This window comes from Dermacentor andersoni, chromosome 3 (assembly GCF_023375885.2).
Source record: "Dermacentor andersoni chromosome 3, qqDerAnde1_hic_scaffold, whole genome shotgun sequence".
NCBI lineage: Eukaryota > Metazoa > Arthropoda > Arachnida > Ixodida > Ixodidae > Dermacentor > Dermacentor andersoni.
Window position 1 is genome coordinate 23,835,236 of NC_092816.1, and position 60,948 is coordinate 23,896,183.

Genomic DNA, 60,948 nt, shown 5'->3' on the forward strand with positions numbered 1-60,948 from the left:
GCTCACCCGTTAACGCCTCCACCAGATTGGAGCAGTCCAGGAAAGTGGACGTCCCCTATACGGTTCAGGCAGTGTGAAAATCGCGGCATTCCCTTACGATGTGCCGAGTAGTCTCCAAATTTCTATCTGCGCTGCACATATGCCTCGCCCTGTTACCATTACTAACACCTGTTTTTTACACTTGCACCTGGCCTCGAAAAGCAACGCACTGCCCGTATAATGTTATCACACAAATTTCCCTTTCTGATTTCTTATTTGCCAACCTTGTAAAACTCCATGGTCTGTTTTTTTCTCCATCCTTTGCCATCCACTTCAGCGCTTCTGTTTCTCTCGCTTTCATTTTGATGACACTGCACTGTCTATCGGATTTCCAACTACCCTGTACTTGGTTGCCAGTAATCCTGACCGCCCCCTCCATTCCGTGTTCGCGCCTTTGAGGTGAAGACATTTATGTAGTATAGCAGCTCATTTATAATCATTCACGTGTCCAAGTGTTCCAACAAATATAATAATGGGCTTTGTGCTTCTCTAACTTCAAAAGAGCCCCAGTCAGTGTCACCGTGCACTGTATCATTTGTGACTTTATGACGAGTCCACAAAGCCAACCGGCACAACGCCTTTTGGCTAATTTCCAACCCCGACGAGACATCTGATTAAAGCATAGAATGGCGTCTGCGAACGTTAGTGTCGGTATCATTACCACTTTTGAAATTACTCGCACCACCTTATTTATTGTAGCCCCAAAGTTCTCCTTCGTTAGAAGTAACGTTGCACTTGCCCCTTATCCTAATTTTTTTGTTGGTGGGCCTCTTAACTGATCTTTACTGCGATTATGAATACACCCATATATCTATATTGCTCGACTTTAGGCATTGCTTGTTGTTGAATAGATATCAGACATATGTTTCTTCATTAAAGACCATCTCAGTGCTAAAATTTAAGCCAAAACGTATCGCTTCATTGCTACACGTGTGCTTGCCAGCCTCCGTAATTTTCCTGGTTTGTCCGCTTGTAGCACTACGTCATACACGTACCACATCCCATACAACATGGGCTTCAGATTAGCTGAACATCATCAGCAGCAGCAGCACCATCATCAGCCTATTTTATGTCCACTGTATATATAGGACGAAGGCCCCTCCCTGCGATCTCCAATTACCCCTGCCTTGCGCCAACCAATTCCAACTAGCGCCTGCGAATTTCCTAATTTCATCGCCCCACCTAGTTTTCTGCCGTCCTCGAGTGCGCTTCCCTTCTCTTGGCGCCCATTCTGTAGCCCTAATGGTCCACCGGTTATCTAACCTACGCATTACATGACCTGCCTAGCTCCATATTTTCATCTTAATGTCAATTTCAATATTGGCTATTCTCGTTTGCTCTTTAATCCACACCTCTCTCTTCCTGTCTCTTAACGTTACGCCTGACATTCTTCGTTTCATCGCGCAGTCCTTAACTTGTTTTCTAGCTTCTTTGTCAGTCTCCAAATTTCTGCCCCATATGTAAGCACCGGTAGAAGCCTCACGAGTTCTAACCTCACTAAGGCCAATGATATCCCAAACAATGCCTGATAGTTCCTCAAAGAGTCCTGCTAGGCTAGCTTCACTCGAGAGGGTTCGGGTGTTAAACGTTGCAAAGGTAAGTTTCCATTGGTGGCTTGTCCGGGTCCAGGAATTCTTAACACCCTCTCCTGCTTTACAGGCCTGACCACCGCCTTGGCCAGGTGCTCCGCAGCTGCTGGGGACTGAGAGTCATTGGTTAATCGAATGAGTCATTTGGGAGGGAGTGACCGAATACTGCACCAGGGAGCCCAATTCCTGTTCCGGTGAGGGAGTGTCTTGTTGAAGCTTAGTGGGTCTTCCTAATTTTTTTGTACCTGGATTAGTATAGCCCTACCTGCTCTCGCCGTTTTGGCCGGTGTCAGGCGCCACTCCGAGCCTGGAGATGTAGTGTACTGGAGGAGGTGAATTTGAGCTGCCCACCGTCATAAAAAAAACGGGAAGAAAGAAAAACGCGAGTATAGCTTATTTAGTTTAGATCCTGACGCTGGAGAAATTGACAACAGCAAGATCGCAAAAAAAGGTAAATGCGACCTAAAGTCACAACCTGTTGCTTGTCTGTCCGTACTGTTCCATGTTTGCTACTGCTTATGTGCTCCGTCTGAAGTTAAAATCATGGTTAATAAAGTGCGTACGTCAATGGCACAAAAGGTGGGCGCTCAGTGCAAGGTTCTATAGAATGTGTGCCGTCTCTCCTCCCCCCTGTACGCGGGATTTTTGCAAATTTTAAAACTCACAGGTTGGCAGGTATGTATTTACGTAAACAACATCGTGAACAACAAGGGGGCATTCTTTACTACAGCATGCGGTGAATATTCAGTAATTAGGTGCATCTTGAGCCTTCGCGGGTGGCTTTGCACTCTCTTTTTTTCTGTATATCTCTACATAAATATACTTTGTCATTAAATCGCACAATCATTCTTAGCGGCCAATTTAAAAAAAAAATATTTATTTTTTTAGCAAGGTTACGCACCTGCCGAAATCTTTATGCCAGAACATAAACGCAGTTAATTCATTCCACTAACAGCCCTAAAAAATTTAATTATCTGGTTTTACGTGCCAAAGCCACTATGTGATTACGAGGCACGCCGTGGTGGGAAACTCCGGAACAATTTGGCTACATGCATGTGGTTCTTTAACGTGCACCTAATGCACGGTGCAGGACCATTTTTGCATTCTGTCACCATCGGAATGCGGCCACGGTGGCAGGGAACGAACCCGCGACCTCGTGCTCAGCAGCCCTGCATACCTTAGCAATAGATTTGAATGGCGCGAGCCCCAGCGCTTACGCCCCCATGCTCACGTCACGAATGGCAAGCCCACGGTAGCCAGTAAAAATTATCAGTTCGAGTGCGCCTATCTGCAATGCACAGCGCAATATTTAAAATAATGCTCGAAACGACACATATCTCGCTCACATGAACAAATTGACCAGGATAACATGCGATACGAGCTTCTTTTGAGATGCACACATCGGGAAAAGTGGCCCGAATTATTATTTGAAAAGACACTAAAGGTAACGGAAGACGAACAGTTAAAGCAGGTATAGGTAGTTTTCACTTATGAATTGCATTTATGGAATTTCTGGAAGGGCCCAAAGTACGCGAAAAGCTGGTGCAAACTTTATTACGCCAGAATAATGTCGTTATGGTCCACGTTATGGTCCAAGCAGGGCCGGGGGGGGCCCTACTTGGACCATAACGTGGACCATATCGCGGCATTCCCTTACGATGTGCCGAGTAGTCTCCAGATTTCTATCTGCCCTGGACCATTCGTTCCCCTCCTCTGCTTTAATAACTTTATATCCAGGGAAGAAGCTTTCACAGTATTGAAAAAGTATTTATTTATTTATTTATTTATTTATTTATTTATTTATTTATTTATTTATTTATTCAATATAGCCTGAACCTGGCCTTTATCGAAAATTCCGCGAGGGCTATGCAAATCGTTCACTGCTTTAATAACTTTATATCCATGGAAGAAACTTTCACAGTATTGAAAAAGTATTTATTTATTTATTAATTAATTTATTTATTTATTTATTTATTTATTTATTTATTCATTCATTCAATATAGCCTGAACCTGGCCTTTATCGAAAATTCTGTGCGGGCTATGCAAATCTGCCTTGCACAGATGCTGCTGGAGACCTTTCACGGGAAAATAGAACCACAAATGGAATTTATTCGCGTTCATTGTTCCAAGTTGATGGCCGAAGCACATAATTACGTAATAAACTTGAAGACATCATATTCTAAGGCAAACTATTTTTCTTTTCTCCTATAAGGCTCGCATTCCAAAATGTCTATCACAAGTACGTTGCTCAGTGGGGATAATTTCGTATTCCGAGGTGTGATTGTAGGAGCAAAGACGCATCCCATGGTGACGCAGCTCGATAGTGGCGAAGCGCATCAGTCCAAAACAACGGCGGATCAGTTAATCGCTTCGTTATTGTCGTGTGGCGATAGGAAAAAATGACTGAAAGGTTAAGATAAGTTACCGCCGCTAGGAAGCAAACCCACAACCTCCGTATGACGCGTGCGTTATTTTACCGATGGCACATGTACCATCAAGTTAAACTAATGCGTGAATAAGTCGAACGCGACTAGATTGGGATTCTAAGTTTTTCATGTTCGCTTGCGTTCGTGACAGTGAACAGATTCACGCTACTAACAGTACATATTGGACTACACAATGCTTAGACTCTGTATACGAAGGTATTTTTATCCCATTTCCGCGTAACTACACCTAACAAGTATTATGATAACTATTCTGCCATTCGAGCGTTCCAATTTGTGGTGGTGGTACCTAAGTATACCCAAGAATATACACAGACGGACAGCCGTCGCCGTAATTCATTTGGTACTGCATCACAACCGCCACGAAGTCGTTGTTTGGTCGACTCTCACCAGCGACAAATTGTCTTTCCTGGTAGCACTTTTTTTATTGTAGTACGCACTGTATACAAAAATACAAACAAAGCGAAAACAAAAGAAGTCGCATTATAGCAAGTACAGACTTCGCATAGGTGAAATTTATTGAAAGGCGCTATATAAAATTCGGCACACACTTGTCATCTTCATGCTGTTGCTGCTGCGAATAATTTATTCTTAATGCGTTAAATAGTTTATGAACACAGCAATATGTGAAAGCATAAATGGTAAAAAAATACATCATGCTCTAAATGGCAAGCTTAGGAAATTAGGACTGACTTCGTCTGCGACAGTTCGATTGCCTGCATGCTTTGTGTGAACGCCCGACTGAGTGCTGATCATGTGCCCGATCATGTGCCGATTTAGGGGGAACCGGAAAACCGGAAATTATCGCAACTTTGTTGGGACTGAACCAGCAGCCGGCACCGTGATTGAAAAGTCGGTTGCCCCGGTGGATAACTGGCCAGGTGGCAGCCCTACAATCCTTCCATTTCTTTTTTAACTTTTCTTAATTTGCAATATGAAGCGTATTTGAAATTTTGTCCTCGATCATAAGTTTACCTACAGTGGAATTCAAAAGAATGCTTTTTCCTCTGTGCTTTCTTTTGCTTTTGCGTCCACTCCCTTCTCATGGTATGCGTAGGCTGCATGAGTACAACACGATCGCGGCCTTACCTACTATGGTGGTACCGGGGCTTAAACGTGCGGCGTATGCCAGCGTCCTCCCAGACTGACAGTGTGCGGTGGCGTTTCCCGCTGACGAAGCCGTCGGGAAGCTCGATGAACCCTCGGGGAAGGCGGGCGTTTTGGGCGGAGCGGTGCGTCTGCGACGGATTCCAAGATTCTTCTTGCTCGCCTCGCGCGAGCGATGACGACGACGACGACAGTTGTTTCTTTTGCAGAAGCGACACATACCTATTGGGAGATCGGCCAAGAATTGGGCAGTTCGCACAAAATGCGCTAAAAAGGTTTAGAAAATAATAAAAAGAAAAGACTGCCTTACTGGGGAACGACATGTTAGTGAACGGCGAGGCTATTGCCAGATATAATAGTTGAGTGAAGCAACACATATTAAAACAGGAATAAAAGTCGTTTCTAAGAAGACAGTCGATGAAAGCGAAGCAATAATTATTTAATAGAATTGGCAAACGTTCCTCTGTCTGTGCCGTAACATGGGATTACAAGGAAAGCAGGGTGGGGGCATTCATGCTGAGGCCAGAGCTTTCTATACTGACTTAGAGAAACCTTCTCCTTGGTGAAGAAAATCGGCGGCAAGCAAGTCGCAAGTGGTCAAGCGTTTCCGTTTCGCTGCAATGCATAGATGTGTGCTCAGTGGCCTCACTAACCGCACTCCGGACTCGTGTTGAAAGGATTCATAATTCCTAATGTGAAGAGCCTCGACCATGATCGCGATATACCTCGAGGATGTGCAACTCGCAAAGCAGATGACCTGTTCGTCAGAGCTTGGCGCTCGGGCCTGTAGTCGCATCGCCCACAGGTGATGATCAGAGCACGCGGTTGTTTGTCTCAGCGAGCCGCAGCGAGCTCAGAACTCAGAGCGGGCTCGTCGCGGCACCCCGCGGCGGCCGCGATATATCTACACTCTTAAATATAAAGCTAGCATGTAGCTAGTAAATACATGCGTTTACTACATTACTATGTATTTTTCTACCTTCTTACTAGTTCTGTACTAGCCAGCGGCTAGTAAAGCTCGTAAGTGCTGCATTTAATAGCTAGAAATACTTCTTAGTATTTTTTTACTTAGTTAAGGCACTACTACTTCGTGTGGCCGTGGTCTATATTGCCGTGATTGTGACAGTATTAGGCATATTTCAATGCATAGGTGGGTGCCGCCTTTTTGTGCCGACGCAAAAGGTGGGTACCGGGTTGCCGGTTGTAAGTTTCGCAATCCAAGCTTCATGCAGCTAGTTGTCCTGTGGGTGCGGGTGAAGGCTGACACTTGGCTCTGTTATGTACGTCCGACACTGCGGCCTACCATGTTGAACGCCAAAGGCAGCCGCTACCTATTATGGGGCTTTCAAGTGTTGTTAGGCAAACACCCCGAAGCGGGAAAACCTCCCTGACAAATAAATGTTTTCTCTCTCTCTCTCTCTCTCTCCCCACTTAATCACAACCGCAGCTCGCTTCGGCGCTTCTGAAGCGACCGACGCAGCCGCGGTGTCCACGTGATCTGTCATACCACGTCACGCCGACGGAGGCGCCAGCTTTTCCAGTGGTGGAGATCGCCCCCAATAGCAACCTGGGCGGGTGCGCGCGGCTGCCCGCGCCACCCGGAGCAGAACCTCCCCCTCCTCCCCCCCTTACCCACGGAGGACCTAGTCTCCGTCGCAGATGACTTGCAGGATACAGCGGCCGTCAGCAGTAGAACGCGCTCTCCCTACATCCCTTCCCCCCCGAGCCATGCGGGCGACGGTACACGACGCGCTTCCTCCCCACTTTCCTCCCTTTAGAGCGCGAGATTAAGCCGCGATCGCTGACTCACCCTCGCACGCTTTCACTCGCACATTCAGCGTACGGCGCGCGGCGACAATTTTATCGCGCTTGGACTTTATACGGAATCTCACGGTGACGGCGACGCCAACGGAAATTCCACGATATGTACAATTTCACTATGAACTACGTAATTATGAAAAGTAGATAAAACTATGCGTAATGTTACAGGTACTTCGGCACCTAAATGTTGTATAATTTGTTTCAGGATATTTTTGATAAAACAAGAATTACGTCCGTTTTCTGTAACCCTAGACCCTCCGTAGACGCCATGCATGTATTGACAGCAGACGGCAATTCTGTAGCGTTTACAACTTCACTGTGAACTAATTATAACAAGTAAATGAAACGTGGCGTAATGACAGTCGTCTTGGCGGCCCATTTCGGTATGGTTTGTTTCAAGATAGTTTCGACAAAACGAGAGTTACCGCTGTTTTCTGTAACCATACTCCTTCCGTAGACAGCCATGTATTGACTGCAGACGGGCATTCTTTAACGTTTACATCTTCACTGTGAACTAATTATGGTGTGTAAATGAAACTCGGCGTAATGATAGAGTCGTCTTAGTGGCTAATTTCAGTACAATTTTTTCCAAGATTTTTCCATTAGACAGCGCTACAGAGCATTCGCGAGAAACTGAAGACGAAACCTTTTTCGTGTCGACGCGAAGCGATAGACGGACGGACATCGACCACCACCGGAGGGAATAATATACAAAGCTTCGCTGTAAAAATTGAATTTGGGATTTCGTCCTCAAGTTTCATCGATTTTCCTCTAGATGTCCTCTAGCTTCATCGAGTTTCCTATAGTTTCATCGATCCAAGCTGGTCCCCCCCTGGTGGCTTAGCGGCTATGGTGTTGCGCTGCAGAGCACGAAGTCGCGGGATGAAATCCTGGCTGCGGCGGCAGCATCTCGGTGGGGGCGATATGCAAAAGCACTCATGTCCCGGGTATTTGGGGGCACGTTAAAGAACCCGAGGCAATCAATTAGTCCACATATAAACGCCCCACAACTAAAAACAGAAGACTTTAACGGGCTATGGGAGGCGCGGCTTGCGGACGAGGAAAGCGAACTGGCTTTCCTGAACCAAGCCCAGAGAGCCGCTCACGTCATTGGAGCCCTGTACTAGGGGCGCCAACCACGGTATCACAAATTTGTTCTATACTATAAATTTTCTGTCTCCCCCACTACGGCGTGCCTCATAATCAGATCGTGGTTTTGGCACGTAAAACCCCCGAATTTATTTCATCCAAACAGACCACATATTCTTGAAAAAAAAAAAGCGTGTATAAGGGCAGCAATAACGAATTCGTGCTCATGGCGTCTCGTAGCAGCCCGCTAGGCAGCCCGCCAATGCAAGCAGACGGAGTTGCGCGCCGATTGGCTCGTGACCGCTGCCGAAAGTTCACCCGTTTGAGTTTTCTTTTGTAGCGTCGTGGTACAGTCGGGTCAACGACAATTTCCTTTTCTTTCATGAACATTCCTCCATTTTGTGGGCTTGTGCAGAACTGATTGGCCATTGTTAACAAATACACTCTTTCAAAAGGATAGGAAACAAAAATGGCGGTGCAGTAACAATACCCTTCGGGAACCAACTGCTCTCCTGTATCTTTTTAGGGCAAAGTGCAGATTTGTAATATTTTATTCCGCACATGTTACTCACGCGCTTTCAGAGAATACATTCAGGGAAATACCTGCCGCCATGGTTAAACAATCCGACACGACCAACGCCCTCCCGCCCACTTTAATAGCTGCGTTTATTTTCCGCCAAGAAGCTACGCCCACTCGCTCGTCTTGCGCTCGCTCGCCATATAGTTACGGCGGGAAAAATATCGTCACAAAAACGTTTTGTTTGAGAAAAAAGGCAATAAATATCCTACGCCAACGCCATGAGCAACGGGAAGTAATAAAAAAGAAGCAACAAGAGAAGCTACTACTCCGATGACGCAATTACGTCGTCGGCTGTCCGCGGGCCTCTTCCTGGTGCCGCGGAAGCACTGCGCCCTGCGCCATGCGGCCGGAAGTATTCGACACCTCGAACCACGAAGACCGCCATAATTGTCGTCGGTCGACTTTGGCCAAGGATCGAGAGTGGGCAGAGTTCACTTCCTGTCGTTCTTGATGACGGGGTGCACGTAATGCACGCCTGCACTGCCGCCGTCGGTGTGCTGCTTGTCTGCGGGCGCCATCCACGAGTCTCGAGCGCTCGTGACGATCGCCGTAGCGCTCGCAGTGAACACGCTCTTCTTGTCCACTTTGTGGCCCATCTTGAGCAAGATATTAGCCTGCAGAAACGGAAGCCAACACTGCCATACAAATTTATTTATTTATTTATTTATTTATTTATTTATTCGGTATACCTACATCGCCTGTACGGCATTATCGTAGGGGGGTTAAAATACAGGTGGTCACAATGGAAACATATTCAGCAACATCAAAAGAATACATCAGTAAATACAACATAGTTTAAGCACTGAAATTCACAAAAGCGGAATACAAACTAACAAAGTACAAAACAAAGTGAGTAACAAAGTAACTAACTAACAAAAAAAAGTTGCATATGTGCAGAGATGAATAACAGAACAATCAAAGAATATGGCTCTCAATAGCATTTTCAAAACTAGAAGCTGGCATCACCTCATTAGGGAGCTCATTCCAATCGTTAATCGTGTTAGGAAAAAAATGAATACTTAAACACATTGGTACGGCACTGATAAGCTCTGATTTTGTTAGTGCGGTCTCTCCTAGATGAAACGTAATGCGGCTCCTTGATGAGCAGTGTTTTGTCGATACCAGTTTTACTTTTATATATTATAAAGGAATTTCAATCTTAGGATTTTCCTGCGTGAAGAAAAAGTTTTCCAACCCAACCCTTCCCGTATTCCGGATCCTCTGATAGTAAAATTATAATTTCCTGTTACGAAGCGTGCTGCTTGCTTCTGGACGCGTTCTATTCGCGTTCTGGACGCAAATCAGCTTTAAAAAGGGGAAGTCGACCTTATTTTGCGCAAGCGATGGGGATATATTGTTTACAAATTGCCAGCGTCTCAAGCTGAGCTGCAGTTTGTACGTATGTACAGTAGGTTAACCAACTCGTGCTATGCTTTAAAAAAAATCTTCGTGTGCATTTCGAGAATGCAACCAACTTAGTATTGTTCACTGTCCTCTTGGGCAACTCAAAAGTATTTCTTACTGTAAGCCTAGGTAATTAATTACCCACTTTTAAGGTATTGCTTTAAACGCAAAATCTTCTATGTAGAAGCTGTAGAGTCACTATTAGGAATATCCAAATAATTTCTTTTCCTGATGATAGCTGCTGTGGTTGTAAAATGTCTCCGGGGCTGCACTGAACGTGCGTGGGACTCGACAAAAGTATATACCACGTGGCTTAAAGCGCACGCGCAGCGACATTAGTGTCTTCAAACATGCTCAGAACGAATAAATGACGCCGAGCGCTGACCGAAGACTTGAAAGGACCTTGAGCAATGGAGAGTCATCAAAAACAATGGTCTTGGCTTCCACTTTTTCTGCAATATATTTAAGGAGTAATGAAGCGAATGCATGGAGCCATGGGATATGCGATAAATAATGCATGGCAATTTTTGAAGCTCTGTCGGTGTTGAGTGTTTTCTTTTTTTTTTTTTGCCGTTGATAGACACCGTGAAGGGCGAGGAGGGTTTGATGCCAGATGGCGATGTATAGGAGACGACCGGTGATTCGCCTGTAATTTTTGCGTGCGACTTATTCATGCCTTCGGTCTGCGTGCAGCATCGATCATTCGTCAGTAGCATGATTGAGGGCACTAATGCAGCTGTACGCAAATGTGTAGTCCCCTTTTTGTTTAATTTCGCGCAAGAATCCCAGCGCGACGTCAGTGCGACGTCATTTATTTCACAATATTTTCTCGTATTTGGGCCGTTCGGTGAGATAAAAGCCCTCACAACTTCCTAAGTTCGTTATTTGGCTATCTTACAATGTACTGCATCTTTACCGACAAGACAAAAAGAAGGTAACTTCGGCCCGACCACACACCGTCAAAATCTATGACTCCACAGCAAGTTGGTGCGGGAACTTCAACGTGGTGTCGCCACCGGTATATTTCGTTGTTGCCTTGTTTCTGCCTTGCCGAGCCACCTCTCATGGAAAAAGTGTCTCCTTGGTATATTTTGAAAACGTAATTTAATTACTAATACAGATAAACACTTATATTTTTTCCCTATTTATGCGGCATTAGTTCGGCCGAGTCAAGCCGAACGGGATCACCGTGTTATCGTGTGCGACCGGCTATACGAACAGAGTGCAGGTTTGGGAGCGCGGCTCTCGTACCGGGTCGAACTTGAAATTCGGTGAGCCCACCTGGACCAAGTACCCGTCTTTGCCGAGTGTCGGGCGTACGGCCACGCTGGACGTGACACAGCTGTGGAGCGGAAACTCGGCCGCGCAGGCGAACAGCTGCAAAAATTAAGTGGTCACATCTCCTTGCTTACCGAGGCCCACACTCCATCGTAGCGGAAACAGCGCAGGGGACGATAAAGCCATACATGCAGCGCTGTGTCTGTTGGAACAACATGGGCGGAACCGAGGGGCTAGATTTCTCGTTATACACAACCTCACGAAGCAAAGTGAAAATTAAGCCAAGGGGCGCGAAGCAAATATTATTTGTGGTTTGAATTGGAGTGCGGAAGTAATGAGGAAATTGTGAGTTGATCAGACCTTCCGATTTAGGCAGGCGCTTTTACCTCGAAATACTATCATAGCGCATACAAACGAGGACGCATGAAGGCACACGAAAGACAAACACGGCGCTACACAGCGTACATGACATATCAACCGCCATGTCTGTCTCTGCACCGTGTCCGTCTTTAACATCTTCGTCCTCGCTAGAATAGCATTCCGAGATGCCGTGCCAACAAGCTCGCATTGCAACACTAGTCGCTTTTACCGCCACGGTCCCCCAGTCCTACGACTTAGGTGTCGGACGGTGCTTTGTCCCGTGTTGGCTTTCTCCGAAACCAGAGTTGTCGCGGAATGTCTGCCCTTTGGTGCCGAAAAGGCTGTTCGTTTTCTCAGGTGTGGTGGTGCCACATTCAAACGAGACGGCAGTCGGCAAAGCGAAACACTGCCGGAAGTGAGGAAGAAGCACGTGCGAACTCGTAATGCGGTTATGGCCTACCCTTGCTCTCCGATCTGCTATATGATCGCATCCATCCTAGAAGGCACGACCACATAACCGCTCGTACGTTTTCGTGACCAACATACAGCAGACTTCTAGTGCGTTGGCTAATGTGGGCTTTCTTTTTTCTTGCGCATATGGTTATAAATATGGTGTTGGAAGCACGCGGAAGAATGGCGAAACGCATTTGCTGAAGAGCGTAGTTTTCCTTCACATAAAATAGACTTGGACTTAAATTTGGACTTAAATTTAAATAAACTTAAATTTCGTTTCTATCTCGCCCATTTGACGGGAGAATGTTGATTACTAACAGCGGAGAAAACTAACGCCAATGTTCTGAATTTCGCACCGAAACCACAGCGCCAAATCTTGAGTGTGGAGTCACTGACTTCGGCCGTTTCAACCTAGGGAAAGTCTTGAAAGCTTGCCTGTTTGAGTCTGTTTTTACATTTTAATGTTATGTAACCCTTCTTTGTCGATAGAACATTAACTAGACTATAGTAAATCCAGTCAAAGTGCTGATTTGGGCGAGTTGTTTGTGCATTGCGAAATGGTTTTTGCGCCAGAAAACCCGGACAAAGCGCTTGGTGTGTCCTGTACCCTCCTTTCTTTGTCCACGTCTTCTAACGCAAAAACAATTTCGTGGGTAGATTAGAGTAGGCGTGGCCAAAATGCCATGACATCCCGGGTATACGGTGCGGCAAAGCCAATGAGACTTCGTCGTTGACTTGCTGTTTAGAGTACAATTAATTATGGATTTTAAGGGCTCTATATTTACAGAACTAACTTGCTGGTATTCCGCGCACCCCTTTTTAAAAGTCACAGCAATGTGCTAACTCGCTTCGAGGGCGCTTTGGTTACTATATTTGCATGCCGAGTACGAGATCATGGTTTCGAGTCCTAGGCGCAGCAGCATTATATGATGGAGAATAAATAAATAAGTAAATAAATAAATAAATAAATAAATAAATAAATAAATAAATAAATAAATAAATAAAATAAAATAAATAAATAAACACCTGTACGCTGAACGTTCAGCGCACGTTGAAGAACCACAAAGCAGTCAAATAATGCGGACCACTCCACTACGGAGATTCTCATAGCAACCTAGCCTGTGTGTTGCTTGGGTGAAATAAACCAGGTCAATCAATCAATCGAGACTATCTTTGTCCTTGTGTACTCTTCGCTTAGCCAAAATTCGACTCTCCCTACCAGGCTGACAAATTTAAATTCCTTGCCGATGTACAAGTCTTAGCTTAACATCTCTCTAACAATGATCACGAGTGACCCGACGGGGGAAGCTTGAGATTGGAGCCAATGTCCCAACCAGGCCAGTTCTTTTCGTCAGGGAAGATTGTTATCTCATTTTTGTCCTTTAGTTAAACGTGCAAAGGCCTTCGTCAAGTAGAAATCGCAGTAGTGGCGCAGCGAACTTATCGTCTGTGGGCGAGTGGTTACGACTGTCTGTCTGATCCGTTCGTTCGCGGAGCATTCGTTCAACCGCGGAGTTACAACAGGTGGTATAACGCCCGCTGTAGAAAGTGGTGCCGCCCATTTTGAACGATTCACTGGCTGTTGTACCCCAGTCCCAGCTGATGAGCATTGTCGAAACGTTGGTGTTATATAATGCCGCCCCGTCGAGGCATTACAATAGTTGGCTCTGTTGATTGAGGCTTCCCTCGACCGTTCGACCACTTATGATCGCTTCAGGTCTTCATTTTCCTCTATGATCTTTTGTTCAGCGTTCGTTTAATTTGAGCACGCTCGAACACCCGCGCTTCGAAGAATGTAACTTTAGAGCACATCGGGTTCTCTGACCTGAGCCATAGCCGAGATACCGCCTGTCCCTCCGCTGCTTCCGAAAACAGCGTGTATCTGCCGTATGCCGCCGGTACTGTTGGTGATGAGAGACGGTATCATGGAGGTTAGGGGTTGCTTGCCTGGCGCCAGTACGTTGTTAGGCGACGGCTGCTTCCCATATTTGCCTCTGGGATCCGGGAAAGCACCCATGTAACTGTTCATCAGGATCCCCGAGCTCGTCCAGTACTTGCAGCCAAATCTGTCAAACAGGAATTGAATAGTTTGAGACCAGCAGGGCCCATATTTCATGACGACCACTTTTAGTTTCCTCTCTTTTTTTCTCGTCATACACCGCGCCGAGTGATCGATAACGGTGGAAAAGGCGTCGCGGCAGCGGGCGACCGAATGAAGATCGAAAAGAATGGAAAATGAAACGAATTCAAGGGAAAACACGCGCCACTAGTAGTTGGTGGCCAATTAATAACGCGGTGGCTAATAGCCTGCTGTCCAACTCAACGATAACTTTTACAGATGCACCAGCCAAAGTATGCTCGCTCCATTGCGTGACGTTATGGCAGAGGCTAATCGGCAACTCTCGGTACTTCGTTCTAAGTACGAGGGCACGGAGGACAGACGCGGTGCTGTTTTGTGCGTGGAGCCCGTGCTGAATGTTTTGAATTGCCACCAGTTTTATTCCCGGGTGACATGCACGGTTGCAACATGCCACCATTTTCTGGACACGTGGGCTTCTCAACGCAGCTCCACTACCAATTTAGGTATAGCTTGGCGAGCACTGCGGAAAGATTGGCGCGACGCATCGCCGGTGACAGAAGTTTCAGGTGTCTTTAGATATATGCGAGTCACGGTCCTGTCTACCTTCCGCCATGGCAGCTACGGTGTTCAGCAGGGGATTTGTATGGCTGTGCAATCGGAGGTTTACAGAATATTGCAGTGGTCCAGATCTCCGCATGTCTGAAAGCGCATTCATCACCAGGCTCCCGAAAAAATAAAATAATATGGAGGTTGGTAGTCGTGTAATATCAGTATAGTTGCCTGGAGTCTAGTTGTCGGTCTCAGGTGCTTGAGAAGAAATTAAGGAGCGCGCCAGCTGGTTAGATAACATACGTATAGAACAACGCTAAGAACACGACAAGCGAGAGGCTTATCCACAACGCGCACAGAATTTATGCCCGGGTGGATAATTAAGTTATCGATGCTCACGTGCATGGAAGTTTTTTACACTTTCTTCAACATTTGTAAAAGCCGTACACCACTAATCGTATCGATAATTCTATTGCAAGTTTATTTCCTCTACGCTAATATTCTCTCAATATAGCCGAGTTCTGCGTTCGATAATGTATGCAGTGTCATCGTACCATAGCACAGAAAATAAACTTAGGAGAAATTATATATATATATATATATATATATATATATATATATATATATATATATATATATATATATATATATATATATATATATATATATATATATATATATATATATATATATTGTCGCAGCGTCGGTAGCTCGAGATGGATGGTGCTGTATGGCGGATGTTAGTTTGTGGTGCGATTTGTCTGGTTAACTCCGGTAACCAACGAGACTCTAGGACTCTAGCCTACTAAATAGGCGTGGGGCCTTAGCGGGACAAGCGGCTTCTAGCTGCACGAAACAGAGCAACAACATGTCCGTGATGACCTTAGGTGTCCAGGGCTACAGGCGCCCTACACTGAAGGAAACAGCATGTCTTTATCCCTGTCTGAAAAGTCGGGGTAACCCGTAGAATTTTTTTCATGATTGGGATAGAGGCTTGCAATTGTTCCCCTTGAACGAGAAATTACTAGTAAGCGCGAGCTATAAGCTCGCGTTGATTACGTCCCTGCCCTTTGTACACACTGCCCGTCGCTACTACTAATTGATGATTTAGTGAGGTTTGCGGATCGACATACACCGGGTGTCCCAGTTAACTTGGATCAAGAATAAAAAACAACAACAATAGAACTCGTGCTCTAAAGAAATCGTACTGACTGTATAGTAGCGGTAGTCGTGTGTACTTACAGCCAGTATCTTCTTCATGGAAAAGTATTAATTAATTGATTTTAATTAGTGAACTTTATATTTTTCCTTGAATCGTAGATATGTAAATTACAAAGGTTTATAGGGCACCTTAAATAACCTCCGAATCAAGCATTTATTTCGTGCTGAAGTGTGCCTGGTTGTTTTTTCCAAGGAAGAAAAGTCCACGAAATACGCGAAATATGAAATGCTGCGTTCCTAGTTAAAGGACACAACAGACGTAAAGCATTGCTGTGGAACTGGCGTCCATCTCGTCTACCTTTTATTCGCACTTCACTCTTCTCTTCCCCTGTCCCCATGTTCCCGCGCTTCTTCATCTTCTATTCGAAGGCTCACACCGCTTCACCCTTGCAGTTTCTTTTGCTAACCCCTCCTGGGGTAATACTTGAAAACGTTTCCAATCGAAGCACATTCAACAGAGCCACGTTCACCAATGTACCACACTGTCTTCAATATTCCTTTCTGAGTGGCTGTCTTTGTCACAGAGTAAGGACCATAAAATTTGGCGCTGGATTCTCTTACTGCTTTCCTAACTAGAATGAGGTCGGTGACTTGAATGTCTGGGATATCTGAGCAATGTATCTTGTCAAAATTTTTGTCATTCGTTTACGGTACCTCTCCTCCTGCGATTTCTGTTTCCTCTCCTCGGCGATCTTGAGATTTTCTAACAGCCCCAGTTCACGGTCCACCTGAAGAATAGGGATTTCTCCTGAAGAAGGGAACTGCGGGCTGCATCCCAAGCCTCTGTTGTAGGAGCGATTGTGATGTCTTACAGTTGCTTCTAAAGAGCATTTCCATCCACCAGGGAAACTATCGTGCATCCTGATGTATTGTTTCACATCTCGTATAGCACGCTCTGCAAGCCCATTCGCCGCGGGATGGTATGGCGCACAGAATTTGATTGATATGTTGTGGTCTCGAGCCCATCTTGCTAGTTTTTCGCTCTTGAACGCTGGACCGTTGTCACATACGATCGTCCTGGTTGTCCTAAACATAACCCGTTCGAGAAGGGCGATGTCACTATTCGCATTTTCTTTTCTTGCCCGTGCCCCAACCATCCTGGTGCATTCATCTATGGCCAAAAGAAAAGCTTGCGTTTTTCGGACTCCTTCTCGTTTCTTATTTAGCTCGGCGAAATCCAGCTGTATTACTTCAAAAGGCACGTTCGAGTGGAAAGGTATTATCATGGCGTCCGTAGGCTGCTTATATTTCCCTTTGTCGACTTGACAAATGTGGCATGAACGAACGTAATGATTGACGTCTTCTTTCATGTGAGGCCACGTAAATCTCTTGATTAGCTTGTTGTAGGTGCGCCAAAATCCATCGTGTCCTCCAGATTCTGGGCTATCGTGCGGCTATTCGCTTGGGAGCGCTTGAGCAGCGTCGCGCGAGTGCGTATCTATTTCGCATTTTGGATGCTTCGCGCGCTTTTGTTTTTACTCGGAAAAACCAGCAAGGCAAAGCCGAGCACGAAACGAATGTTTGATTAGGAAGTTATTTGAGGTGCCCTACAACATTGGACTTGACATGTTTGCGATTGAAGCAATAAATAAATTATTCGCTAATTAAAAGCAATTAATTAATACTTCGTGGTGGAAAAAATACTGGTTGGGAATACACACGACTACGGCTACTATATATGCAGTCGGTGTGGTTTCTCTAGAGCTGTTGGATTTTTTTTTAAATCTTACACCCGGTGTGTATATATATATATATATATATATATATATACATCGTGTCCTCCAGAATCTGGAGGACACGATGGATTTTGGCGCACCTACAACAAGCTAATCAAGAGATTTCCGTGGCCTCACATGAAAGAAGACGCCAATCATTACGTTCGTTCATGCCACATTTGTCAAGTCGACAAAGGGAAATATAAGCAGCCTACGGACGCCATGATAATACCTCTCTCTCTCTCTCTCTCTCTCTCCATATATATATATATATATATATATATATATATATATATATATATGGAGAGAGAGAGAGAGAGCAACAAAGGTGACGTATTCGCTTATACAGGAACGATGCGTGTATACCTCGTGAATCAACACATTAGAGAGCTCCCCGAGAAAATCTTGTACTCGGGCTGAAGCAACAGACCCCAAAATTAGGTATAAGGGATAGGAACGTACGCGTCCACCTTGGGAAGAATTCGACTGTATACTATGGTTAACTGAGGGGCGCAACGAAGAACCCACAAAAGAGAACTTCAGTGCAACCGCTAACAGTGGAAACTGTTTCACCGCCTGGCCTTGGACTACGCATAAGGTTACCATATCAACAACGTAATCAAAGTAACTAATTATAGAAGCGAGCCTAGAAGTTGTAGTCGTTGCAAAATCTAAGAAGGCGAACAGCTACCGGCGATAATGCTGTTACCGAGATTCTACGTTCGTGTCCTGCGCCCCCCCCCCCCCCCCCCCCACACACACACACCTTTCCTTCAATTCGCCCAATATTCAGATAAAAATAGACGAATCAGGAGTCGTGAGCACTAAGTAATACCTAAAATACACAAACAAACGGACAAACAATGACTGCTTACTCGTGGTTCAAGCCCGCAGTTACGGATATTGCGTTGCCTTTAGCGTCTCGGATGGAAAGATGCGCTCCGCCGAAGTCTTCGTCCTGGACATAGGTGCCACCGTAATCTTCATAACTACCGAGGGGGTGCTGCGATGAGACGCGGGTGTCGAACTGCATCTGTATCTTCGAAAGAAGCTTGTTCTGCTCCTGCGGCGCGATGTGAACAAACGTAAAAAGAGGCCTCCTGGTTCCCGTATTTTTCGTGAACGCGGCAAGAAGTGGCTCCTTGACCCAGAGAGCGCGCTATGCTGCAGTCATATCCCTAAGTAAAGCATAGCAGAATGCTATACGTGTCCTCTATAAAGGGCCTCTCTCCATATACCACCGGAAATTGCTGTTATCAGAGTTTTGGAAATCGCCGAGCGTATAGTCAGCATAATTATACTTCGTTGTGCTGCTCAAAGAGGACATTACATTGGTAAAGTACGCAATTGAAAAATTCAACAATGCGATGTGCTGTGACAAATCTAGAATGGCACCCCTGGTCTCCTCTCGTGGGGTGTCAGGGATTTCGTTGCCGCTGCCAAAAGCGCCCGTGATCGCGTGAGATTCTGTAGACGTATAAATCTTGTTCTTATAGTGAAGCAGTTAAAAGAGCATCGATACGTATTTTTGGAGTTGTAGACACTAGGACACATTCAAGCGTCTAAAGCAATGGCAGCAAGCATTGCGACTGACGACCGCTGGAAATATGTCTCAATTTGAGGCAAGCGTCGGTGTCGAAATGTTGAACTTGGCGTCATCGACATTTCGGGACATCATGACACAGCGCAAAATTTGCTGATCTCATGTATAGAAATGAGACTGGGTATGGTGACGTTGTACTCAACCAAATAATAAGTCAGTGCTGAGCGCGTTTCCTCTGGCTGGGCGCGGCAGCCGCAGCGCCCGTAGCAACGGAGCAAGCCAATGCGTCGTCATATCATCGGGCATCCTCATCGCGTACACCCCACAATTGTTTGTTAGAACAAATATTGAAGCAATTTAGCCATTCTCAGGAGGTTGCGAGTATTTTTTACAGCGTAGCTGGTAGTGCGACTACAATCGCCAGAGAATGCTATATATGGTGTCTTCATGGTGTCAAAAAAATGCTAGATCATTAGCCGAGTTTATATTTAGAGGAAACACTGGGCATGCTGGGACAATATGAAGGCAAATATTTGAATGTGTGGTTTAATTAGGCGCTACGTAAAAGTTGCTAAGCCAACGTCTTTGCTAATTTAGAAGAGTTATATGAAACGCTTACAAAGCTTCCCTATTACGGCGAGAGGTTACAACAACTTTATACTTGGAAAGAATAGCGGCTACGTTATGGGTGACGTAGCAAAACTTTCGTATGCACTGTACTCGAAGAGGTTGCAGCAGCCTTCGAGACCAAATTTCGTAATTAACGAGGGTAATATTGTGACTGATATGTATAGGAAGTTAAAAGTGTGCGGGCTAAAAATGTCTTAGACAAGTAATTCAAAGCGTCGTAGACGGCCAAGTTTTTAAAGTGTGCTGTTTAATAACAGGCGCCTGAAAGCCTCAACACAAAATTGAATTTAGAATTTGCGCAGTAACTGCCCAAAAGGAATACTCCCAGTGAAAATCGGGCTGCGATTCCGTGAAGTCGCACACGTCTGCCTTTTTCTAAGGTATAGCGGGTTTAGCTTAGCAATTAAATCAAAAGATCAGTGGTCAAAAAATGTCACGTCAGCTTTTTAAGGGGCTCAAAGAGTTACTGCAGTCGAATTTATTACGAGGTGACGAGCTAAGCAGTGGATACCGTGGAGCCGGCGCGGATCGGTTTCTACGACCTTCACACTAACCATACTAGCAAAATAACTTGGTAAACAAATAATAAAAGGCGTACAACCTTCTAGCCGCCTTTTGGCGAGATTGTCACGTAAAAGTGTTGCTGCACACATTGTTCACGCCGTATTTATTGACACGCTCACGACACTGCTGTGTTATTTTTTCATGCCGAGACCCAACACCTGCGCGTCAATGTCCGCCTTAGAACTGTACCATCGTGTTCATTCGTCTAACGGTGCATATGAAACCACGTGAATGGAGGACAGGGCAAGAAATTTAATGGCACTTCTTTGACATCGTTTTGTGCCTTTTCCCCAGTAAGAATTACGGACCAACTAGCCCAGCAACAAGTAGCGCTACGTGATGTTCATTGGTCACGAGCACGCATTTATTTCTTCCGACTTACGCTTATGGCGAGGGCATTGTCTCCGAGGTTTTCTCTGAAGGCCAAGGCGAACTTGATGTTTTCCACCAGCCTGCCAGTGTGGGCAGCAAAAGTACGAAGCACGTTTAAAGCACATTTCTAACACTTTTTCATACGTTCTTTAAGATACAAGTTATACACCGCCGAACCGATTGAATGATTCATGTGATTTAACGGCTCGAAGCGCGACACAGAAGATGTGAAATCCGACGCAGTGATGGGCTCCGAATCGACCTTGACCGCTCGGGCCTTGTAACGTGCACCTGAGTCTAAATACACAAGCAGAGCTGCGCTTCACCCTCGTCGAAATATGGTCGCCATCACCGGTAACCGAACCCGCGACCTCGTGCTCTGCTGAACACCGAGCCACATGGCGGCGGGTTTTTTTGCACGCAGCAGGTCGAACACAAAACGCCACAGCACTGTGTTACGGCGCATTGTAAATCTGGAGCTCCACATTACGACGTCCTTTATAGCCAAATGTGCTATTTAGAAACATTAAATTGACCGTTTTTTTTAATGTATTAGGATCTTTCTGCCGAAGATTGTTTTTTATCAAGATTGAGCCTTCAGACACTGCGGCCAAGTGGTATAAAAATTTGCCGCGCGGTGTGCCCGTAGCATCAATCTTGATGAAGTACAGTCTCAGACGGAAATTTATTCCTTAAAGGCGCAGCAAAATTTTGGGCCGCGTAGATGGCATGCCTTCCGACAGTGTATGATGAGGAGGAGCCTCGGCAGAAAATTTTACGTTTGGAGTACGAGTGGAAGCGTCCCGAAAAGCGCTCTACAAAGGAAATAGCCTTTTAGTTGCGAATGCAAGCGGTGCACGGTGGTCGCATGCAGGGTCTCAGAAATGGGTTACTCCGCCTCTTTGGTGGCAAAAAAAGTTCACACTTGCCACGAAAATTTTGCAAAACAATTAAGATAAACGAAATGTGAATGGACATTGCAAAGGACACATTGAAAGAGCCAGGTCAGCTACCTAGTTCTATTTACTGCATGCGTTTTATTGCATGCGTCTATGCAATGTAAACGAGGACACGGAAGAAAGTAACGTAATCAATCACATTACAGTAGATGCTAAATTAATTTTGCTACGAAGGTCACTGCCGTCCATTATATCTTTTGATTGAAGCAATTGTAATTTTAATCGGTTGCTTTTCTTCTGTAAGTATTCATGCTCATATGCCTACAGCTTTCCTTCATATACCACGCGCTATCTTTTGTTCGTGAATGCAAGTACTGCGAGTAGCTTTCGTATAGCCTTGCCTGCAATGTATAAGACGGAATAAGGTAAATGTAGTGCTGACCTTCTGGCCTGTTTTACTGTCGCGAGAAAGCCCACGCAGAACTGTTTCTATTCTTTTTTCCTTCCTCGTTCCGATGCCACCACCCCATTTATTGCTCCTACTGTGAGCAAGCCACCAGCAGGAGTCTGCTATGTGGAATTCCCCTACTGTCTGGCGTTTCAGTGCGCGCCACATTTGGGTCAGCGATCGGCGGAATAACGCGAAGATCGCCAGCTGCACTTACGATGTGAGCCATCATTTATTCCCCTCCCGTTCGCGAACCAACATCAATTTTTGTTTCGCTGTTTGCGGAGCTTGAGAATCTGGGCTTTCTTATTCGCGGAAATGCACGTGACGTCTTGACTCAACCCGCCCGTAACAACTTCACGAACAATTCTCATGGGAGTGAGTGACTGTGCAGGGAACCAAAATGTGTGTAAGACGGTGTTGGTGCCACAAAATAACATGCTGAAAGTGCAACACCCAGGAGCAGTATGAAGTATTTTGCTTCGTTTCCGTGGGCGATTAGGTACTTCGTAAGCGCCCACTCAAACGTGTAAAAATCACGATATCTGCCAGTAAAATAAGATAGTACATCTAAACTTACAAATGGAGGGACACATCACTCATCACCGGAACCGGGGCTAACCCTTTTCCTTGTAGTATCGCTCGCCTGCAGTGAACCAGAGAAGGTGTCAAGTCAAGTTATCTGTGAAAATTCGGCGGATTCCAGCTCGCGTACGAATCGGTGTTAAGCGAAGTTTTCTTTGACGTTTGCGCAAATGATAAAGTAAACGTAATGAGAACGTAGCGCTAATGATGGAAACGTTTGCAAAAGCTGACGCAAATGGAATCTCGATTACGCCACGGATGCATGCATGGAACTATGGAACCATGGAACCATTACGCCACGGATGCATGCACAAGTGGAACCCCCGCGATAAGCAGCGATTATGCGTATTCACATCGTCTTATTGCCTTCTGCACTTAAAAAAGGAAGGTATAGATTGCATAGAAAAGTTAGGACAATGAAGGTACATAATAAATCATAAATGAAGCCACAAGAACATCTGAAGCCACAAGCACGAAGAACAAATTCATGTAGTAACCATCATTCCTATAGTGGCTGAATGATGATAACGTCAGAGGTTTTCTAGTAATTATTGTAGGAAACAATGACCTCAGCTAACCGACCGCCCCGACATATCGCCATCCGTCATCGTCTTACCTCGTGCCGGTGCTCGTTTTTACTGGCTCATCAATGTTATCATCAAACTTAGCGCTCTACGCAATATGTGTCCAATCAAAAGGGGCGCGGGTCGTGAGCAGCGTCGCATACTCTTGAATGTATGGCACCAGCACACTATACGAGCGCGTACGCGCTGACGTGGAGCACAAACACGTGACACTGCAGATGACAAGACGAAAGAAAGCGTAGAATGCTGGAGCTCACGGTATTTTATATCTCTCCAGTATGGCTCCCACAATGGCTCCGCTGCCTGGGAAGGGAACCGTGTGGAGGACCTTGTTATCTCCCAGCTCGGCACTTAGCGCGTCTATGAAACGCGGCCTATAACGCAGGAGGTCGTCCATCGTTATGTGGTTGTTGCTGCCTGGAAAAACTGGGAAAAATTGAGGAAAAATGTAATCACGCGCTTCCGCCGATAGAGGTTCATCTGCTTGGCTACTCGGTACGTGAACAGTTCGCACGCTGTGGAATGCAGCCTAGTTTGAACACAAAACGTGCCATGCTTACGTCTAGAACTGGAACGAAATTTCACGTCCGCTAAACGAGCACGCTCTGTCGAAACAATCTTGACAAAACTGCAGCGCTTGTGTCTACTTTCTTTAAGTCTTTTAGTAGCACCTTAGCAGGTGACGCAGGCACCTTGTAGTTAGCGGATACGGCGTATACATCCCAGAACATTGCCTTCGAGAACTGTATTGCGCCGCGAGCGCCATCCAATCTCGGAGGTCATGCTCAAGCGTTCCGGGTACTCGACGTTCCGGGTTCTGCTTCACTTACCGCGAGCGGCGATGACAACGTTCTCTCACGTTTCGGTAAATAAAATATATATATATATATATCTGCAAGCTTCTTGTAATGAATCCACTCCTATTTCAAACGCAAAATTTTGCGCGGGGACGGATCTACATCTACACAACCTGAAACTAGGCTTCATACGCGTTCCAAAATTTTACTGCAGTTTCCTATGAAGCGGTCGTCAATATGCGCTTTTCCTCCATACCACTTAATGCTAAAAATACAAGAAGTTATATCGCTAAGTGCTTGCATGCACGGCTAGACCAGGACGGGATTTATGGGCAATGGAAATGCACAAAGTTTGTCTTAAAAGGATATTGTGTGGTTCCCTGTATTAGCGTTCTTGTAGTTAATCTGCCATCACAAGGTCTCTTATTTCGCGACAAATAGCGTGACTAATATCCACTACTGTTGAATGCAGGGAGAACATCGCAAAAATAAATGTATGCCAAACATTGGGAATGTCTATCATGTAGTTTAAAAATACCCACTCTTTCAACAGTGTAGTCTCATAATTATGTAGTTATGCGATTACCAGCTGCGGACACGAAACGAACCGCTATAATTAAACGTAGATATCGAGATGAGCACCGCCTCAGCCAAAACCAGAGCCAGATTATATGCAGCAATGTGTTGTTAAACGCCATGTATATATATATATATATATATATTTCCGGTCGTGAAATAAGGCCACGAAGGCGCGCAAAGTGCCTCGAGTGGCCAGTCATGTGACAATTTCGCGAGTAGTCGCGGGCTTCTTTCACGTTCGGAAAAATACTTTTATGTAGCACGTATTCAGCTACAGAAAGCTGTATCGGGAGTTTTTCATGTTGCTCTACAATTTTCTCATTGACACTTTTCATCTAACTGTAATGATTGAGAAGCTGAATAATTAAGACTAATCTAATTAGGTGAAATGTAAAAAAAGAAACAATCTGAGTGTCACTAAGCGACGGCAAACCACATTACCTACGTTCGGTTCAGCCAATTGCAGGGTGTCTTTAGGTGAATTTAATGAATGAATGTTGCAGGGTGTCTTGTATGGATCCACGTAACTATATGGAATATATTTTCTAAGGTATTGAAAGTTTTCGATATAAAGATATACTTGATTCTTTCTTGTTTCTTTTTTCCTTTTTTTTTTGTGGCGGCGATGTTTACATCTATACTGACCAGTGGCACCGCCCTCGTCACCCTGTGCTTGCTCCCTCGCATTTCGCTCTCAGGTTGCGCTGTAAAACAGAAGTGTCCCCATGTTCTTTCCACTTCACGCATCGAACACACCGCAGCTAGCCAAAGTGCCGCCAAGTTTTTCTCCTACTTGAGCTCGTGTATTCCGACGTATCAGCGGAGAGCGAACAGTTACTTGCGTGCACGAACTTCTCTTAAGCTCGGCATCCAGCTCTTGTCCGAGGTTTCCGCTGTATAACGTCTGTGGTTCCTTTGCTATTCGTCGCAGAACCGTTCCGATGCGCGGCAGCCTAAGGCGAGCTCCCCCAACTACAATGTCTGCGGTCCCGGGGTTAATGAATGTCGACCTGCAAAAAATTGAAAAAAAAAAGTACAACGGGACACGTTAGCGCTTTGCAGTATCACTGCTGTCCCCCTTATCACTACATAAGTATCATCCTTCGCCGGCCTAAACTTTTCTCCCACAGTACAAACGTACATAGAGGACTATATAGGAAAAAAAAGACTGCTTAGATGACAACTCCGGAAATTTTTCATGGTCAATAAATCTGAACGAAATTTCTACTATGTGCTCTCTTTGGTACTCGGTCCTCTGTGGCAAACGGTACGGCTGAAAGTTGCTTGGTTTCCCTGAAAATGAATTTTGAACTTTGTGATACATGTACCTGTCTCGCAGCCGCGCCATATGTATACATTGGCCTACCGTGTGCTTGCAAACTTTAACACTTACTTCGCGATCAGACGACGGTGACCCAAGAGCGGGCGCTTGCCAAGTAGTGCCAGTAAGAGCAACTCTGTTCTGCGCATTCAAACAATAAAGCGCGACATAAAGCTTGTACCACGGAGCAAGAAACCGTTAAGAGTGGAAACTCCGCTGTTTGCGGAGACCTAGAAAACGCCGCAAGACCGCGTCGGCACTAGAGAGTTTTAGTTTAGGGGACGCAAGCGGCTTGCGTACGCAAGAATTAGGGGGGGCCACAGTACTGCGCGTGCGCAGACACCTATGGCTGGGTCCGCGCATGCGCAGTACCGTCGCCCCTATAGTTCTTGCGTACGCAAGCCGCTTGCGTCCCCTAAACTAAAGCTCTCTACTTTCTTGCTGGCAGCACCTGGCGGCCTAGGAAAAAATTACAGCCGTTTCGGTTGCCAAGGCAACCGATCACGTGTTTTGCTCCCGTACTGCCCCGCGCCTGGCAAGTTCTACTGAGAGCACTGTCGCGCTTTAGCGCTGCTAGCCCGGAGGGCGACTGGTGTTACGCTTGAGCCATTTGAGAACAATAAAAAAAACAAAACGCATTCCTTTCGATGACCGCTATATAATACAATCTGTAGCTTCCGGTACCTAATTAAAGCGAACAACCACCAACGCTTTCAGAATACTAATTAAAAGACAGCGTGCCAGGTCCTTTACTTTTCTTAATATATATTAACGATCTTCCTTCTTGCGTAACGTCCCGGGTTCGTCTCTTTGCCGATGATGTCGTAATTTACCGCACAATTTCCTCCGATATCGATCGCCAATGCTTGCAATCTGACCGTGATGCAATTACCTTATGGTGCTCCAAATGGCTAATGTCGCTTAATATCTCTAAAACCAAGTTAATGACATTTAATGGCAGAAAGTCTCGAATTGAAAGCACTTACTTCATTAATAACAGCGCTATTGAGTCTTCCACTTCCTACAAATATCTTGGCCTTCATTTCCAGTCTGACCTAACGTGGCATCACCACATCAATTTAACCCTGGCAGCTGCTAACCGTACTCTTGGAATACTTAAACGAAACCTCAAGCAAGCGCCACCACTCGTACGAAAACAGGCATATATTACAATCATTCGGCCGAAAATTGAATATGCTGCGGTAATTTGGGATCCCCATCAGGTATATCTAGCCTCTAACCTTGAAGCCCTGCAGAACCGTGCTGCTCGATTTATTTTTTAAAGATTATTCGACATTCACCAGCGTTACATCTTTAAAGAAACGTGCCGGTTTGCAATCCTTGAGCCTTCATCGAAAACATTCTCGCTTATAACTATTTCATAAAATTTTCCACCACTCCTCACTTCGTGATGATTTCTTTCAGTCACCGCCGATTATCTTTCCTCGCCGCGATCACCCTAACAAAGTGAAACGCATTTTGTGTCGGTGATCAACTTTCGCTCAATCCTTCGTACCACGCACTATCATCGATTGGAACGATCTTCCCTCATGCATAGCCATGGAAAGTGACATAGCCAAATTTAAGGAAACAATTTGCACTACTGTGACATGCTGTTAAAAATGTTGTGTTTTCTTATTAAGTGTGTTTCCCTGATATTTTGGATGCTTTGTGAGTTGTTCTTTGCTCCTGGTGTTTTTATGTACGTTGCCTTCTTTTTTTCTTTTTTTTTTGGTTTCTTGCTTCAATATGATAACTACACTGCCTTGTTGAGAGGAAAAAAATCTCTTGTAAATGTTTCTTTTATATATGCTGTACCTGAATGTACGCTTGTGCTCTTTCTTGTCGCAGCCCCCCACCCCCCCACCCCCTGTGTAATACCCTCCTTCGAGGGCCTTTAGGGGTATTGTAAATAAATAAATAAATAAATAAATAAATAAATAAATAAATGCGACTAATAAATAAATGATGACTCGGATACATTATGTGTTTCATGTGGAGGCTTGCGAGCTTAACCTTTTCCAAGCGGTTTCATTGGGTCGTCCCGGAATTATATGCCAGCATATTGTCATAGTGTCTTGGGACATTTATTTCTTTATCCTGACGATTGCGCTACATTTTATACTCAATTAAGCGTATCTTCAAACCCAAAGAAGTGGTTGAAAAGTATGTTTATAGCGTAGTTTCGCTGCTAGATCGAAGTTGACTCATGGTGAAAAGATTTCCTATCTTGCTTCACAGACGCAACCGAAAGACAGGCCGCGTATATTCATATTAGTATAATTATGAATCCCTCATGCTCTCTGTTTAACATTACTTAACCTACGTATACACAGGCTTTCCCAATATGTTCCCGCAATTTTGTCAAAGAACAAAACACGTTTTGAAGATTATGTCATTGTATATGCAGAATACAGTTTCTAGTTTCGTTTCCTCGGTCCCAAGAAAGTATGGGGACATGATTATTGAAGCAAGCAATAAACAAACCTGTTTTAATCTGATGTGGCGGTATGTTCGTGAAAAAAGCGTCAGTTAGGAGCGATGCATGTTGTTGTACTTATATGTATCGCAATACTCAAGAGGCTATGAGTTTTCAATATAACATCAAGGTGAACTTTTGACGAGTCGTTGCTTGAGATATTGACATTTCTATCCGTACCTAAAAAAATGATATTTTGATTATTATTCACAGAGGAAAAAGAATAAAGCTGTTATAGTATTCTAGAAACAGCGCCGTCACTTCATTCGAGCGTCAATAACGGACAGCAAGCACTGTATCGCACTTCAGCGACAGAAATTCATCCCCTATGATGATGCAGTGTCTGTGCAACATTAAACATTCGGATAATTTTTTCCGTAATACGTATTTACTCATACCGCCACCACAAACGCGGTTTTAAATAGTTGGTAATAAAATAGAAGGGCCCTGAAAGCCGCAGTAGAAAACGAGCCATCTCCGATAAGAGCTTGTGAGCTCCAGTGCATGCAGCACATTTATATTTGACATGCATGTTCGAGGCAAGATTGTCTGCTGATCACGAACGTTTCATTACCGTGTTTAAGAAATGTTGCACTGTCCTTTTAGGATTAAAGGCCACCGTGTCAAGCCTTCGTATACCTCACAGTTTCGAGTGGGACAGCGTCCCTTCTCCGTCTTGACCACCTCGTTTGGCGCGTCCGTCATGTTCATGCACGTGTTTCAACACCAACCAAGCTTCTAGTTTCGTCACAGTATAGAGTGCACGTACCGCCCATTCGGGTCGTAAGACAGAGCCTTTTTGTTCCTCTTCAGGGCTTCAGCAAATCGGGGCCCGACGACAAAGCCCTTGTCGGCCAAGGCGACTGCATCTGTGAACAGGTCGGCCCAAGACAGTTTGCCGAATCGATCGTGAAGTAGCTTGTAGCCCGCCACTGCACCGGGAATGATGGCCGCTTTTAAACCTGCAGCAATTTCATCCAGATCTGTGTTGTGATCGGCCTTGGGCAAACGGCTTTGCAGTTTTGCGGCGAATGCGCCTCACGCCTCCGTATAATTGCTATCGCAATAAAATGAAATCCTTCGATAGAAAAAGCCCTGCTTGAAGCCAGCCAGCAGTGCCAGCGCGAGTTCTTATTCAAAATCTCTTCTTTAAGTGTGGGCAGTACGGGAATTCTATCTAGGGATAAAAAACGGTAGAGAAAAGGTTCTCGCGGGAGGTTGCATGTTTCCGTCAAGCTTTACTACGACGACAGCTACAAGATCGAAACCCGGTTTGCTTTTCCGTCTGTCCTTCCGTCCCTTCCGTTATGCCGTCATCATCGCGGCGTCTTCGACGACCTGCTTATCATCTGCTTCAGCCTCACCCCATTGCAAAGGGACACGAAACGTCGCTCACCACTGGAGATTAAGCAAATGCCACATGGCAATGTGCCGGACGCGCTAAGCAACTGAGCTATTGCGCGTTGTTTGAGCTTGGTACGGCGTTTTGCGAAGAAATAGTTCAAGGTGGTGTTGGTTTTACGCCGCACCAGAGTTCTGGCTGCACATAGACTCTGAGAGTGGCAGCGTCTGTGCACGTCTTTCGGAGGCCGCAACAGGCCACGCTCTTGCGATGCCGGCGCGTCTCGGGCACCGCGAAGTAATTATTTTTGCGAGTACACATAGCGCCATCGTTTCAAAGAAATGAGTTGCACACGAGGGACCCGGCTTCTTACGAATAATCTGTTTCTTAGATTTTCAGCCAGCTTGAACGAATAAGGGAAAGGTAATTTTTATGTGATGGTAGCAATATATAACATTTAGCATTATTAAGTTACGCTAAGACGTCGAAGCGATGCGTACCTAATCGTGTGAGCGTCCAGTTTTTCTGGAATTCGTTAATCTGCATGCCGGCAGGTACGACACCGAGGGCGTCCACGGCAATGACTTTGCCGGCCGTCCTGCAAGTAAGTCACGGTGTAAGTTATTTTACAGCAACTTATAGCTAGAGCTAAAGGTTGATGACCGAGCAACCTACGTGTTACCTTTCACCGCTCGTTTATTGCCTATGCCAATAGTCTTTCCTAGACTAGTTCAGTGTTCATGCAGTAATACTAATCATACGGAGCAGGAATATTAGTAAAAGCAAGTTGCACCCAACCCCACGAGGCGTTGCTTTCAAGTGATTCTCGTTCAGCCATCACAGTGAGAAACTGCTCCGAACTAGTGACTTGCAGTGATATCTGGTACATGAGGAGACGTCAGTGACGCGCTTTGCGATCTTCTGTTACGCACAAGTGCGACATAGGGATTCTTCGAACACGTGGAAAAAAGCACGTAAGACGTAGTACGTAGCAGTCGTGCTTATGGCGGGAACTTCGGACGCAGGCTGATTTCCCAAGTGTATCGCCCCTGAAGAAATTCGAGCGCCAGGTCGGGGCAGTCTTGTGCCCATTTTAACCAGTATATAGGTGCCCGGCGGCAGTGGTAATCGAGCCCACGACCTCTTGCAGCCGAGGCGGGTGCCCAACAACTGGGCGGCGTCAGCTACCATCGCTTTTTATTAAACTGAAGCGATGGTGGAAGGCTAGAGCGTCCGCCTCGTATGCGGGAGGTACTGGGTTCGTATCCTGGTGCCGCCTGAAACCCAGCGTCTTTTATTTTTATTCTAATGGGCAGAGATGTACAACGACCTGGCGCTCGATTGTTTGTAAGGGTACTCCACTCGAACTGAGGTCCTACAGAGATTTGCAAGGGATTCTGGGCGCCCCTTGACTCCACACCAAAACTGGTGAAATAGTCTAGCATTCGCGGCTGCTGTGGGAGGCAGGCGAGTGCTGCTGCAGGGTACCTACGGTAAAATAGGTACAAGCGCGTTCCCGGCCTGGTGCTCGGCAGCTACTTGAGTTCCAGACGCTTGGAAAGACAACCACTTGTTGGGAAGTTGGCCGGCATGCATGGGAGCGTCCGGCTCCTTTTTAAGATGTCCCATATCTCTCCCTATCACTGCTTATCTTGTCGTCAGCAGTGCAGTCATCGGTCTTCTCAGACCTGCCTTCAGCCTCTGTGGCGGGCTTCAACGCATCCTTGCAGTTTGCTTCCCTCATGGCACCAGCTTCGCCTTAAAGCAATGTTTCAGGTGGTTGATCAACTTCTGCAACACCGCCAGACACCTCAATAAGCTCCCGTAATGGAGCTCTCTGTTGCAGAAGTGTCATGGCAGAATCTCTCCTTCAGCTTATGTGGGCCCCTTAACGTGGTATAACGCGTCGTACTCGGCTTGTGCTGCGTCTTTGAACACGCGTTTAATCTTTCCCGGCATATCTTTCCCGGATCTGTGCGATCAGCTGTCGGAAATGCGACTGGGTGTTCGATACCACACTTTGCGCCATTCATGCTGCAAATTGTGGGGTCGTAGAAGTAAGTTGTGTGGAGTAGTTGGTCGCAAAAAATAGTTACTGGCATAATAAAAAAATGAGGAAAATCTGTGTGGCCAAGTTCACGCACCGCTGCTATGCAAGAAGTGCCTGTGTTGCCGGCCCTTCGCGATGCACATCTTTCCTCGAAGATAAATACATGTCCTCTGAAGCTGTGGCTAAATCTTCGTGCCGTCTACCCTGTCACTGTCCACAATATCCGCCGAAACATAGGTTTGCTGAGCCGCAACGAGGCGTCGTGTACATCCATTGTAAACACGAAAGCAACAAACGCAGCTCGGGCAAGCAATGGAGGCTTCACTACGTGATCAGACATGGCGGTGCCCACAGGACTGCTGCGAAAGAGTAAGTAAAATGAAAAAAGAAAAAGGTGTCTGGCGGTCCTATCACCAACTTCCCAATAACAGGTTGTCTTTCCGAGCGTCTGGAACTCCCGTTGCCAAGCACCAGGCTGGGAGCGCACTTGCACATGTTTTACCGGTAGGTATACCTGGCGGCAGAACCCGTCTGCCTCCCACAGCAACGGCGGATGCTTGCCTGCTTCACCAAAGCTGTGGTAGGGACAATGTGCACCCTGGGACTCGCACAAATATTTATAGGGCCCCCTTTCGAGATGAGAACCGATATAAACAACCGAGTGCCAGGTCGTCGTACATCTCCATACATTAGAAAAAAAAAAGTCGCTGGGTTTCAGGGGATGGCACCGGAATTCGAACCCAGTGCCCCCGCATACGAAGCCGACGCCCTACCGTTTCACAACCGCTACGGCTTTTCTACTTCAGTACGTGAATAAATCCACGTACTATAGTAGAGCGATCGCACCTGCAAGGTCTGTTTTAACTAATTTTTGTTAAAAAAACTGTACAGTGTCTTTGGTGTTCGACGAGTGAACTTGCGTGTATCCCATGCGAAGCCATCGAAAGGCAAACAGCGAAGTGGTTGCTTTTGCACCCCCTGAGGAAATACAAATAGCGCGAAGATGTATGACCAACAACTGCGATATCTCAGGAAGCAGTGTTGAGTTGACATGTCTCGTACAGTTTCGTCTCCGCTGCGCCGAAAACGCTCTCCAACGGAACATTTACTGGAACGGTTAACGCTCGCGCTCTAACTTTCATATCGCGCGCGGCTTTACGATGGCAAGGTGTCGGCGCAAGAGATTGAAACGCATCAAAAGCAGATGAGACAGGGACGCCGTGTGACCCGAGGAGATATCGGTGGGCTTAACTTGCGGACAACTTTCTTTAGCAGCGAAGAAAACGGAAACAAACAGCGCGCAAGTAGCTCTGAAGCGTTCCTGAATACAACTGCATCCACGCAAAGTTTAGGTAAGGGAAGTGAAGAATCAATTCTTCCTTCTTTGCGAGCGGAAAAATGTCAAAATGCACCGTTGAATTTTAAGTCTATATTGTTTCTCTGCGATTTCTTCTTTCGCGTTAGGTCAAATGTGAAACCATCGCACGTAGAAGCTAAGCTGATTCCCTGTATCTCGGCCAAGAAACCAAAACCAGTGCCAAGCTATGCCGGACAACCTTGCGCAATAACACATGTGCAGAAGCTCAGTTTCCGCAGCTTTTCCTTTATTGCCACAGAAAGTTGACTGCGGGAACAGTTGCGGTTGGCCATTACCATGATGGACACAAGCGCTCGTGGATAGTACTCGCACTACTCGTACTGTAGTATCCCTCCATGTATGCGCTGCCTTTACAACAAAAGCATTTTTCGCAAAGGCCTGGCCATCAAAAACCAATGCGTCGCCGTAGCACTTCCGAAGCGCGCTCACTTGTTGTACAAGACGGCCATGAATCCACCGCCGACTCCCGACAGATGCGGAGCGGTGACGCCCATGCACAGCAGCGCGGCAATGGCAGCGTCGACAATAGTGCCGTCTTTTGTGAATATTCGGCTGGAAAAAGGAAGCCCGATGTACTTTAATGTGGACTCTCGAGGCGTGAACAGGCAGCGAAAGAGAAACCATCAACACGCTGAGCGGGCGCCTCTAATTACAATAAAACCCCTAACCAACTCCATTGCCTCCTTCCACGCCTCTAAAGTTCTTTCGAAAAATAAAAATAAAAAAGAGAGGAGAAACCATGCCATTTCCGAAATTTCTTTATGGCGCCGAATCGTTGCACAGGATGCCATCGATTTTCTTTGTTTCATCAGCCCGCATTCACTAAAAAATCATGCTGCAATGCAGTAAAGTATAAAGCTCCTGTGCATCATGATAGTGTCCTTTAGGTGGTTTGCATAGACGTCATTGTGGCCGCCATCTGAGGCTACTAGCAAGTCGAGAAGCTGCGTAAACGAAACAAAATAAAAAGAAGATAAGAAAACGTGATAGCATGGCAGCTGCATCTTGCACCGAGGGACGAACCAACTACAGTGATAAACCGGTGACGAACCACTTCCGCCGCAAAAAATAAAAATAAAGCAAGAACGCCGTACGCGCTGCATGTGCATGGTGCACTGATGTCACAGTATACTCGCCACGTCGGAGTGCACGGCGAGAGAAGCTGCGCGTCCGCGACATAGCGTGTAGTGCACACAATTACGCATGCAGGGTTATCGCCACGCTTCTCTTCTGCTTCTGCGAGCATGCACTTACTGAGCAACATTGGCGCATCCCTGGGCGTCGCTGATGATGGCCAGGTCCTTGTACTCGAACTTCTCCGTCGGCCAGCTGAGTGACGTGTCGAGCACCATGTACGCAAAGACCGATGCCACGATGCCGGCGATGAGACCGGCCAGCATCAAGAGCACGATGATGACGTAGAGCCTGTTCTCGGCCATCTCCGGTGTTTAACAACAGGAAGGAGCCGGTAAACTTTTACGACGCCTTGTACACAGTTTCGTACACTGCCCGCTTGATCCCTTTTTGACGCAGATACCAACGCTTATAAGGGTCTATTGAAAGGAGACTAGAGAGGAATATTAGGCTAAGTTATAGATTAACAAGCTTTTAAGACGGTAGTGCTGATCCTGCCGCGCGCTTGTTAAGATATAGGAAAGGCTTAGAAACGAAACGACGAGTCAAAAAGGGAAGCGCGCGGTGGCGAGGCCGCCTTTAATGGAACGCTAAAAGCAAAACAATTAGTTGAAATTGATGAAATACAGTTTCAAAACTCTGGTTGCGTTACTTTCGCGGCATTTCGTCAAAAAGACGATATTGTCGAAGTTGCATACTTTCTCTGTCTCTGTGCCGATATTGCGGCGCCTATTTAGCTCAGCGTGACACCACGTATTTTGAAGAATGTTTTGTTATTTGGGCCGTTGTGGCTCAATAAAGGTCTTGACACTTGCTAAAGTGAACTATCTGACTGTATCAAAATAGATTTTAGTCCGTCTGTTCCGATAAAGTAATAACTATGCCCCAGCGGGCACCGTAAAAATTTACGACGTCATGGTAACCTCGTAAATAGTAAAATAATTTACGCCCTTAAACATAAATAGTGGTGCAAATGCGTCTATAACTTACACCCAAAAAGAATGACGGTATGTCAGTTACAAATACATTTACACCCTTATTCACTTTTAAAGCTGTAAATCATTTTACAGTGTACGATATTTTTAAGGCAGTGTCGCCATCCATCTTTCACATCCATTGTCTTGCAATTTTCACAGGCGAGTTTGCGGAGGGAAGGCGTAATACAGTTACGTCTTCTTTTCGTTTCTAGTGGAGCACACGCAAACAAGATCAAAGCTGATCCCTTGCTCTCCACGAGTGAACTCGAAGATTCATTGTGGTGCAATTCAATTTTTTTTTTTTTAATTATGAGGTTTTACGTGCCAAAACCACTTTCTGATTATGAGGCACGCCGTAGTGGGGGACTCCGGAAATTTCGACCATCAGGGGTTCTTTTGACTTGCACCTAGATCTTAGTACACGGGTGCTTTCGCATTTCACCCCCATCGAAATGCGGCCGCCGTGGCCGGGATCCGATCCCGCGACCTCGTGCTCAGCAGCCCAACACCATAGCCACTGAGCAACCACGGCGGATGCGGTGCAATTCTTACATGCTTGTACATTATATTTAAAAATGCTTGCCGTTGTTAGAACTGCGATTATCTATTGTATGTATTCTTTTTTTTTACCTAAGTGAGTTCATTTTCACGGAACAATATAGTTTCGATTTATATTAAGTAATATGCGTCGTCTGAATGAGTTAACAGAGCTGCAGGTACCTGCTGATGTATTCCGTTCTGAACTATATTAACATGCACTCTGTATGACTGGTTTGTCTTCGTCTTGAATGCGACGAAGTTCGTACGGCCTCTTGTATTTTTGTAGCAGTGCTCTTTATCGCCAGCCAGTATATGTCTATGTACGACCGTCAATTTCTGCTTCTATTGTGACACAAATTGGAATGTCAATGATCTATCATCTTCCCCTATATAATGCCGCAACGGTCCTTTGGGGTATTCAAAATACATAAAAGAGGAAGCAAAATATACACCGCCCACAATTCATAAGGCAAACACGCCATTGATTTTTCGCTCCGATATAGTACACCATTTAGTGTAGCATATAGTAATGAAATGGCTGTTGGTATGCCTGGCGAAATAAAGCTTAATGACGGGCTGCCCTGGTGGCCTTAAGTTTCAACAGTTTCGGTATGGCAATATCAGGCTGTATTGTTTAATGATATGTTTCCGTTAAGCTTGAACCACCAGCCTTGTAGAGGGAGTGCGGGTGAACGAGGACGCTTGACGGTTGCAGGAATGACGTTACTCAGCATGGATGTTCGTTCAGAAGCCACTCTGCGAGTGGGAAAATCCGTCAGCCGGTCCCCGCTCGGGGTCTTCTGTAGCACGCTTGACAGGCAAGGTTCTGACTGCGGTGGTACTGGATAAGTCTGTTGCCAGGCTCTGGGGTCAATGTTGTTAGACTGCCCTCCAAATTTGGCGGGCCGAACACCAGCTATAGTGAACGCAATGTAGCCGTATTGGATGCGCACAGAGTTGCCGGACTCATACCAAGGCTCGCTTGGCCCTCCGAAGCTAAGACGAGTTAAGGATCCCTCTTCACTTCTTTCTCTATTACTTCAGAGGGTCGAAATATTTAAGGGGTTAAAGAAGATGGCCCTACGACAGATCGAGTTACGTGCGCGGCGAGTTCGAGACATTTGACACAGCCTGTGCACGGAAGGTCGTACAGTTTTACTACTTCATCAGTGCCGTTAAATATGAATATTTGTCGTTCCAATAGCGAACTAAAAGAATGCACTTGACTGCTGCCTTAGCTTTTTTTTTTTCTGTTCATGTTCTTACTTCGGCGTTAGTGCAGGTTATTAAAGTCTAGCATTTTTACGTGTGAAAACCACGATTTGATTAGGAGGCACGCCGTAGTGGGGGACTCCGTATTAATGTCGACCACCTGGGGTTCTTTAACGCGCAGCCAGCGCACGCTACACGGGCGTTTTTGCATTTCGCCTCCATCGAAATGCCGTCGCCGCAGCCGAGACTTAATCCCGCGACCTCGTGCTTAGCAGCGCAATGCCAATGCCACTAAGCAACCATGGCGGGTTTATTCCATTTTCTAACAAGTTTGAGAAATAAAGAAAATATGAAGAAATGTAGTTAAGGAGGCTAGCCGGAACGGCGTTTCGCTGAACACATGGGCTGCGATCGAAGCTTACCAGGCGCCCGACACGAGGACGGGCAACTTGGCTCGCGCAGGCTGGTCGCGATACGGGGCTTTCCTGTCACGACGTGGAGAGTAGAGGAACGTCCTAACGGCCCGGCGGATTGCGTCGACGTCGCAATTATATATGGCGGAGACGAGCAGGAGACGAACTCGTCTGCTCGAACCGTCGGCTTCTTCTTAATCTCGTGCCACGAGACACGAGGCAATTACTGCTACGTCTGCTTCTTCTATTCCACCCAGAATGTCACGTGATTGCTACCTACCTGCCTTTAAGCTTTTCTTCTTCCGGCGAATTGCCGCAAGGCATATGTACAAAGAAAGCTGGTGCTATTTCATTCCTGCACCAAACTGGGCAACCGCAGAAACCGAGGCTGCCAAGCACTTCACGAAACGAAACGACGCGCAAGAACTGCGTCCATGCATCAAGGTGCGCCACTATCTAAGGCGAAGAAGCAGACGAAGAGCTTCGTGGGTGAGTGCCACTATTCCTCTTCTTCCGATCATCGACATCTGTCATACCCTTGAAGCACCAAATTCCGAGGGACGTGGTACCTCGAGATCTTATTCGTGAGCTTACGCTGCCATGTTGCAGGGAGCGGTCAGTTTTTATTGGTGCAGATGTGGTCTGACCAACTCCCCTTTCTGTTTGTTCTACAATGAGCCCAACGCAATCTACCTTTCTGTTGTGTTGTTGCCGTTGACATCGTTGTTTCTGTTGTGCCGCCGATTCTATTGTGCAAGGCGAAAGGCTAGAGAAAGTCTTATAAGTCTGTATGGTGCTTTCATGGATGTATATTTTGGACTTAATATTGCAGCCTCCGTTAATTGTTGGGCACCGTCATAGTAAGTTCCAAACATCTGCAGAAAATTATTCTCTTTAATCATCATCATCATCATCATCATCATCATCATCATCATCATCGTCGTCGTCGTCGTCATCATCATCAGCCTGGTTACGCCCACTGCAGGGCAAAGGCCTCCCCCATACTTCTCCAACTACCCCGGTCATGTATTAATTGTGGCCATGTTGTCCCTGCAAACTTCTTAATCTCATCCGCCCACCTACCTTTCTGCCGCCCCCTGCTATGCTTCCCTTCCCTTGGAAACCAGTCCGTAACCCTTAATGACCATCGGTTATCTTCCCTCCTCATTATATGTCCTATCCATGCCCATTTCTTTTTCTTGATTTTAACTAAGATGTCATTAACTCGTGTTTGTTCCCTCACCCAATCTGCTCTTTTCTTATCCCTTAACGTTACAACCATCATTCTTCTTTCCATAGCTCGTTGCGTCGCCCTCAATTTAAGTAGAACTCTTTTCGTAAACCTCCAGGTTTCTGCCCCGTACGTGAGTACTGGTAAGACACAGCTGTTATACACTCTTCTCTTGAGGGATAATGGCAACCTGCTGTTCATGATCTGAGAATGCCTGCCGAACGCACCCCAGCCCATTCTTATTCTTCTGATTATTTCACTCTCATGATCTGGATCCGCGGTCACTACCTGCCCTAAGTACATGTATTCCCTTACCACTTCCAGTGCCTCGCTGCCTATCGTAAGCTGCTGTTCTCTTCCGAGGCTGTTAAACATTACTTTAGTTTTCTGCAGATTAATTTTTAGACCCACCCTTCCGCTTTGCCTCTCCAGATCTCTGAGCATGCATTGCAATTGGTCCCCTGAGTTACTAAGCAAGGCAATATCATCAGCGAATCGCAAGTTACTAAGGTATTCTCCATTAACTCTTATCCCCAATTCTTCCCAATCCAGGTCTCTGAATACCTCCTGTAAACACGCTGTGAATAGCATTGAAGAGATCGTATCTCCCTGCCTGACGCCTTTCTTTATTGGGACTTTGTTGCTTTCTTTATGGAGGACTACGGTGGCTGTAGAGCCGCTATAGATGTCTTTCAGTATTTTTACATACGGCTCGTCTACACCCTGGTTCCGTAATGCCTCCATGACTGCTGAGGTTTCGACTGAATCAAACGCTTTATCGTAATCAATGAAAGCTATATATAAGGGCTGGTTATATTCCGCACATTTCTCTATCACCTGATTGATAGTGTGAATATGGAATATGTGAATAATCTCGCTGTTTGCTTAATCTTATTATTTCTGTTTCTTCTAATTTTTCCTCTATCATTGTTTGTCATTTTTCATATTTTCATTAAAGATCAATCATTTTTGTTCTGTTTAGCATTTGACTGTTCTCAAGGTTCATGTTGTTGCTGTTTTTTTGCGCTTATTTGAAACTTTTTTCAACCTATTTTAAATTTATGACCCTCAAATATTTTGCAGTGGGCTAGAGTGGGCATCCGCCACAATTACGCCACCATTATTCGAAGACAAAGGAAGGTTCTTCTATACAACCGTACTATAGTTTACAGAAGTGCCGACAGCAGCTGTTACCTTGTAGTAGAAATTTCTGCCGTGCGCTAATTAAAGTGTGTTTTCTTAAATTGGAGGCGTTGTCGAGCACGTCATATATCTTCATAAAAATGGCATTGAACGGTCCCCTTGTGGCAATATTGTAGTGACGCTAAAACGATAAATCATTTCAGAAAACCCTTACGGAAAAATTGCTTTTGAGGGCTGTTTCGCCGTCTTGGATTCAATGTTTGCATTTCTACATTCTCTCCTTTAGAAGGAAGGAATAACATTTCCCTCCTTTATTGGACGTTGTCATAGTAAGGTTTGGTCAGCCATTGATTTGATTCCTGCTGGCTATCTTCACAGGAGATTTTAATTCTTGTTTGGTTTTCCCAATGTTTCTTTTTTCACTTTTTCAAGACATGTGACTGTCTATTCAAATTTCATTCGATTGTTGGCCGGTCCCTCATAGCGGCGTTACGCTGCATTTAGAGGAAAACCAACAGTGGGTTTTTGCCTTCTGAGAAGATAAATCAACGTCAACTAACCATTCTTGTTATCTCTTCCTGGGACGTCGGGCTGCTTTACCACGCAAGGACATCAGCTATCAACGATGCCCAACGAGGAACCACTGTCACCTGGACTGCAACAACTGTCGTCAACTCCACGGCAAATGCAGCAGCTTCCGCATCAGCCGGCGCACTCGGAAAGTTCGGCCAGTCCTGGCACAACGTGAGTTAAGCCTGATCCCTTGCTTCCGCCCTCTTCTCATTGTAGCGCAATACCGACGAAACAAGGGTCACTGGTGGAACTAACCATTGGTTTGAACACCTCCTCGACATCTGCTTGACAATTACGTAACAAATGAAATATCTCTCATTTTTATTTTATAGCGAAGCTTTTATTGGGTTGCCCAGCTATCATGCCCGTTGGAAACGTTCCATGACGAAAAGCGCGACGAACTTTGGCAGTAAACGTAGTGGCCGGTCGCGACATGCACAGACATGGCAAGTTCTTACCCCATCAGAATGTGCGACGGAGTGCCATATAACTGTTTGCAGCGACATGCCAACAAACTTCGATGAGCTCTTTGTCGTGGGGCGCTTTTGTCGTACGTGGGAGTTGTGGACGCTCGGTTTTTGTATTGTCTGTATTGAGTTTTGAAATTCAAAGGTGAATATCTCGAATTAGGTGTAATTTCTCACTATTTTAAAAGAATTAGAGTGCTTTAAAATGTAACTGCCTCCACGTTTGCCATATAAAGAAAAGCCCTGAAAATGCTAATATAAAGGTTAATTAATCAGTATATGTTAATTACTTTTCTGAAGCTACCGTTACTAGTGGCAAAGTATCTCCGCCTCGCCTAGGAATTTCTCTGCATGAAGTGCACCTTCGCTAAGCTAATAGTCTTTTTGTAAAAAAATGTGTATGGTTAAAAAAAAAACTTTTTATTTACGGCTCCCATCGAGTGCCCACATGGTTGACTGCCTCTTGCTTATTCCTTGTTATGGACATGTATACAAGGAGCCTTGCACCTGTAACCTCCCGTACGGCCACCATTCTTTCACCAGTTCAATAAACGACGTCAAACTCGACACGAAGACCATGTGCTCCACTGCTGCTGTCTGCCTCTGCTGTTGCGTCTTCGCCTCACTGGCGATAAGCTTGGTGGCCTCCTTTGTGATAAAGATATTCTCCACCGTGACTACGCCTGCAGACGAGTACGTCAAATGGGCCGTCGTCGTTGACGCCAAGGAATGCGCCCAAGTAGCCAAGTAAGCCGGTTCTTCGTGAACTAGCGTTGGCCTGTTCGCCCTGTGGTGGGTGCCTGTGTGCTGTGTGTTACGTGTTCCTGTGTGGCGTGCGCACGTTATGTATGTGTGTCTTAGTGCTACGTGGTGTGTGTGTTGCGTTCGTGGCGTATGTTATGTTGCACTGTGTGTATGCGTGCGTGTGTGCTTGTGTATGTGCGTACGTGCTTGCGTGTGTGTGCGCGCAGTCGGACAGTACAACTGTCATGTAGGTTCTCAAAATTTTCTCATGAACTGTGATATGAAAAGTCATGCTAGCGATGCAAACTGAGTACAGAATCCTTTTCGTTGTTGCATTCTGTCTCGCTACAGGGAGATTGTAGACGACGACGGCGCCATAGGAGACATCGCCGTGGCCGTCCTGCTGTGCATGGGCGTCACAGCTCCGCACCTCGCGGGAATTGGCGGCGGCTTCATCGCACTCTTCTATAACAAGTGAGGGTTAAGCTTGAAGAGTGAACTGGAGTACTAGTTGTGGTAGAGTACGCAAAGCATCAGCATAAGTTTTTTCAAAAATTGAAAAGAATCGCTGGAGGGTGATTGTACATTAGCGTGGTCACATGCACGCTATCAATGATCATTCAAAGAAAAGTTCATTGAAATGTGCCTGCCCCATTGGCTCCTTTATGTGCACTCGCGTAAGGTAGCCGACGGGGCTTACATATTTCAATGGCCATTGAAAGCGAGCGTTTGACTGCGATGCGGAAAAACATGATTCAGCCTCAGATGCTGATTTTATAAACAAGGAGTAAACAGTAAACGGTCACGTGGCGTTATCAAATCGCCCTATATATTGCTCAGCCACAAGATGTCTCACTGATTTTAACATTCCTTAGAATATCAGTGTTATGGTGACACAGCGTCATCGGCTTTCCATGGTCGCTCTGCTTTCATGACACACTGGTACTGCGAATGGAGGTTCCGGGCTCGATTCACAGTGGTGCCAGACGAATACAGATCGGCACAGTACGCGAAATGCCTGTGTACTGAGCTTGCGTTATATTGGCATATCCTCGGCATACGTAACTTTTATCGCACAATTTCACTGGTGTAACGTGTGAGAGAAGATAGCTCAATAAAGGCACGATCACATGGGAGGGTACGTACACAAAGCGCTACACTAATTACTCCATTAAATTTCCTCCTAGGTGACTGTGCATATTTTGCGCTACCATCTGCTACACGTAGGTCCAGCACACTATGCCACGATAAGGCTTTACTGAAGTATATTTTTCCACTGTTAAGTTTCACAGAGCGAAGGTGCAGCTATGGATTACAAATGGTACGAGAAAAAAAAAGTAAAAGACCTGCACGGCATACGCAGCCCTCACAGCGCAAGCTGGAGGAGCAGCTCCATAGGAGCTCCATTTTCAGAACCACGCACTACACGGTCCACGCGTCGAAGTCTCTTCGTGTTGTTTTCACAAGAACGATCTAAACTGCCCGCCCGGTGTCGACGCCGAGCTGCGGCTTGTGCTGCTGCTTGTGCTGCTGCTTGTGCTGCTCTCTGCTGAGCCCGATGTCGCGTGGTTGCAGCCGCACGCGTAGCTCTGCGATTCGCTTCTTCAGCAGCGGTTCGTACCTTGCGAGGAGGCGCCATAACGTGTACCGAGGAGTAAACACAGGTATCCAGACTACGTGGCGCACATGTCACAGTAGTTGCTGTTGTCGATGATGATGATGATGATGGTGGTGATGATGATGATTATGATGGTGGTGGTGGTGATGATGATGATGATGATGATGATGATGATGATGATGATGATGATGATGATAGTCTCCTGACATCACCTTCAAAACGGGATGGTGACAAATAGTCGCCTAACGTGCTTGAGTTTAGCAGGTTCATCTACATGCAGCGTACAACTGCTATATGCAACTGCTACATGTCGGGACACCTGACGAAATATAACGGAACTGCAATGCAAAGTTTGTGCTTCACGATACTACGCGGCGCGCATGTCAAATGGCACGATACGATGGTAATGATGATGATGATGATTTAATGGCATTCCCTTTGAAGCGGAATGGGGAAAGTCAACTATCCTGCATGCCTGAATTAATCAGGTATTGTACACATGTTTTTCCTTGCATAGAGATTTATAAATCTCCATAGTCTTTTTTTTTTTCTTTCTCAAAGGTTCGTTAGCTGCCCTGTACCGCTACCTGTGCATCTGCCATTTGGCGTTCTACCTGGTGTAATAATATGCAACGGCAGTGCAAAACGTGCACGTATCCATGCTACGCAGCGCGCACGTCACATCCCGTGTCTCATCGCGCGCTTGACCAACACCACCTAGATAGCACAAGGCCTGTTCACTCCTATCCATGACGTCATGCTACCTGGCCCGACTGCCATAGAATCTAATGGGGATGCTCCCGAGTAAGCAACAGTGACTTTGACGTGGCCGCTTTCGTCACGCCAGCCTTGGCAATGGAAATTTCGGGCCAAGTAGCATGACGTAATGGAGCGTAGTGGACAGGCCTTGTGCTATCTAGGTCGTGTTGGCTTGACGCGTTTTTAGGGCATTTTCCCGCTGCATGCTAGCAAGCGCAGGCGTGGCTCAATGGTGGAGTAGCTCATTCCCGCGCAGCGGGCCCGGGTTTGATCCCGGCGGGAACTGGGTATTTTTTTTTCTCACTTCCGGCGATAGCTGTTACGCACACCGGACACCGGTGGCGGCGGAGGCGGACACTATCGCCACCTGAAACGGCTGTTGGAATGAGCCCATAACAGCTTACACTGTAAAAAACAACCACCGATCAATCCCCTACGCGTACGTCAAGCTTGAAAGCGATGGGCTGATTAGTAAGGCCATCTGAAAGGTCGATAGGGTAACATGCGCAAAAAAGAAATGGAGCCTCACGGATTGTATATCCGTGATAGCCTGAAGCTATTATGTTGTGATGGAGTGCAATGAAATAATACACGACTCATAAGCAGAGTAGTGCAACCAGTACAACAAAGAAAAAATCACCGCCCTAGCACTCTGTACAGATGGTTAACCAGCGAAGCTTAAACGTGCGGCCCCGGTGTTTATCATTGGGTTCATCCTGGGGGTTCATTAAACGACGGCTTGGTAGGCTGCCCTGCCAGATCCTCGGTACGCAGTTGCTGCTTGCGCTCGACTGCACGAGGCTGTTCTTGTGCCCGGGCTGCAGCATCGTCATGGCGTAGACGAGCTCGTTCTCGGTTCTGCTCGTGGCGTTACTTATCGAAAGTTGCCTGCTCCTAAGGAGTACGTATACGACTCGTGGCGTACCCATTGCGGAGCCGAAGAGAAACTGCTGCGCGCGCGCTCAGCTGCGACGGAGATCAGCAACGTCACTACTGGCGCAGCTAATCCAACACCACCTGGATAGCACAATGCCTCTTCACTCCGATCCACGACGTCATGTTACCTGGCCCGATTGCCATAAAATCTAATGGGGATGCTCCTGAGTAGGCAACGGTGATTTTTACGTCACCGCTTTCATCACGCCAGCCTTGTCAAAGGAAATTTCTGGCCAGGAAGCATGACGTCATGGATCGGAATAAATGGGGATGCTCCCGAGTAGGCAACACTGATTTTTACGTCACCGTTTTCATCACGCCAGCCTTGTCAATGGAAATTTTTGGCCAGGTAGCGTGACGTCATGGATAGGAATAAACAGGCCTTGTGCTATCTAGGTGGTGTTGGCTATTCGTCCGCCCCTTCTCTCTCCTCTCTCTCTCTCTCTCTCCCTCTCTCTCTCTCTCTGCGCGAGCGGATGGGGTTGCGCCGGAGGTGTTTTCGGCGTAGAAGCGACCGACACACGGACGGACTGGCGGACGAATCGGCTAGCTATATACAGCGTCGCTGCAAAAAATAATTGATAGGAAATCTCCTCTGTACCGGTTGTCTGCAGTTTGCGGCCGTACGCAGACCTGAATAGTGTTGCGAAAGTCATTGCCAAATTAATTGTCAAAATTGTCAAATTGTAAATGTCATTGCCAAACACTGACACCAAGGACAACATAGGGGAAATTTCTTGTGCTTAATAAATGAAATAAAGAAACGATGAATTAATGGAAATTAAATTGGATGATAAAAAACTTGCCGCAGGTGGGAACCGAACCCACAACCTTCGCATGTCACGATGGTTGTGGGTTCGGTTCCCACCGGGCCCCTCGGTTAACCCCCTTTCTTCTCGTTTATTACATAACGAGGGTCTCGAATCCGGCTACATTTATGCCTTCAGGTAGCATATGTGGGTTAATTGACCAGTTGCCTTCACCCAAAAAGAGCACGTTCTCCTGACGCCTGCGGCAAAGAGGACGTTCCACGTCCGCCGCCAAGGTCTGTGAGTGGTGGCGCTGGCTAACACTCCCAGAGTTCTACTAGTACACGTAAATACCCAAGAAAGTGGACGGGGAAACAGTGCCGCTGTAGCTCAATTGGTAGAGCATCGCACGCGAAATGCGAAGGTTGTGGGTTCGGTTCCCACTTGCGGAAAGTTGTTTTTTTCATCCACTTTAATTTCCATTAATTCATCGTTTCTTTATTCCATTTATTAAGTACAAGAAATTTCCTCTATGTTGTCCTTGGTGTCAGTGTTTGTTGGCTTCTGATGATATTGCCAATAGGATGTCTCCTAAAACACTCTACACCATCGCCCCCCTCCCCTTTATTTTTCTCACTCATATTACAAAATTAGCCATTCTTCGAGGTTAAAGTCAAGGTTGATTGTTCTTTCAATTACGGCCCGGTCAGAAGCTACACAGAACGCTGCTCGTTCTCCGATACGTGCGAGCAAGACCCATAGATTACTATCCTGCTAAGCAGAAAAACAGCGTTTTCGCATTTTGATACGTGCTTATCTTTAAATGCAGTACTGCTCAGCAAGTCTACACTTTAAACTCTATCGGAAGATCGCCTTCTGCAGCAAAACCGGACATGTTCTCTTCTAATGCAACCCTCTACAAATATGGTGAGTGAATAATAACGTCATTAAAAAGAGTAATTCATTATCTGTTTAAACTGGGACGACGTACTCACGTCCCGGTGGCGATACATGGACTGACAGGTTGATTAGGCACAAAAAAAAAAACTTACAGTAGTCTTTTGGCCACGGAAATCACTGTGCGATCGATTCCGCGTGCCCGTTGGCCATTACTGATAGACAAACACAATCGTAAATTGACTATGGATATGACATGAATGATGGAGCGAGTGAATGAGTAAGCAAGACTGATGAGTTCATAATTTCGCTCCTCTTCGCATTAAGTCGTAGACCAGTAATTTAACATTCCATCATCATCATCAGCCTATGTTATGTTCACTGCAGGACGAAGGCCTTTCCCAGCGATCTCCAATCATCGTGCTTGCGTCAGTTCACTGCATTTGGTGGCATCTATATTTTTTCGTCATGCCACGTAGTCATCTGCAACTGCTCGGCAGTGTGTCCCTCGTTTTGGCACACGCTCTACAACTCTAATGGACCACAGTTTACCAGCTCTGCCCCATTACGTATTCCGCATAACTCCTCTTTTTTTCTGTGGAAGCAGCTACGTTTATGTTTTCCGACACTATAATATTTATCCAAGCGACATGCGTTTTTTAGAAACTCTGCGTAAGACTGATAAAGAGTTCTCATTGAGAGAAAATGGGGGCGTTAGTCAGCTCTCCCAATAGATAACTAAAATCAGTGTACCCAATTAAAATGACAGGGCAGTCAAGTGGAGTCGCAGTAACCTTGTTGCATGCCATTCGAATACGCTGTTACCGGCACCATACGAAATATGAGACAGACGGAAAGAGCATGACGAAATAAAAGAAGAAAATAGACCAGGCATTATTCTGTCTCGCTTGAAGCCCTATTTTATATTTGTTTGTTTTTTTCGTTTCGTCCTATGGGCTGCAAGTTATTAATATGGCCAGTAGTAACCTGCAAATTATTTCGAAGATTTATCTGTCACGGAACCCTCACGCTTCGCATGCACCATCTCTGGGACCAACTTTCTTTTTCTACACCTAAAACAAAACAAGAATAAACAGACGTCAATCACGCCTGAAAAAGCTCTGCAGACATACTTTACTTGGAGCTTTTCCTGCAGTCGCTGATGTAGTTAACTGTCAGTTATCAGTTATAATAGATACGTTGCACGCTGGAAACGACATCCAGTACAAATATAGACAGTCGAAGGCGCTCGCCAGCTTTGACATCAGCCATGTTTTAGACTCCATATGACTTATACGTTGAGAAAACAGCTACATGGAGGGATGACGTCGCTCACGCTCTACACACATTATACTCATCACCGGTACTTTTCTTGAGCAATCGTTGGCAACTATGATGATGATGATGATGATGATGACGGGGTGGTGACTGACGGGGTGGTGACAAGTCATCACCTAGCCTGCTTCCGTTACTAAGGTAGGCTATCATGCTTTTCATTCTAGCATTTTTGTAAACATGTCTTTAATCTTTTTTCTCTTCCTCCAAACTTCTCTATCCACCTTGTACCAGTACCTATGGCTGTAACGGACCCTGTACTGTCATTCTATTTCCTGCTTTTTTTCCAGCAATACTCTAAACATCTCTTGCTTATCTCGACTGCTGACCGGTTGATGCTTCCGTTTACTTTAAATCCAAGCACTCTTGGAAGGTGTACGTTACCTACGGGTCTTACTGGGCGAATCCCTTCGCATTCTATTAGGATATGCTGAGTGGTCTCCGGATTTTTGCTGCAGCATACATGCCTCATCTAGTTGCCGATATTTGCTCCGGTATGCTTTTGTCCTTAGGCAACAAGCTCGAGCATCAAATGGCAAGGTTATCCTGTTATCGTACAGATTTTCCCTTCTAATTTCTTTCTTCTAATTCTTCAATGGAAACAAAAATGACCGTGGATATTTATCCATGGTCCCATTTGTTTCCATTATTTGCATCCAATTCACTGACTATGTCGTACGCTCTGAGAGACACCTGGTTTTGCCCGCGGAACTCCAGAAATACTGATTACAGGTAAACGCTACCATCAGTGTTCGCATAATTGAGTGCTCGAGCTGTGTTCATATGATTACCTTCTGCTCCCTTTCGAAATTCATAAACGGTTACTATGACAAAATGATATCAGATGTGTATTAGCTCAAATATTTTGTACTCATACCGGTTGTAAAATATTGCGCATACCTCTCTCGACAGAATCCTTAGAGAAGTGTATTCAAAGAGAATGACTACATGTACACTTCAGCATTCAGGAGGAAGGCAAAAGGCAAAAGTGCCTGCCTGGGCCCATCCCACTACAACGAGTTATATAGCATTTGACGCTCAGCATGTAACGGCACTTCAGAACAGAGTAAACATAATCTTATGAGATCTTCGCATCGAACATTTTACAACGATGTAGATTCAGCATCACCATGCAGCGCCACTTATACTGAATACCTTTACTATTTCCCGTTAAACAGTAGCCACTCTGCAGCACTCTTTTTGGTTTTTCAGTGAGCTCAGACTAACAAAGAATCACGCAAATGGGATTACTCTCGTGTTTACTTAATCGGCCGGCGATGATCGTCGCTGCCACAGGCGCCACGGCCTCAATCGTGCCGGGTGCCATGGACGGCTACGAGAGGATCCACAAGGAATTGGGCGTTCTCGAGTGGTACCGGCTTTTCGACCCGGCCATCCGCCTGGCCAGGGAGGGCTTCGCCATTGGGCCCCACCTGGGACGCACGTTGGAGAGACACAGCGCCAACATCAACGCCAACGCGGACCTTAAGTGGGTTCTCAGTTCGACCACTTGTTGTTCAACAGCAAAACACACGCACACTAAAAAAAAATTTTAAAAATCAGTTCGACCCCAAAGTGCGACGCGCTGACATCAACAAGTTGCGCGACATTCTGTATGCGCTGCAAGACATCGCATTGTGGCGCGCCTAACACATCCATACACAAACACACACAAATAAACTCGAAGAATCATGTGAACCATCTGTGAATTACAGGCTGCTCGATGTTTGGTTTTGTCCGTATACGCTTGAAGGCTTTTACATAGCTGGCAAATTTTTTTTGCATTATTGCATGATTTGCAATTACCTTATGTGAATTGTTTTCGTGCTAGCTGTTTTATACATATTAGCATGTCGTCATCACGACATGATGGCAATAATTACCGAAGAGCTATTGTATTGACACTACAATATAAGGCGACGCCGAAAACGCAGCTGCTTTGTCCTTGTAACAGTTAATGCAGTAAAGTAATGCACTTACTCAACACAACTCCCCTTATCAAAATCCTGGCTCCAGAGTCAACCCTTGTTGACAACTTCAGGTCCCCAGACTCTCCGCCTTCCTGTGTACCTCTGCCTTGTAAGGATTGCTGTTAGGGTGATTGCTCTGCCTTGTTCACTCTCTGTCGTGGTAAGCCTGATGCAGTAAAGTCTGGGGACCTTATTGGTAGCTGCCTAGGAACTATGTACATAAGCAATATGAAGGTGCACAAAGCGATATAACGAGGTGTATCTTCAGCGAGTGGTTTCTATTCACACGGGCTTCTCAGGACGCGATTCTGGAACACGGCGACCAACACCGTGCTGAAGAACGGGGACCAACTGGTACAAGGCGCACTGGGGGACACTCTTAGCGACCTGGCGATCCACGGCGCCCAGTATCTGTACGAGGGAGAGCTGTCCAAAGACATAATCGAGAGCATCAAGGATGGTGGTAGGTAACGCAGCGGGGTGGTTTTGCATTTCGCTATAGCAGCGCCACAAGGCTGGTACCCCTGTCTCTCCGATGACAAACATTTCTATCTTTGCATTTCACCTGTAGATCTCACAATACCACCTAAAGAAAAACGTGGCACCGTCCCTCGCAAAAACGTGTTTAGTCCCTCAGTAAAAAGTATACTATAGAATGTCGATACGCACATTTCTATGAAGTCTACGCACAATCCATAGACACCGGCAAGATTTATGGCATTGCGCTCATGGAGATGATTGCCTATACACTTTCGAAAAACAAACATTTGAATGCCTATGGACCAGAGATAGACAAAAAGTAGGCGTGTGAAATACTGTTTAGGGCAGGCTTTTCGTATATTTTGTCCAGGCAAAATGATAAAAAAGAATATTTGAAAGCAGAAGGCTCTATAACACTTGATTATTTGATATTTCCAGCGCTTTAAAGATACGACAGGAAGAACGCTGGACTAGGACACGTTATGTAGATTCATTTTTATAAAGGGACCGTCTAGGCTAGTTTGATATCCCAAAAAGTGGTGTGTAGTGGCTATAACAACAGAAGAAATGCGCACCATCTCTTAGCACCTAGTCAGTTCTGTTCTCGGAAGCTTGTAATTATTGTATATTTCCAGTGCTCTAAAGATATGACAGGACGAAAACTGGACTATGAAGCTCAGTAGATGATGCGGAAAGCTATAGGCTAGATGGGAACATGGTGTTTCAAATTTACCCTCCAGCCAGTTGGAAACATTACGTTTAGGGTAGAACCATTTTCTGCCTTGAATGCCCCTGCCATGGCCCATAAGCATTTAACTGTTCTCGTGCAAGCCTATTTTAATAATCGCAGCGCACTGGGCGCCAGATTTTCGTATACGCATTTGCAACGCAGGTGGAACGATGAGCGCGGATGACTTGTCCGGTTACTCGTCCAAGTGGATGGACACCGTCAGAGTGGACCTCCCCAACGGCCGAGTGTTCCACTCGGCGCCCATCCCAGGCAGTGGAACCCTGCTGGGTGCAGCCGTGGCACAGATATCTCTCGAGTAAGGGAGTCCGTACAGGAGCACCCCCAAAAATAAAAGCAACAGCAGTGCAAACAGCCATAAGGAATAGCAGCATTCGCATAAATCGACCTAAAAACACAATATGCAGCGCTCTGTTCGTATGTATGTATACCTTTTCCATCGCTTCACCTGACGACGTCCAACTTCCTCCTCATTCTTTCCCGGTATGCTCACACTCCAAGTGATATGGGATGTACCACTTGTAATCGGCGGAGTATTCGTAATGCGAAAAAGCTGCTCTTCAAAAACTAACAAGCGCATACTGTAAGCCACTGCGCTGTCTTAATCCTACCGCCTGAAATGGTCACATACATTAGTTTCGTATTACACGCTAGAACGAGAAAAAAAAAAAAAACGCAGCTGACAATTCAATTCCAGCTAGATTCTCGTTCCCATATGTTAACAGTTGCAGTGCTGAAGGGAGCGCAGACGGGGTATCTATACTGAAGTTAACTATTCCGAAAAATTCGCTCCGCAGAAGTGATGGTCACTATGGATTCGAGGCACAATATATTTCTTGCGTATACGAGGAGCTTAACGTAAATTGTGCCAATGATTTAAAAGAAAGTGCTTAGCCGCAGCTGAATGAAACCAACGGCATATGATTTGCCATCATGTGGCGCTCTTTAGAGTATTTTTCTATTCCTCTTAATTAACTAAGATGAATTATGCAAAAATTTAATATTCACTTTAGGGCCAAATGCGTTTCGTTGTGTTGTAGAGGGGTTTCTGAAACGATCGATCCAATCTTTTGTGGCAACGTACTGTACATGCTGCGTGGCGATCTTTTTTTTTTTTTTTTTGGCGCTTAAAGAAAGCCCACGTAATATGAAATAAAACCATGTGACTGCGCTCGTGCGCTATCGTTTTGCAGCGCTCTACAGGGCCTATCGCTTATCAAGGACGACGGCGCTTCCTTTCCGTGTGCCACCGCCGAAGATGCTGACGCATTGCGAAGCCGATGCATATAGAGCTGTGCCCGCTCACTTCGCCACGGTCCGCACGCATTGCTCTTTCGCACGAACCGCGATATATATATATATATATATATATATATATATATATATATATATATATATATATATATATATATATATATATATATATATATAGATGTGCTTGCCACTGATTGCCTATGAATGCTCACGCATTCCAAGGCAGGCAAGAATTATGTCGGCACCTGGTGTTAAAGAAAATCCACACCGGAATTCCGCCGCTGGGTGGAGCCTTGCTGTAAAAAAAATTACGTGGTTTACGTGCCAAAACCACTTTCTGATTATGAGGCACGCCGCCGTGGCCGGGATTCGATCCCGCGACCTCGTGCTCAGCGCTCTGCCCTTACTGTAAACGACTACCGGCAGTTGAGCCAGAGAAGCCGCTTATAGCTGGCTTCCTTATTACGCAAAATAACGAGCCAGTGCCCATCCCATGTGTTCCTTCACTGCGTCCTAATTTCATTGTATTTATTATGTATGTTAAGCAACGCAAAACGGTGTTGTTGCACACCAGGCTACGAGCTTCGTCATAGATTACTAAATATATGTATTCATAAGAGTTGTTACATTTAAATTAAGGTGCTGTTTTATTCATTTCCGCTTAGAGTCATCGCAAACGCAAGTAGGAGTGTCGGAGTTGCGGCTGTACCAAAACCTGGCGGTGCTCTATTTCTCTTTCTCCTTAAGCTACGCCATCTTCTTGGATCCAGAGTCTTCCAGCGTTTTGCAGATGTCCGGCGGGGACCTACACAGGTAACCATGAGCTCCCACCCTTTCTCAACCTGCTTGCTGTGAAAGCTCCTCTAATGTCCCTGTATAGACAGCACGAAGGGTGCTTCAAAATGCGGGCAGAAAATGGTGATCTTATAATGCCAGGCCAGTTCAACGCCAGCAGTAACTACGTTTCAATGCCAAGTCATCGCTTTAACTTAGCATCCACTCCATAGCATGACGACTCGCGCGCGTATTCCCGTGTCTCTACAAGCACATGTCCTTTCTTGTAGGCTCGTCGAGACGCTGAAGTTTGCGTACGCCAGAAGAGCAGATTTCGGGGACGAAGAAAAGTCACGAAACGTAAGCGCGCGCAAGCTCAGCTTCATTTGCCTCAATCCAGTCTAAGGTATTCACCATTTCAGCGCTTTCTGCTAAGCAACAGATACTTTTGCGATTGTTTCTGAATTTTATTCTGGATTTCAACAACACGGTGCAAGATGCCATTTTAAGGCCTACGGTGTTCGGTCGTCAGACCTTCCGTCAGACCATTAAACAGCGTAGATTTTATAAGTGTATCTTGCACCGTGCATTTCTTTTTTTTTTTTGTCGTTGAACAGCTTGACGAACGTTCGCTGGGACAGAAGGTGTACGTAAACTCGAAGCGCGTTAATTAACGCTGTCGCTGTTCTCCCGGCTGCGATGGGGAATGCGCGGCTCGTGCGGTCTCAAGCCCCTGCATACACGTTTGGCGCGTGGATGGAATGCTTTAGCGCTGCCCAGCCCACCGTGGTCTAGCCACAGCTCTGACCATCTGGGGTTCCTTAAAAATGCACGAGAGTTTCTGCATTCCGCTCTCGTCTGAATGGGCCGCTGCGGCTGGCAATTGAATCCGCGATCTCGTGCTTAGCAGCACAACGCCATAGCCACTTAGCCATCACGGTAAGTATTTTGACAACCACGAAAGAAAGCTGAACACTTACCGAGTGCGCTCGTTTTGCTAAAATTTCACAGCGAAATTGCGTTTCTTTGTCCGCATTCGTTCATGAGATAAGCATACTTTGCATCGCTGTCAGTCGAGTTCTCACGGGGTTCTTGCGGGTGTCAGGCAGAGATAGCAGTCGGGCAACTTCTGCCGTAATCAAGGGACTTTTGAATGATGCGCAAGAAGGCAAAAGCAAAAAAGAAAAGTTCCCGCGCACTGATTCAAAATATGAACGAAAACAAAGGATTAGTAAGCAGAAAGTCGTTTAGCGTTTTGTGTCACCGTATTTTTCCGGCGTCGGAGAGCCGCGACAGCCGCCGCCAGTAATTGAACCGACAACCGCGATCCCAGAGCTCGACGCATTATACCTTATTGCGCTGCAACCTAGGTTGTGAGCCAGAGCATGGGAGAAGCAGAGGTACGTCCTTCTCATTTATTGCCGGGAATAATTTCGTTTATTTTTTAAAAATCTTGCAGAACGAGAACGTGATCTTCAAAGAAATAATTGACAAAATTAATAAGACGCTGGACAGCCATCGCCCACTGGAGGACGCCGAAGCCTACGGCCTGAGGCACGTTTTCGCCCAAGACTACGGCGGCGCCCACCTGTGCATTATCGCTCCCAACGGCGATGCCTTCTCGATCACCTCCAGCCTCAATAGCGAGTGCGTGCACCATTTCATGTGCTTGAGATTATCGGTTGCATCATAACGTGGTAAACGACACAGACAACTGGACAGGTGATACGAACAGCACAAATGCGCTGGCTATTCTGCTGCACAGTGTAAAGGGCCGCTGACCCGAAATACCAGTGCTTTACTTGCGGAAAGCTTTCCATGGCGCAGGAGAGAAAGCTACAGGGGCGGAGCTTTTGCGCGCATGCAATACTGCTGCCAAATGATAAAAAAAAGTAAACTTTAGGCGCGTTTCTGCCTTAATTTGCTGTTGTATATAACACATGTTGATGTGTTCTCTTCTTTAGTTTAAGATTACGCGGATGATGATGTGGAACTTCTTTCAAGAGCGCTCTTTTTTCGGAGATTTGCCTCCGTAGCTTTTCCTTCGTTGCCCCAGCAGAAAGTTATCCACGAGTTGGAAGATGCTCGGCTAGCCGGCTAGAAAACGCAAGAAAAGCCAACATAATTGGAAGGCGAGGTCAGAGTACCTGACCTCGTCCTCTCTCTCCGGTAACTTGCCCCGTTGTGCACGCTGCTCACCGTGTTATTACCCCAGCTGGTATCGTCGTGCATCTCTTGTAACTTTGTCAGCTAGCTTTATATTTAACACGCATCCTAAAGTAATACCCGCTGCATGGATTTCATTCATATGACCTGGCTGACAGTGCAGATGCCTTAACTATAATTAATTCCATGCACGGAGTTCATTTGTGGTTAGTGCATTCAAATTTCCTTTCTTTCTTTTTTTTTCGAGCGTTGTCTGGGTGGTTATTGTCACGCTGACTGCACGTACCATGAAACAGCGCGACTGCCTTGGACACTACAATAGCATGAGTGGTGTCGTGATCGTCTTCCTCTCTACAGCGCCCTATTCGCTATAAAGTTTACCTCGTAACATCCCGTTTTCTGTCGGTCTCTGCCATTTTATTCATTTGGTCAGATGCTTGTCCTACGCGTTTAGTCGCCATGACCCACTCTCGTAACTGTAATACCGCGTTTTCGGTGAGACAGTTTGTTGAACTAATGGCGGCGGCGTGGTCATTCTTTGCAAACAGCTCACATACGAGTACAGTTTGCTTGTCTTATGACATGCAAAACGTAGACGTGGCTTTTGTGGTGAAACCGTGCTCAAGAAACAAGCCACATCCTATGAAACGAGCACTTCGACGCCTTCATTTGTACCACGACTGGTGCCGCCACTATTTCGGCAAATGTGAAATGCAGAAAACTCCCTCGCGAGTTGTAGAATGGTTTATAACAGTTGGAAACACATTTTCAGTGTGTTTTCGGCGCGTCGTCGCCCGGCTGGCGCGGGCATGTCGTATTTCACATAGTGACCCAATTCATCATCATCATCATCATCATCATCATCCAATCTTTATGTGCACTGCAGAAAGGAGCTTGGCATCTCCCAGCGATTTCCAACCATGCCGGTCTTGCGTCAGCAGGCACCATCCTGCTTGCAAATTTCTAAGGCTCATTCCCAATCTGTTATATTCTAAATGCGCACCTCGCGGTATCGGTTATTAGGGACAATTAAGAGGAAAATTAAGCAGCAATAGTAAATTCTAATACTAGAATACCGTAATCGTCAGTTTACCTTGCTGCAAGCGGAACCTTGGTAAGCCAGAAAGGACTCATGAACGAAACACTGGATTGAAGCTACCACGCTCGCTTCTCGGGTCGTCATGTCATTTTCACAGAGTCTACTCTGTACTAGTTGATAGTTTATCAGTAAACGAGGATAATAACTGCGTTCTGTAGAAAGTGGAGACTCCACCTAATGATCTTCAAGTGACTTTTCTGAATAACAACGGTCGGAATATGTAGCATTTTTGTTTAAAATTCTGGATGCTATGGTAACAAACCGGCGCGGCGTTTCGGGCGCGATGCACAGAGAAGGAAACTTCACTCTAAATGTTCTTTCCACCATATATGTGCAAATTCGCGGTGCTTTTTAGCGTCTATTTAACCGGTATAATCACATGCAACTTGTTTAAGCCGGAATTACGTATATATATAGCGCTGTCATAGCGTATATAGGTGCACGAAGTTAGGACGCACCAGCCGGAGTCGGTCGAGGCGTCACGCCATAGGCGTGCCTTATTTTTTTTAGCTTTGCCGTTTTATAATCATCTTCTCTCATTCGCAGGTTCGGCAGCATGTTCACCACGTCATCTGGCCTACTGCTGAACAATTACATGGACGCGTTTGTCAAGCACGCCAGCGACGACGCTCCGACGGCCAATCTTCTCGGCCCGTCCAAGGCGCCCATGACATCGCTGGCGCCTGTCATTGTCACCAGAGTGTCGTCACTATCCCCGCTGCATTCGCTATTTGGGGGCACGGGCGGCATGGCGGGACTGTCTGCCGTCGCCCAGGTGAGGCTGCGCAATCCTCCGTTTCCTTGTATCGATTTTTGACGGCGCAAAAGTGGCAGCAAACCCGCCGTGGTTGCTCACTGGCTATGGTGTTGGGCTGCTGAGCACGAGGTCACGGGATCGAATCCCGGCCACGGCGGCCGCATTTCGATGGGGGCGAAATGCGAAAACACCGGTGTACTTATATTTAGGTGCACGTTAAAGAACCCCAGGTGGTCGAAATTTCCGGAGTCCTCCACTACGGCGTGCCTCATAATCAGAAAGTGGTTTTGGCACGTAAAACCCCATAATTTAAGTGGCAGCAAACAGAGTGACACCAGGGCAAACGATTAACGACCGGAGTGGTCTTTATTACGCGTACAATTTGCCCACTTTAGTTGCAGCGTACGCATTTGTGTGCGTGGCCCGTTTTTGCCCCTTCTGTCCGGTGGCATGGCAAGGAAGTGCAAACGTTGAGCGGCAGGTGAAATTAACCGCCTGCATGCACAATGTGGCTCCGTTTAACTCCAGTGTGCCGAGTATTGCAGCAGACGACCACTTGACTGAAGGCACTACCGCGTTTGACGGAACCGTTGACGAGCCGTGTTCCGTCGGCAATGATGAAGGAATAGTTTTTTCCCCTTTATCTTGACTCATACAACCAATAATTGTGCATGTGCTTTCAGTTGTTATTTCAAGTCTTTTTTTTTTTTTTAATGCGAGGGTAAATGCCTCAGGGCATACAGGGGTCTTATTTCTTTGTGAAAAAAAAAGTGTGTTCTCTTTTGATTAATTACATTAAATCGAGTTTTAATTAGTCTGTAATTACGAAGGTTTACTAGAGAATGTATGCCTGGTAATTCTAGCATCTTGATTTTTTTCCCGGTAAAGTCTGCAGTGTCTTGGAATAAAATTAGGTAATTTGTGGCTGAATTGGTTATGGTGAGATTGATAGACAAATCTATCTCACCTGTAAATAATTAACCAGGACCGAATAAAGAAAAAATAATTACGTAAGCAGCGCATGAACGCCTGATGTCATGCTCAAAACGAACCGAAGCAGGCAGAAATGCAGCTAGGAAGTCATCACAATAATAAAGAAATACAATAAATAAGATAAGCGGGGAAAATTAGCAAACTCAAACGCCGAGAAGTTACAATCAATTCAACACTAAAAAGATACGTCAGTTCGCTGTACGCTTGCTTACTGTTGAAATGAATTTGTACAGCAGCGTCAAGGCTTTACATGATTTTAACACCCTTCCGCGGAATGGTTTCGAACTGCCGCAAGCACAAATAAATTTCCGTTGTCGACGCTTGCGATGACCGCAAGGGCTGTAGCCTCAATCAGGAATAGACATAATTTCAACATTACTTCGCAGAATCCTTTCTAAATGTCACTGGAGAATATTTCCGTATGCTGCTTTGATAATGAATTAAATTTCATTTGAATCGCTTGATTACTTTCTTCAAAAGAGTGTAAAATTCTCGTTTATTTTGTACAAACTGTCAGCTTGTCAGTTTCACTCCCTCGAGTGACAAATAAAAAAAAAAAAAAACTTGTCATGCAGCTGATTATTGCAGAACGCATCCCGTATTCCAGTAACAGCTGTGAGGTTTCAACATTCCCCATCCCTGCAAGCGCAACAAACATGCTTTTCAAAACGCTTGCGAGAACCGCAAATGCATGGCAGCCTCCGCAAGGACGCCAGCACAGATTACCGCGGGCCTTTATTGAACCGTCGAGAGCCGCGATGCCCGCATTTATAAACAAACGTAGCTTGCGCTGCGCTCATAAATACCTCCACTTTCTCCCGCAGCTCCTCACATGCGCCGCAAAGTGCGCTTATCACGACTGTGCTCTCAACGAAGCCAGGGTGCATCCAGAGCTGGCCTCTGGGCAGTTCACTACGAACGTCGCCGGCAAGGACAATGATTTCAACACGGTAAATTTACATCTTCTACGGCGATTTAAGAATCGCAGAAGTATGCACACTTCGAACTGTCCGATCACTGTTTATCGTTATACAGCTTTGAAGGCATACTAGCTACTGTTTCGCTGAACCTCTGTCGCGGTGTGCCCGCTTAGGACTCATTCGCACCAGCTTCTGATATAAGTAGCGCGACGGACGGTGACTGGCTACCAAGGAGCGACTCGCGGTGACCAATGTTCATACCGGCAAGAGCGACGTAAGGCCTCAGAGATCTAGCCTGCACGTTCAACAGCGCACGCTGCCCGATCTCAAAGGCCGCGCACAACGCGACCGTCGCCACACCGAAATGTCTCGCGATAAATGCGGCTCCCATCTGGCCACGCTGCCATCCTCCCGTAAAATATAAGCGCCAGTGTACACAGACGACCTGCTCCAGCGCCGCTGATTGGCTCAGGAGGTTTGCGACTGTCGACAGTCGCTTTTCGATCAAAGCGACCACTTGCGCCCAAGTTGGTTGCTCGACCTCTGCGAGTCGCTAGTGTAAACGTTGCAGCCTTGAGGCTGTTACATGAAAAACGAAACGGCATAAACTGATTGAATAACTGCAGCTAGGCTCTTCGTACGACTCCACGTAATTATAGCATAGGCTATAGTTAAAGCTGAGATAAAGCTGGGATAAATTTGTTCGTGAGTAGCTATAGGGTATAAACTAGTTTGAATACGTCCGGATTCTTTGTAGACGTCTATCGTAATATGTGCTGAAGTTTAAGACAAAACCTCAGCTCACCAATGCATAATGGGCCCAAAGGTATCACTGACTGTGCTTTATGAGGAGTTAAAGAACAGCTAGTACTCATATATATGTTCTCGTTTCAAAAATACCGATTAAAACGACCTTCTTTTATTCTAAAAACAAAGCATTTTTTATTCCGATAGGGATAGAAAAGCGAATGATTGAGGAACGGTATGCAGTATAGAAGTTTTTCTGTTCGCCGATAGTTCAAAGATGGTTTGAAATGTAAACAGGACGCATTTTGCTTTTGCAGACGTGTCGCTATACAATTAGTGCGGTCTTGTAAAATAAGGCTTAGTAAAGAAAAAGAAAACTGACAAATTCAAGGCTCTTGCCGTCACTAAGAAGCATATATTCTCTTGGTTGTGCAATGCGCCATAATCGGTGCCCTTTCTTATTTGCTTTTATCTACGCAGAAGGGAAAGCTTGAATCCTTCGGCCAGAAAGTGTCGGAGAAGTTCATTCCCACCACGGCCATGGGAATCATACCGACGCGTGGAGGAACCTACTTGGCCATTAACGACACCAAGCACATTGACGGCGGGAACACTGGTGGTTCGGATGGCCACCTTTAGGGCTAACAAACAAAGCGAAAGAAAAAAGAAGACCTGGTTTTGAACTCAAGACACCCCCGCTTACTTGTGGACAGGAACTGTGCTATCTTTGTCGGTTCTTTCCATTTATTGTTTGTACTTTACGCGCACTAAGCTGCATCCTCAATTCAAGAATATTATGGGACGCAGCACCACCCTCTATGCTGGCTAAGTCACTGGTGGCAAGCGATCTGTTTGTAAGAGATACTTCGCGTATAGACAACGCGTCAGCTTTGAGCGACACTTTATGACAGATTCGAAAGGGCGTATGCATAGGGTGTCCCAGCTGACGTTATCCAAGCTGTTAAAAGGTTTAAAATACACGGTGCAAGATACGATTATAAGACCTAGGGT

General features: G+C 45.9%; 3 protein-coding genes across 3 annotated transcripts; 2 read left to right on the forward strand and 1 right to left on the reverse strand.

Annotated features, from left to right (window-relative positions):
* Positions 1-29,278: 29,278 nt before the first annotated feature.
* LOC126520756 (glutathione hydrolase 1 proenzyme-like) lies at positions 29,279-34,740 on the reverse strand. The gene is made up of 4 exons (XM_072286700.1): positions 34,556-34,740; positions 33,731-33,853; positions 30,374-30,471; positions 29,279-29,493 (listed from the first exon to the last, which is right to left on the reverse strand). The coding sequence occupies exons 1-4, from the start codon at positions 34,738-34,740 to the stop codon at positions 29,279-29,281; spliced, it is 621 nt and encodes a 206-aa protein (XP_072142801.1).
* Positions 34,741-49,306: 14,566 nt separating this feature from the next.
* Positions 49,307-51,529, forward strand: LOC129388292 (scoloptoxin SSD14-like). The gene is made up of 3 exons (XM_055078444.2): positions 49,307-49,518; positions 50,299-50,462; positions 51,372-51,529. Exons 1-3 carry the CDS (start codon positions 49,307-49,309, stop codon positions 51,527-51,529), a joined length of 534 nt encoding a protein of 177 aa, XP_054934419.2.
* Positions 51,530-53,177: 1,648 nt separating this feature from the next.
* Positions 53,178-60,746, forward strand: LOC126520753 (scoloptoxin SSD14-like). The gene is made up of 5 exons (XM_055078439.2): positions 53,178-53,615; positions 54,715-54,902; positions 57,067-57,295; positions 59,095-59,220; positions 60,418-60,746. Exons 1-5 carry the CDS (start codon positions 53,490-53,492, stop codon positions 60,574-60,576), a joined length of 828 nt encoding a protein of 275 aa, XP_054934414.2. The 5' UTR covers positions 53,178-53,489; the 3' UTR covers positions 60,577-60,746.
* The last annotated feature ends 202 nt before the right edge of the window (positions 60,747-60,948 follow it).

Bases quoted from the DNA above. Each gene is read 5' to 3' on its own strand.
- LOC126520753 (XM_055078439.2), top strand. From the start codon at position 53,490: ATGACGACTCGCGCGCGTATTCCCGTGTCTCTACAAGCACATGTCCTT. The intron at 57,296-59,094 runs GTGAGGCTGCGC...TTTCTCCCGCAG, and splicing joins GACTGTCTGCCGTCGCCCAG to CTCCTCACATGCGCCGCAAA. The intron at 59,221-60,417 runs GTAAATTTACAT...TTATCTACGCAG, and splicing joins AGGACAATGATTTCAACACG to AAGGGAAAGCTTGAATCCTT.
- LOC129388292 (XM_055078444.2), top strand. From the start codon at position 49,307: ATGATCGTCGCTGCCACAGGCGCCACGGCCTCAATCGTGCCGGGTGCC. The intron at 49,519-50,298 runs GTGGGTTCTCAG...CGGGCTTCTCAG, and splicing joins AACGCCAACGCGGACCTTAA to GACGCGATTCTGGAACACGG. The intron at 50,463-51,371 runs GTAGGTAACGCA...TTTGCAACGCAG, and splicing joins CGAGAGCATCAAGGATGGTG to GTGGAACGATGAGCGCGGAT.
- LOC126520756 (XM_072286700.1), bottom strand. From the start codon at position 34,740: ATGGCCGAGAACAGGCTCTACGTCATCATCGTGCTCTTGATGCTGGCC. The intron at 30,472-33,730 runs GTGAGCGCGCTT...ACTTACTTGCAG, and splicing joins ATGGCCGTCTTGTACAACAA to GACGGCCGGCAAAGTCATTG. The intron at 29,494-30,373 runs GTACGCATCGCT...AAATTGCTGCAG, and splicing joins CTGGACGCTCACACGATTAG to GTTTAAAAGCGGCCATCATT.